Raw genomic sequence first — 71449 nt, 5'->3', positions numbered from 1 at the left:
TCACTGCCTGTCTGTACAGACCTCCAGGTCTTCTATGGTTGGTATTGAGATTAAAGGTGTGTGTCTCCATGCTGGCTGTATCCTTGAACACACAGAGATTTGCCTGGCTCTGCCTCCCAAGTGCTGGGATTAAAGGCATGTACCACCACCTCCCAGTTTCTGCTATAGCTTGCTATTAGCTCTGACCCCTAGGCAACTTTATTTATTAACATACAAATAAAATCACATTTCAGTACAAATAAAATATCACCATACACATCTGTGAAGAATTATCTAAAGTACTTGAGTATGTGTATGAGGGATTATTACACACTTGAGGAGGGTCAGAGATCTGTGCCATCTTTAAACACCTAAAGGATATGAGGCTGGTGAGCCCCACTATTTCTCACTGACTGCACCACTTTGGACTTGACAAAAGTCAGGCAGATATTAAAGGATGACACTGGACTATGTGAAACTCAGCCACATAGCAACTCTAGTCAAGGATGTTGTGCCAGGCAAGATACCTTTACCAGAGCATATCAGGAGTCAAAATGGGTCACATTTACATAGAACAAAAATGTTCCCTGCCTGTGAGGACCAGAGTTCACAATCCCATTGATCACAGTACAATAAAAATGGACAGCGCATCACATTGGTCCACCATATCAGTGATGCCATATTAGTCAAAGAGGAGCAAAAAAGGGGAAGGACACTAGAGGCCCCATGAAGTATGTGCACCTCTGAGCATTTGCAATACACAGTAAGACCCAGAGACAGGCCGTAGCAGAGAGGACTTTATGTGTGTGTTCTGTGGTATTTCTTTTTCAATCATATTAATTATACAAAATAAAGAATTTCACTGTAACGCTCCCCCATGTTCATATACCTGTGCATCATGCTCACACAAAAACTACCCAGAGGACTCTCACCTGCATCTTAGAAAACTAATCAAATTCTGCATCTTAGAAAATCCTTTTTCTAGTCTCATCTTTTCTTAGAAAGTGAAGAGTTTTGAGAATCAGTGACCCAGAGAAGATAGGTCATTCTTTTTCCAAAGTAAAGGGCAAATTATCATTTTCTATATCCCTACTGAGCAGAAAGAACAGGCTTGGGATATAGCTCAGCAGGGAAAGATCTCGCAGCAAATGTGAGGACTGAAATTCATAAGCCCAGCACCCGTGTAGATGTGGGTGGGTGCTGTGGCCCACAGTGACTCTATCACTAAAGGAACAGAAACTGGGGATTCCTGGATCAAGGTGGCTAGCTGAAATACCCTAAGCAAGCACTGGATCCAAGTAAGAGACCCTGCCTCAGAGTATAAGGTGGAGAGCCATCAAGGGAGATACCCAGTTTTGACCTCTGGCTCCCACATCACACATGCACACATGGGCACACACACTCAAATATACACGTGCCTACACACATGCATACCAACACATATACATGCCAAAAAAAAAAAAAAAAAAAACAAAGCCAATGACCCCCTCCTCAGATGCTGAAGACAGTATGTTCTACACTGGAGATATATGTGCTAACCCACTAAGTGTATGACACCAAGGGCTGTCAGCTTGAGTAGCAATTAGATGAGGAAATAACTGTGAACCAGGTCTAGGGTGTATAGTAGATTTTATGCTTCAGGCCATATGTCTTGCAGACTCTATGATGTCTGAAGTCTCTATTATGAGAAAGGATGCTTTGGGGAATTGGCAACAAGCCTCAGTATTTATTACTCACTATAAACCCCTAGAATTATAGAGGAAAAGAATGCTCACTTCCAGGAGAAATATGTTCTGTTTTGGAGAGCACCGCTTGGGGAGGTACTAATCTATGCAAGAGGTAGAGGGCTGGACTATGGTACCTCAACTATCATGTCTCCAGACCTGCCCATTGTCTCAACCAAAATCCAAAGGAAGATGGAAGTCGTTCGTTTCCAATCATGATTAAGAGACCTGAAAGTCACAGCAAGCAGCAAAGTCAAGTGGCCCAGACTGATATGTCATCCATCCTTGAACGAGGTTTTTTTTTTTTTTTAATTTAACTTTTATTTTATGTGCATTGGAGTGAAGGTGTCAGATCCCCCCTGGAACTGGGGTTACAGACAGTTGTGGGTGCTGGGAATTGAAGCCAGGTCCTTTGGAAGAGCAGCCAGTGCTCTTAACCACTGAGCTATCTCTCCAGCCTCATTTGAGCTGCTTTTATGGTTTCATGCATGGGGAGCCTTACAGCAATCTGACAGAAGAGAAAGAAGTGTTGCTCAGTGTGAGATAAAAGATAAAACTAACCACTATTGACTTCAGATCCACTAGGGTATGACCCTAAAAGAGCATTAAAGAAGAATTCTCTCAGTGGGCAGAGCTTAAATGGCTTACCTTTTTATCCATTTCAGCTCTTTGATGGGAAAGTGGAATACAGTAAGAAGGTGAATGGATTCATGGGCATTCATGAACAGGTCAGTGGATTGTCCAGGCATCTAGGAAGAGAAAGATTGAAAGATCACCTATGGATGTTTGGGGCAGGGGAGAAGTATGTGGATTGAATGTAGGCATGTGTACAAAGTGTCAAGATTCCATATTGCATGTAGATAACCATAGAAGACCATCACTATGGAAAGGAACTGGCTCAGCTAATCAACATCAGCTATTCCCTGTGGTAGGCTGCTCCACTTCGGGTGCAGGTGGGCATGACCAGAGTAGCTGTGGTAGCAGGGATGGAGACAAGACTACATGTGTCCAAAGCATGGGTTCCTGGTTTCTAATGTTGACACAACCTCTGCTGTGTGTGACCAGGATGTGAGCAGCAGAGACCAAGCCTGAGCCCTCAACACTGCCGTTCTCAAGGAGACCAGTTAGTCTGCTAGCGCCAAGATGACTGTGTATACCCCACCTATAACCATATCTTGTGAGACCGTGGCCATAATACACAGCTTCGTGTTTCTTTCAGGAGCTTTATCATTCTGAATACCCAAAGGCCAGCATAATAACTGGCCCATGGACATTGAATTCCCCCATCACAAAAAGTAGTGTACGTCTCCTAAAGTAAGTATGGCAATGAGCACAAGATTGTGGGACCCACCAGGTTTGTCATGTTTCCAGAAACTGACAGCCTGTTAGAAAGAACTTTGATGGGTAAAACTCACATTCTAGCAGGGAGGTAAATCCTATATCAGGCGGCATTTTTCAGGGCTGCAGTTTACACTCAAAATCAAGATCTCCTAGGGTACAGAAATATGCCAAAGGAGGTGCTCCGGTTATTAGTGTGCACTCAACTCTGAAATAACTTGAGATTCTCATTGTGATAACACTGGACCATATGGATTCAGATACCCTGATAAATGCAGGAATATTTTTAGGAAGGAGTCTCTGTAAGAGACAGAAAATTTCAAGCTGTGCCACCTGCATGGGCACTTTGATCTTCTCATGCTAGGTACCCACTGGGAAACAAAAGGAATTAGCATCCTGGTAGGGTTGTTGACTTTGAATGTTGAGAGAAGGTACATTTGCTTTTACATCTTGGGGCAAAGAAGAACATGTGTGGTACCCAGGTAATCCACTAGGATGACTGTTATTTACACTGCCAAAACGGAACCAGTATAGATGAGTGCAGCAGCCCCAGCATAAGAAGGGCAATGTGATCATGAGCTTATGCTTCTCAGAAACTGATGACCTCATCAGCTAAAGCCCTTGGGCCAGCAGAAGAGCCAGGTGACGGTGCAAGGGCTCTAGGACTGTCAACTGAAGTTTAAAATGACTTTACAGTTTGCGGGTCAACCCATCATGCTTCCTCTTACACTGGGAAAGAGATCAAACAAAGCCCTCTGGAAGCTGCACCCAAATTTTCATCTATAAAAACAATAGATAATAAAATCTTGCACGGTGGCACATTTCTATAGTCCTATCACTTAAGAGACACAGGCAAGAGGATCAGACACTACACAGAGAGTGTGAAGCCAGCTGGGAAATGTGAAACCCTGTCTGGGTTGGGGGGGGGGGGAATGGATGGACTACAGGGCATGCTGTGGTGAGCTACAGTTGAAGAGAGTTTGAGTTTATGGTCCAGTCCTGGAGAGAAGCCCTAACTGAACAACTAACCCATGGGATAAAGAGGTAATGCAGACCCATTCAAAGCAGTGATGCTAGTTTGTTTCCCATAACATCAGAAACTAAGGAGAAATAGCTAATAGAAGTGATCATGAAGACAGAAGTCATATCCTAGAAACTAGTGATGAGAGGTCTAGACAAGTCTCCTGGGCCCAGGCATGGTGGCACACGCAGTTAATCCCAGCACTTGGAAGCCAGCCTTGTCTAGATAGTGAGTTCCTGGACAGCCAGTGAGTTCCTGGATAGTCAGGACTACATAAAGGAAAAAAAAAGGAAGGAAGGAAGGGAGGGAGCGAGGGAGGGAGGAAGGAAGGAAGGGAAGAGAGAGACAGAGAAAAGAAAGAAAGATAAAGAGAAAGAAAGAAAGAAAGAAAGAAAGAAAGAAAGAAAGAAAGAAAGAAAAAGAGAGAGAGAGAGAGAGAGAGAAAGAAAGAAAGAAAGAAAGAAAGAAAGAAAGAAAGAAAGAAAGAAAGAAAGAAAGAAAGAAAGAAAAAGGAAGGAAGGAAGGAAGGTTGGTCTTCTGGGATTTACTTCAGTGTAATCTGATTAGAAGGAGAAAGAGGAGTGGATGTGACTACAAACAAAGCAGATTATTTTAATCGTTATAATTGTAAAGTTGGGTAATGGATACAAAGAAACTCATCCGTATTTTCTCTATTTTAGACATACTTGAAATTTAACAAAACAGAGAGTGGGTATCAGTAAGTCCTGCCTAAGAACCAAGTGGAAAACAGCGCTTCCCTTTTCTTCATCCCTGGGGTGCTGTCCGCGGCTCCCTCGGCAGCCCCGAACAGAACTGGAAGGCAGGCTTAGCCTTATGAAGATGTTCTCATGAGATGCAGAAATAAACAAGGTAATTAGCACGAGGACGGCATCTTTGTGCTATCTTCTTGTTGAATTTGCTTTTTATCCCTCCTCTGAGGATGCAGATGGAGCCTTTGGGAGGTACAGCTGATTGCGATCAAAGAAGTACAATGAAAACCTCACAGGACAGCAGAGAGGTTGTGTGCATAAGCTCTGCCTGCACATGCCAACCAACGAGGGAGCAGAAATGCATCTCCAGTCTCTTCATCTATCAGGACTCACGGTGTGAAAGACTCACCACTCTTTCGGGATTCTTTGTGAAATAAGTGCTCCTACACCACTGAGCATAGACGGGAGATGCCACCAGTGGACCAAAGCCAGGTTAGCTCTTGAAAGACTTCCGTCCTGCATTGCTCATGAGAAACAAAATGAGTTTGTATTCTTGTTTCATACTCTAAAATCACAAGGTGGGATGGACAAGCAAGAAAGACCTTACAGAAGTATATGAGACAGGCAGCAGGTTGCTAAGGGTAACAACCCATTGTTCAGCTCTTTCTCCAGCTCATTCTGTTCCAGGTAGCAAGTGAAGTTATGCTTGGCAAATAGGCAGTACAAGCAGTGCTCTAGGTAAATCATAAATCAATAAATAAGTATTTAATAACTGAACCTTTCTACATTACTTCACCACCTGTAAGGAATCTGAAGTCAATTATGTATTCACTGGGTTGGTTTTTGCTAGAGGACCCACAAGGTGCACATGATAATAGCTGATTCATGCAAGATGACTGGGAAGACCTTATGCAGAAGCTCCGTAGTGTGTGGCTGGTTCTGCTTAGGTCACATGTCACACTCTAAATCAACCATTTTCACCAGAAGAGACTCTCCTGATGGCTGGGACCTTGGCTCCTTCCTTAGGCTGAGGATCCAGTCACCCTCAAGTGTGGGAGCCCACAGAGGTTTCCTAGTGAGATCTGAGCTTGCTTTACCAGCAGAGCTGCATAAGAGGATGATTAGACCACGGGCCTGGGTACCAGGTGTTTGGAAGGGGCTACACTTGGTATCTAGCAAGGGGGAGGTCTTTTGCCTCGCCCCTTGGCTTTGTTATAAAAAGCCCTTTTGAATAAAGTTCTGGGCCAGAGAATGAGAATCTCCCGAGGCTATCCTATGTTTCTGTCTTTTTCTCCCCTCTATCCTTCTATCTAAATCTCTTATCCCTCACTCCTCAAGAGTACCTTGGGGAAAAAGGTGGGGGTGGGTCCCCTACACTCATGTACATGGACTAATCACACATCAGTGGCAAAATTTATTTTTATATTAGAATCAACAGTAGGTGAGAGCTTTAAGGAAACAAGAGGGGTTTCTAGTTTCCTTTCTGTTGCTGTGAAAAACACCAGGACCAAAAACCTCTTGGGGAGGAAAAGTTTCTTTCGCCCTATAAGCCACTGCCCATCATCCAGGAAAGCCAAGGAGAAAGCCAAGGTAGGAACTCAAGGCAGGAGCCTGAAGGGGAAACTGAAGCAGAAACCACGGAGGAGGGTTTCTCACTGGTCTCCTCTCTCCCTGGTGTGCTTGCCTGCCGGTCTTCTACAACCTGCTGGCTTGTCTTGGGATGGTACCGCCCACAGTGAGCTGGGCACTCCCAACAGCCATTAATTAAGAAAAGGCCTCATAGATGTGCCTGCAGTCCAATCCACAGAAGGCTATTCTTCGACTGAAGTCTCCTCTTCCCAAGTGTGTCGAGGTGACAACCAAGAGAGCCCAGGGGTGGTGGTGCAGGCCTTTAACCCCAGCACTCAGGAGGCAGAGGCAGAAAGAGCTCTGTGAGTTCAGGCTAGCCTGGTCTACGTATCTATCTCCAAGGACAGCCAGGACTACACAGAGAGACCCTGTGTCTTAGTCAGGGTGATTATTTCTATGATGATACACCATGACCAGAGCAACCTGGGGAGGAAAGGGTTTATTTGACTTACAAATCCACATCACTGTTCATCATCAAAGGAAGTCAGGACAGGAACTCAAGCAGGGCAGGTGGCTGATGGAGGCAGAAGTTGATGTAGAGGCCGGTACTGCTTACTGGCTTGCTCCTCATGGCTTGCTCAGACTGCTTTCTTCTTATAGAACCCAGGACCACCAGCCCAGGGATGGCTCCACCCACTATGGGCTGGGCCCTTCCCCATCAATCACTAATTAAGAAAATGCCCTACAGGCTTGTCTGCTGCCCAGTTTTCAAAATTGAGGTTCCCTGCTCTTGGATAACTTTAGCTTGTGTCAACTTGGCATAAAACTAGCCAGTACACACTGTCTCAAAAGTAAAAATAAAAAAATACAAACCTGAATCTGCTGCCATTAAACTCTGAACCCAGAAGGGTTTGGTTTCCTACAGCTGGAGACTCTGGATAGCTCTGTTCCCTGCCTCATCTCTCACCTTTCTCCTTTCAGTGCAAGCAGCAGCCACATGGGTCTCCAGCCTTCTCCTTTCTCAGGTAGCCATGCACCCACAACCTGAAGTACTCTTTCACCTTTTTATATGATCCATTAGTGCCTCTTCATACAGGGCTTCTTAGAGAATGTGGAAGACAAGTAAAGAGACATGAAAAATATGTTAACAAAATTCATGTCTGTTTAAATTACCTCTTTAAAACTAATGCATAAAGAATATAACGAGCAAGCAATATTGGTGTTAATAGCAAGAATTTTCCACAAAGATGTGAGTACATATATTAAGGTAAGCAATAAATACCAACCAGGATAAATAAGGAGAAATGCATGCCTGGGTACATCATAGCAACCTCAAGAACCCCAATAACAGAAAATAGATTTAACAAAAAGAACCAGATTAAAAAAAAAAAAAACACCTTAATTTCCAGCTTTTGAATTACAACTTATGAATAAAAATTATGTATATTTGCAGTGTATATATATTGTGTTGCTTTAATAGATGTATAGACTGTGGGATCATTACGGCAATAAGATGATTAAATACCCATTGGCTTACAATTATATGAGTATGTGTGGTTGGTAAGAACGTTCAACCTATTTTTTTTAAACTCGATTTGTAGACCAGGCTGGCCTCGAATTCACAGAGATCTGCCTGCCTTTGCCTCCCGAGTGCTGGCGCCACCACCGCCCGGCCAACCTAGGTTTTTTAAAAAACAATTTCATGTATAGAGTGCAGTGTCAGCTACAGTCTTCAGACATTAGATATTGAAATTTCAACTCATTTCCTCTGACATCCCAGCCTCGGAAACCACGGTCACACTCTGCCTCTCTCTATAAAATATCTTTTGTTGTTGGTTTTTTTTTTTTTTGTTTTTGTTTTTCAAATTCACAGACCCTGAAGTCACCTGGGAAGACTCACCTTGGTCAGAGCGGCCTGTGGACATGTCTGTGAGTGGTTGTCTGGATTGATGACTGGTGTGGACACGTCTGTGAGAGGTCGTCTGGATTGATGATTGGTGTGAACGCGTCTGTGAGAGGTCGTCTGGATTGACGACTGGTGTGAACACGTCTGTGAGAGGTCGTCTGGATTGATGATTGGTGTGAACACGTCTGTGAGAGGCCGTCTGGATTGACGACTGGTGTGAACACGTCTGTGAGAGGCCGTCTGGATTGACGACTGGTGTGAACACGTCTGTGAGAGGTCGTCTGGATTGACGACTGGTGTGAACACGTCTGTGAGAGGCCGTCTGGATTGACGACTGGTGTGAACACGTCTGTGAGAGGTCGTCTGGATTGATGATTGGTGTGAACACGTCTGTGAGAGGTCGTCTGGATTGATGATTGGTGTGGACACGTCTGTGAGAGGCCGTCTGGATTGATGACTGGTGTGGACACGTCTGTGAGAGGTCGTCTGGATTGATGACTGGTGTGAACACGTCTGTGAGAGGCCGTCTGGATTGACGACTGGTGTGAACACGTCTGTGAGAGGTCGTCTGGATTGATGATTGGTGTGAACACGTCTGTGAGAGGCCGTCTGGATTGATGACTGGTGTGGACACGTCTGTGAGAGGTCGTCTGGATTGATGATTGGTGTGAACACGTCTGTGAGAGGTCGTCTGGACTGACGACTGGTGTGAACACGTCTGTGAGAGGTCGTCTGGATTGACGACTGGTGTGGACACGTCTGTGAGAGGTCGTCTGGATTGACGACTGGTGTGAACACGTCTGTGAGAGGTCGTCTGGACTGACGACTGGTGTGAACATGTCTGTGAGAGGTCGTCTGGATTGACGACTGGTGTGAACACGTCTGTGAGAGGTCGTCTGGATTGACGACTGGTGTGAACACGTCTGTGAGAGGCCGTCTGGATTGATGATTGGTGTGAACACGTCTGTGAGAGGCCGTCTGGATTGACGACTGGTGTGAACACGTCTGTGAGAGGCCGTCTGGATTGATGACTGGTGTGAACACGTCTGTGAGAGGCCGTCTGGATTGATGACTGGATTGATGACTGGTGTGGACACGTCTGTGAGAGGCCGTCTGGATTGATGACTGGTGTGGACACGTCTGTGAGAGGTCGTCTGGATTGACGACTGGTGTGAACACGTCTGTGAGAGGCCGTCTGGATTGACGACTGGTGTGAACACGTCTGTGAGAGGTCGTCTGGATTGACGACTGGTGTGGACACGTCTGTGAGAGGTCGTCTGGACTGACGACTGGTGTGAATAGCCCAGTCCACTGTGGGTAGCACCATACCTGGGAAGGAGGGCTTGGGCTCTATCAGGAAGCTAGCTGGGCAGCAGCCAGAGAGCGGGCCAACAAACTGCATTCCTTCATGGTTTCTGCCTCAAGTTCCTGCCCTGCTTGAGTTCCTACCTTTATATCCCTCAGCAACAGACTGTGACCAGGAAGGCTAAGCTGGTAAAAACCCTTCCCTTCCTAAGGTGCATTCAGAGTATTAATCACAGCAACAGAATAAAATAGGCTAACGTGTATCATATCGTGCAGTGTTTGTCCTTCTGTGCCTTGATTACCTCACTTACAATTGTATCTTCCAATGTCGCCTATATTGTCATAGATGAGATTATTTTCCAAGGCTGAGTAACATTCTGCTGTGTATGAATTATACTGTATACATACACACATTTCCTTCGTCGTTAATCTGTGGGTGAACAAAGGTTGATTTCTATATCTTAGCTATTATCAGAGTACAGCTATCTCCTCAACACACAAACTTCATTTCTTTAGGGTCTATACCCAGGAGTGCTGTGGCTGGTTCACACAGCAGCTCCATTTTTAATGACTTGAAATACCTTACCATTCTCCATCACTGCTGTGCCAATTTGTATTCCCCTGATAACTGTACAGCAGTTCCCTTATTATTACATCCTCACCAACAGTTACCTTTAACATTTTTTTAATAACAGGTGTGAGGCAATATCTCATAGTGGCCTTCATTCTAATTTCCATAATGATTAAAGATGTTAAAAAATGTTTATATATGTGAGCCATTTATATTCTCCTCCTTCCTGTGTCTCCCCTTTCTCTTCCTCCTCTTGGCAGACTGGTCCAAGAGTGTACAGGTGCCCTCTGTACCCATCCAACAGTTCCCTACTGAAGACTGGAGTGCCCAGCCAGCCACTGAGGACTGGTCAGCAGCTCCCACAGTGCAGGCCACTGAGTGGGTTGGAACCACCACTGAGTAGTCCTGAGCTCCTCTGCAGACGCCTGAACAAAGGGGAAAAAGGTGACATGGCAGCAGCTGGCAGTGTCTCTCTGCCCAGGGACTCACAATTGCAAACCCTCTACCACTTAGTTACATCCCTGGACTTCTGTGTTATCTTTTGGAAAACATCTCGGTTTTTTAAATTGTATTATTTTCTCACTGCTGTAATATTTAAATTTTACCTATATTCTGAATATTAATCCCATATAGGCTTCCAGTTTGCCCATTCTTTCTTTTTCTGCATATTGTCTCCACTCTCTTTGTAGTGCAGAAGAATTTTAGTTTGATACAGTCTCATTTGTCTGTATGTTCTGAGTTTGTTTGTGGGTTCATATCCCTCCAAAAAAAGATTACCCAGGGGGCTAGAGAGATAGCTCAGCAGTTAAGAGGACTGGCTGTTCTTCCAGAAGACCTGAGTTCAATTCCCAGCGCCCACATGACAGCTTACAACTGTCTGTAGCTCCCATTCCAGGGGATCCGGCAAACTCACAGACATGCATGCACTAAAATAAAAATACATAAATCATTTTTTAAAAGATTGCCCAGACCAATGTCAAAAAGCATTTTTCATAAATTAGCTTTTAATATGATTTCAGCTCATACATTTTGACTTTATCCATTGTAATACTTGAAATTTTTACACAGTATAAGGAAAAACTCCAGTTTTGTTCTTCTACATGTGTATATAAATTTTTTTTCAGTAAAGTTAATTGAAGAGAATATTTCTCCACTGACTCTGCTCAGTTACTTATTTAAAATTAGTTGACTGCAGTCCAAGTATTTAATTCCAACACTTGGAAGACTGAGGCAGGCAGATCTCTATGAATTTGAGGCCATCCTGATCTACATAGTGAGTTCCAAGCCATCCAGGGTTACACAGTAATACTCTATTTCAAAAAAAAAGAAAGAAAAAAAATTTAATAATGACTGCTTTGGGGCCTGGAGAGTTGACACAGTGGTTAAGAGCACTTGTTCTTGCAAAGGACCCAAGTTCAAATCCCAGCAGACACGTGGAAACTCCCTGCCTCCTCAGGTACCAGGCATTCATATGTACACAGACATACATGCAGGCAAAACACTCATACACACAAAAAAATAAAATAAATTTAAAAAATTATTGCTTTGAATCTATGGATCCTTTTGGGTAGTGTAGACAATCCAATTTCAATCCAATTCATATGTCATTTGTTTGTGACTTACTCTCTGTCTTCAGGTTTTAGGTTTCCTATCAAGCCTTTATCTGGGCCAGGGATGTAGCTCACTTGTGTGATAGAGCCCTGGCCTCAAACACACAAGGCCTTAGACCAACCCCCAGCCCTGGGAAAGAAACTCTCTTGTCTTTTTGGCTAAATTTATTTCTACAATTATTTTAATGTATTATTGTGAATGGAATTTTTTTCTTGATTTCTCTTTCTGATAATTCGTCGTTGTTGTAGAGTTTACAATGATTTGAGTATGTTTGTTTACTACAACTTTAGAGAACTTAATCATTAGTTCTAACAGGTTTGGGAAAGACAGCCTGGATGTAAAGTCTTGTTGCAGGCAGTGGCTCTTAGAGTTTCAGGAGATTTCTCAGTAGCAACGATGGAGTCCAGGTGGCAGAATCAAATATTTCAATGATAACTGCAATAACTATCAACCTAAAAATACCTTTCAAGAACAAAATCAAAATAAGAATATTTCTAGGCAAAGCCTGACAGTTTATCACTGGCAGATCCTCTGTGGAGCCTAAAGACAGTAAAAGGTGACTCATAATGTGAAATTTGATTAAAGCTGTGGCGGCACACACCTTTTATCTCAGCACTCAGGAGGCTTTCTGTGAGACCAGCCTGGTCCATATAGTGAGTTCCAGAATAGTCAGGGCTATGTAGAACTCGACCCTCTCACAAAAAAAAAAAAAAAAAAAAAAAAGAGCTGAAAGCAGTTATCTTTCCGTGGCTAAGTCCTCCATTCCCTCCACTTTACTGCCAAACCAAGTCATAGATTGTCTTGGGACTTTGGTCATCTAAGAATATGCAACCAAACTTCTGAAATTAATCTTTATCACTTTAATTGGTTTATCTTTTCCTGTTCAAACTTACTTGCTAAATTAAAGCTTTAATGTGAAAGGCAAGATTTCAAAACATTAAATATGGAAGTTGTTCATGACCTTGAGGTTAGGAAATGTTCTTTAACATAAGACACAAAGACCGTGATGGACAAGTGTTGTCCACTGTCACTTGGGCATACCTGTGAGGGGTTGTCTAGACTAAGGTTAGCCTCTTAGACTGGGGACAATTCCCAGGGGAGGGGAGCTTGTGCTGTGTAGGTAGAGCAGCTGGGCTGAGAACTAGCATGCATGTGCTCATTGTTCTGTCTGAAGGCAGAAGTGTGACCAGCTCCCCAACCCTCTTACCAGCTAGCCCCTCTTCTATTATCATACCTCCCTTCTTTTCCCCTCCTTTCCCCTCTTCCTTCATTTATGGTCCAGTGAGTGTTGAGACTGTTTACATGAGCATAGATGGGGTTATTTCCAACAGCATAGGTAATTCACCAGTGGCTATACCAGTAAAGAATATTTCTCTCTTTCCGCCAATCAGTAGCTAGCCTAAAGATCCTCAGAGAGAAGTGAGGCCTTGTGAGCCCCTCCCCCAGCAACTGTTAACTGCCTCATCCTCAGGGAAGGGTAAGGCCTCATGAGTCCCTTCTTCCCTCCATGATGGAAGGTAATAGACCCGGATCTTGTGCAGGTCTAGTACAGATAATCAGCTACTGTGAGTTCATGTGGGCAATGGCCATGCCATACCAGGTAGAGAGCACTCCAGAAGTTGTTCTCTGACTTAGACACACACACACACACACACACACACGTATATGCACACACATAATTTTTACTAACAGAAAAAGCTTAAAAATCTAAAATTAATACAAATGTTCTTCAATGGTAAAATTATAAGTAATACAGATATATTCAAACAATGTTATCTTATACCCCAAACATAATACAGCTATATACATCAGAAAAAAAAAACTAGTCCTATAATACACACAATAATAGTATGTCTTGTTAAGCAAACTAAAAATGTGTAGTTTGTAGTATGACACACAAATGTGGGGAAACATCTATGAAAGCATGGAGACGGTTTTGTCACACTAAATTTAGAAACGTGTTTGTAACTGTAGACGCAGGCAAAGCGGCACATAAGGACTGCTAAGATGTTAACATTGTATTTTTGACATGACTTTGTTATGATTTAGACCTCGAAATGTTCATGTGTTGAAAGATTGGTACCCTGCTATTGGGAGATGGTGGAAACTTCAGGAAGACGGGTCAACTAGGAGGAGATACAGTTGGGGTGTGCATGTAAGGGGATATAGGAGCCCTGGCTCCCTCTTGTCTCTTAATCAATTTTTAATAAACTGTTACCTGTTCTTGTAGTTGCTTGGAAGGGCTCAAGAGCTGTAGTGGTAGAGGAGCCCAAGAGGCTTAGCAGGAGGGCTGCCAAGAAGACAGAGTCAAAGGTGAACAGCAGGAGCCAAGGATGGATTCCCTGGGAGGTTGCCTGAAGCTCTGAGTCAGACATCTCTAGGAGTCCTACTGAGAGCAGCCGCTGAGTAAACACACAAGAATGCACAGCAGCAGCAAGATAGGGACAGATCAGGAGACACAGAGCTCTGGGCAGGAAAGGGGCCAGATGCCTGCCTCTACAACATTGCCCTAGCTTTTCAGTGTAAGAGCAGATTCCCAGGAAGCCACAGAGTGCAACCTCAAGACCCCCACATGGAAGAGTCAGGTTCACCTAGAGCTTTGTGGTACCACTCCAACCTGTGCAAAAGAAAAGTATGAGTGAGTTGTTTTGTGAAAGGTCAGGACATATATAGCAAGAAAAGAAAGCAGTCAGTCTACAAAACCCCTGAAGCCTTCAGGAATAGGCAATTGTACCTGGTAAGTAAAAATCCCAGTGTTGAGGCTGTAGAGATAGCTCAGCAGTTAAAGAGAGCCGACTGGTCTTGCCAAGGACCTGGGATGAGTTCCCACATCCACATGATGGCTCCTAACCATCTGTAACTCCAGTTCCACACAATCCACTGCCTCTTCTGACCTCCAAGAGCTTCTGAACAAACGTGGTGCACGTACACACACTCGGGCACACATATATGCACATAAAATAAGTATTTTTTGGTGTGCAGCAGCTTTGGAGTGCAGCAACAGTCCAGCACTTACAAGGTCCTAGGTTCAATCTCCAGCACTACAGGAAAGAGCTCAGGACCCATAAGAACCCCAGTACCATGAATGAATGAATGAATGAATGAATGGAATGAATAAATAAATAAATAAAGCGTCTCCCTGTTAGGAATTCTTGTTGGGGAAAATAACGAGCAAATACAGAAGATGCACGAAAAGAATTTCCTCCATTTTCCAGCTGGTCTTGCATATTTATATCAAGTGTGTTCATCATCTATACAGTTTCACAACCTTTCTTTGCATGTAAAATACAAGTGGGGTTTACTGGAGCTGGTAAACACATACCTTGCATAACCATTTGGGGTGCCAAAACTTACAATTTTAACATAGTGCATTAAACAAATCCCTCACTTTAGGCTGTTTGGGATTGATATTTATGGTCTTTTAGTGCTTATGAAAACCTAGTAAACCAAAATGGAAACACTTGTATTTCTCAAGTTACTTTACTTGGGTAAATTTCTAAAAGATAGGTTACTTAGTTAAAAGAGATGCATTTTTAAGAATTGCTGGGGTCCTTTGCCAGTTGCCCAGCACAAGCTTTACTTTCCAGCCAACTGCCTACAAATGTGTTTACTTGCTCCGACTTTCATCCATGTCTTTGTCATGTTTCACACTGTTTTCTGTTGATTTACATGTCTTAGCACTAGGGAAACAAACTACATTTTTGAGTATTCTGAATTTTCAATATGAAAGAAGCAAAATGAATAAGCCTTGCTGAGTGGCAAGATGTGAGGTGGAAGAAAGCAGAGCATGGGATTCACGTACTGGGGTGAGTTGGTCTCTGGTAATTGGCATCTGAAAGAGACAATAATGGGCGGGATGTGGTGGTTTGTGCCTGTATTTCCAGCACGATGAGGTAATTGCAGACTGAAGTAGGATTACCCTCAGTTCCTGGTCAGCCTGGGCTACAGTTTAAGACCTTGTTTTAAAAATCAAAGAGCAGTGGAAAGAGAGAAAGGAAGGGAATAAACATCAGCAATGGGAAAATGTACAAGCAAGTTTAGGCAATAATACTCTGGGAAAGGGGGGCTTGAGGCATTAGAAGGAATATGGTGGGGATGTTCAGTGAACAATTTCATACCCAGGGGCTGGGAAGTCAGTCAGGCTCATGTGAACTCAGGGCTGGAGGCATGTCTGTGACTCAGCACACAATCTGTTAAAGAGTCTGGTGAGCTGCAGAGGGGCCATGAGGGGAGGAGCAGTGGGTCTCACAGACCAACCCACAGAGCTGAAAGACTAGGAGGGAATCAGCCTTCAAAGGCAAATGTCAGCCATTACAGTCAACAGGATCTTTTTATTTTTAATTTAGAAAATTTTTTTTCATTTTACATACCAACCACAGTGTCCTCTCGTTCAGCTCCTCCCCCATCTCACCCCCCATCCACTCCTCAGAGATGGTAAGGCTCCCATGGGAATCAACAACATCTGGCACATCAAACTGAGGCAGAACCAAGCCCCTCCCCGCTGCATCAAGGCTGAGCTAGGTGTCCCTCCATAGGGAATGGGCTCCAAAAAGCCAGATCATGCACTAGGGATAAATGATGGTTCAACTGCCAGAGGGACCCCACAAACTGCCCAAGCCACACAACTGTCACCCACATTCAGAGGGCCTAGTTCGGATCAATTCTCTACCCTGAAGTATAAATGGTAGTGAAAGTGGATTCTTTGACTTAATTATTTTTTACTATGGTAGATAAATTTAAGTATAAAAATAAGAGACTTTAATGCTTTAAATGTGACTCAATTTCCTAAATGTCATTTTCCTCATTTAACTGACCTCAGTGCTAAGGACCAGCAGTGGGGTTATGTGGGTGAAGAAATTCAGCATCCTTCAACAACCTGATCCAGCTTGTGAGTCCACTCAATCTTACTCAACAGCTTATTTTGGCACTGATCATGTAATACATCACCAAAGCAGCTAAGGAAAATGTACAAAGTACTATCAGGTAGGTAGCAATCTACCAGAGAAGGTAAAATAGATGCTATGCTACATTCCAAAGGAAGTACTAATAAACAAAACCTAATACATGAAGAACTAGGTAAACCCAGGAAATCACTCTCTCACTGCACCGAGCTATAAAACACAGGGTCCTGGAACTCATGTTTCCTTCTCCTCTGTGCCTCTGCCCCCTTAGGAAGTTTTCTTCCTTAAAAAAGAAAACAGAACACACACCTTTAATCCCCGTACTAGGAAGAGAAAGGCATAGGGATCTCTATGAGCTACAGAGCAAGCAGGTATGCACAGTGAGTTCCAGGCCAGCCAAGGCTACATAGTGAGACCCTGACTCAAAACAAACGAAACCAAACATGAAACAAAGACCGACACTGGTAGACTTCATAAGCTTGCTGGGCTGCCTTAGCAATTTACTGCTATAGCCCAGGATGCTTTAACTCAGACATGTACTTCTTCATAGTTCTGGGGACTAGAAACCTGACAACAAAATGCAGAGAAGCCTAGTCCCTGCCAAGGCCTCTGCCCTTGGCTTACAGGTGTTAGTCAGCCTCTGCCTTTCTTCCCTGGCCAAGCATCTGTGCAGATCTGTGTCCCAATCTCCTTCTCATAGGGATATCAGTCATATCAGATTAGAACTCATCCATGTGACCTCATCTGACCTGGGTCCTCTAAAGACTTTATGTCCAAATACAGCCATGTTCTTAAGATCAGGGAATTTCAACATAAGACTTTGAGACACCATTCAGTCCCATAACATGTGTTAAGAATTCAATGAAAAACTGTAAAGAAATCAGTAGCTATTAACTCTACAGTTCCCATTAGAGGGCTCCTTGGAAGCCCTGGAGACTAAGGAGCTTGAATGGGCCAGGCTCTGTCAGGTCGTAAAAGGGGCACAGATGTGGCCATTAAGCACTGAAGTCAGAGCTCACAGAAGCCCACCTGAGGTGGAAAAGTGGCCGGAAAGAAGCCATTCCTAGCCTTGCTCTGGGCAGTGAAGGGAATGGGGCAGCAGGCGCCTGCTGTGCTGTACCGGGAGTTGAGGGCTACCAATATAAATGTGGTCTGTGGAATACGAGGCAGCACTACCAGCTCATCTCTTCTGTGGGTACCTCCCTGGAATAAGCTCTGCTGCTGCTACAAGACAGGAGAACCTACCTGATGTCTCCACACTAGGTAGCCTCCTCCAGTCAGGGTGGGGCCTGCAATAGAGGAATGATTATCATGGATTCTATGGGCCCTCGGTGCCCAGGCAGTGTAACCCAGGGCTGGGGCTCATCCTGTGCCTTCAGTTTGTCAGCAGCATTCATAGAGGCCAAACGAGGAATACCCAGGAAGCGGGTCAGCTCAGCTTTAGTGTGCCTGCTTAGAAGAAGAGTCTCATTCTCAGTAAGAAACACAGAAAGTAGAAAATCAGATTTTCCCAGAAGCCTGCAGGAAGCTTTTGTGGCTGCTGTATCAAAGTTGCACAAACATGGCAGCAGTGATAACTTAATCTACACTGTCCCAAAGGCCTGAAGTTCATAGTTCAGGCACTGGTAAGGTCACTCACTGACTTGAAAGGACCTGGAGAATGGCTACAATTTAAAATGCATGAATTCCATTGTACCTCTTTTTTTGGTCATCAAAAAAATGGGAAACTACAGTTACCAATCTCAACAAACATCAGTCACGTCTCAATGGAGAATTTAACCAAGAAACTGAAATTGCACACACTGCACAAAAATAGTTACTTTTTCCTCTGGTTTTAAAAAATAAACTTGAAGCATAAGCAGCTCAATGGGTTATTAACGTATCTAAATTAGACAATGACTCCATAGGTATTTTAAAGTGAGAACAATTTAGGCTAAAGGAAACTTGGTCCTGTGTTTCATTTCTTTTCAGAACTCTCACCTATTTTTATAACTTAAAAAAAAATTCTTTAATATTCCCTATGCAGAAAAAAAAAGTTACTACACTGAGACAACCTTACTGTTTCCAGTTGAAAGGAAACTACTACTCCAATTTAAGTATAGGAACTAGTCAATACTTCAACTAATGGCAACTTCAAAGTTATTACCAGGATAGAAATAGGGTCCATCAGCTTTATAGAAGCAAAATTATTCTACTATTTTGAAATACGACAGAAATAATATCTAAGTGCAATGAATGTTAGAAATACTAAGAGTATGAACAATCTTTAAAGCCTAAATGGCCATAAATAGGGAAAAAGTTAACTAAACACCTGGTAAGATTATGATTGGACTTCAATTCTCACACGACTTGTTGAAAGAAAAGAGGTAAATATTCTGGTGTCTAAATAACCTTAATCAGATCAAATTTTATAAAAAAAAAAAAAGGGGGGGGGAGGGGACGGGGGAGAGAGGGTGAATGCAGGAGGGCAGCGGTTTCCACCATCAAATTTATATCTTACAATAAGCTTTAAATTAGAAAATGCCCTACCAGGAGTAACCAAAAGCAAACTATAATCACCCCCAAAGGCTAAACTGGGTGAAGATAAGGTTGGTTGTTCTCGGCTCTAGTTATGTTGGCCTCTTGCAAAATGACAGGCAAAATCGTACTTGTTTTTACAATTGTGTCCACATATGTTACACTGAAAAGGATTGTCATACCCATGGCATCCCATGTGAATAGTGTAAAGGACATTGTCTGCAAAGTACGTGTCACAGTGCTGGCAATGGTAAAGAAGCTGAGGGTCCTCCATCGGCAAGGTTAGGGCCGGAGTGCTTGGCTGGCTGTTTCCAAAGATGGAGGTACTAGTGCGGCCGCTCGGCTGGCTGCTGGACTCTGCAAATGGAGTGCAGTCCCTCTGACTAAATGGTGGGAGTCGAGGCTCTAGGACTATGGGGGAGCTCTGTGGGGTCCTCCCTTGGGCAGAGGGATGTTGAATCATGAAAAGATTTTCCTCCAGGCTGGAGTCTCCGTCAGGGGAGGCCATGTTTTGGTTTTCAGGTGGCAACCTAGACAAGCGTCCTGCGAGAGTAGACATCTGATTCAAAGGATTGTCCACAAGCAAGAGTTCTTCGGGGTCCCTCGGCAGCCCGCACACTGAGGCTTTACCCATACTGTCGTAGAAGTCGTTCCGGACACTCGGGACCCTGTGCATAAAATCACCGGGGTAGTCCGGTTTCTGAAGGACCACGGAAGGTGGACCTAAGGCGATGAGCAACCCTCGTTTGCCCTCCTCCACGTGGCTTTCACCCTGCGGGCCCCCCCACGTTTTCATGCCGGTGAAGGTGGCCCGGGGCGCGGTCAGCGGCAAGAGCTTGTGCCTGCGCCGTCGATGGTGGGACAGGTTGCTTCTGTAGTTGCAGCGATAGGCGCACAGCTCGCACTTGTACGGCTTCTCCCCCGTGTGCGAGCGCATGTGGGCCTCGAGGTAGCGCTCGTAGGCCGAGGCGAAGGGGCAGAGGCGGCAGCGGTGCGGCTTCTCGCCCGTGTGCATGCGGGTGTGCTCGACCAGCCGCTCCGTCCGCTCGCTGGCGTAGCTGCAGTACGGGCACTGCAGCTTCCCGTCCCAGGTCCTTTCCAGGTCGCCCAGCATCAGCACCGGGGGCCCGTCCAGGGCCTCCCCGGGGTCCCCGGGGTCTCCGGGGCCTCGGGCCGGCCCCGCCAGGTCCCAGGCCAGCGCGGTCACCCACCGGGCGGGCGGGTCGGCCCACTCAGGTGCTCCCTCCACCTGCTGCCCGCTGCTTCCGCTCGGGCCTACTTCCGTCCGGCTCCTCCCGGAGGCCGGCCTTCACGACGACGTCCCCGGGCTCTCTTCGGGCTGCCCACCCCGGGTCGCTTCACCCTTCTCCCGTCCCCACCCCAGGGACAGCGTCGGGAGCCCGGGGGAATCCTCCCGAGACACGCGGAGGAGCTCCAAAGGCCTGGCCCCGCTCAGCCGGCGCCCACCATATTGGCTTCTTCCCAGCTTGGGCAGACCCAAGTCTCGCGAGAGTCAGAGCGGAGGAGGGGGCGGGGCCGGATGATGATGACGACGATGCCAGGCCACACCTATTTATTGCAGGCCACGTGCAATGCAGTGCCTTGCACGTGTGCGGGCATGGTGGTGGCCGGCTCCACGGGGAAATGTGGCGGACGGACACACTGCGTTGGTCATCGCTGGGCTTTATCTGCCTTTCCAGCCCAGATCACTTAGTTCTCTCGCCTTTCATGGCTCCCAGCAGCATCCCAGGCTCTGGAGGCTTGGTGCAGAGCCCCGTCTTGCCCACGGTGGACCTGCGTGGGGCTTGGCAGCGGGGGTCACCGATGTAGAGAGAGGAAAGCAGGGATGGACCGTGCTGCGTACCAGCTTTGAAGCCCTCCTGTTCCTGACCTTGCCTGTCTGCTGCCTTCTCCCATTCCCCAGGTGTTCATCGCCTCGCTTCTTGATTCTCCATGGAGAAATGTTTATAGACTTCTGAGTCCTCTCTCCAACTCTCTAACTCAGCCAGCTCCCATTTTGCTTACAGCCTCTAAAAGTGCCGTGAATGTGTCCGGTGCCCCTCTGTTCTTTTTGTTTTGGTGTTCGTTGTTTACACCTTTTGTTAAAATTACTTTCCATCATTTCCTGGGGGTTTGGGGAGGGTATGGAAACTGTTAATTGTGTGTTTGTGCCTGTTTAAATGGAAGTCCCTGTAATAAGCTTTAGTTGTGGGGGGAAATGGGGAAGAGATCTGAAAAACAGTAATGATTAAATTTTATTCCCTCTCATTAGAAAAAAGCTTTGTTTTTAATCCAGTCATTAAGTTTTGTTGAATAAAAGAACTCAATCAAGAGCATTCATGACCACATTTAGATTTCATCCACCCACATACATGCAGGGACTCAGAAACTAACCAAAGGACCCCGGCATAAAGTAAAACGAGCTCTGATTCCTAGCATTTGAGTGCACACCATGATGTGTAGGTTGTTCAGGCACAAATGTTAACTTACATAGAGACATAAATTGACATGATGAATGCATGACTTTCTGTCTCCAGTCCATCACTGTGGAGAGGGACTGCTTCTCCTGAAGTAAACTTTAGCAATGGAGGCATCCCACACTTTTAAAATGCATCGAAGTCTCTATTCATCTAAACAAAGAAAATCGTAAGCTTGAACTTCGAGATCTCATCTTTTTTTTCCCAGGCATCAGAAACATGCATCATCCCCTAAAGTGGTGGTTCTCAACCTTCCTAATGCTGCCACACTTCAATACAGCCCCCCAACAGTGACCCCAACCATAACATTTAGTTGCTACCTCATAACTGTAATTTTGCTACTGTTATGAATTGTAATATAAATATCTGATAGGTGAGATATCTGACATGCAACCCCTATGAAAGGATCATTCAACCCCCAAAGGGGTCGTGACCCACAGGTTGAGGACCACTGTCTTAAAGGACTATTCCCTAGCTCAGATTAGACATTCAGGGAATGAGAGGACTATCAGTTCTCAAAGACTGGTACACCTGTGGCTGGTGGGATGATCTGGGCTTTGTTCCTTACCTCTGGTCCTCACCATCCCATCTCCTGAAGCAGAAGAGTGTGTGTGAGTCCCTGCCTGCTTCTGCTCAGAACTGGCTTTAGTGTTCGTGGTGTTTTTAATGAAAATGGCCCCCATAGGCCCATAGGGAGTGGCTCTATTAGGAGGCATCGCCTTGTTGGAGTAGGTGTGGCCTTGTTAGAGGAAGTGTGTCACTGGGGGTGGGCTTTGAGGTTTCAGATGCTCAAGCCAGGCCCAGTGTCACTCTCCTTGCCTCCTGCTGATCCAAATATAGAACTCTCAGCTCCCTCTCCAGCTCCATGTCTGCCAGCATGCCGCCATGCTTCCTGCCGTGATGATAACAGAATGTAACCTCTGAACTGTAAGCCAGCCCCAATTAAATATTTTCCTTTATAAGAGTTTCTATGGTCATGGTGTCTCTTCACAGCAACAGAAACCCTAATAAAGACAGTGTTTTAAAGAAACTTGCTGTGTGATAAGATGATGGAGCAGAAATCATGTCATATTTATGTATAAGTAATTAGAACTTAACGTATATTAATGTTTTTCCTTACTCTGATTTTCTTTAGTGTTTATTTGTTGGGGGGGGGCATGTATGTATTAGTTAAGGTTTCTATTGCTATGATGAAACATCATGACCAAAAAGCAAGTTGGGAAGGAAAGGGGTTATTTGGCTTATACTTCCACATTGCTGTTCACCACTGAAGGAAGTCAGGGCAGGAACTCAAGCAGGGCAGGATCCTGGAGGCAGGAGCTGATGCAGAGGCCATGAAGGGGAGCTGCTTATTGACTTGCTTCACATGGTTTGCTCAGCCTGCTTTCTTATAGAACCTAGGACCACCAGTCCAGAGATGGTACCACCCACCATGGAATGGGCCCTCCCCCATCAATCATTAATTGAGAAAATGCCTTAGATCTGGATCTCATGGAGGCATTTCCTCAATATAGGTTCCTTCCACCCTGATGACTCTACCTTATGTCAAATTGGCAAATAAAACCAGCCAGTACAGGAGGTCAGAGAGCAACTTGCAAGAGTTGGTTCTTGGGTCTGGAGAGATGGCTCAGTGGTTAAGAGCACTGACTGCTCTTCCAGAGGACCTGGGTTCAATTCCCAGCATTCACATGGCAATTCACAACTGTCTGTAACTCCAGAATCCAACACCCTCACACAGACATACATGCAGGTAAAACACCAATCACATTAAATAAAAATAAATAAAATTATTTTTTAAAAAAAGAGTTGGTTCTTTCCTTCTGCTATGTAAGTTCCAGGGACAGAACTCAGGATGTCAGTCTTGGTGACAAGTACCTTTACCTATTTAAGCCATCTTGCCAGACCTTTTCTTCTTATTGAAATATCTGCTCACATTTTTTGGCTACTGAGATATTCACACTTTTTTATTGATTTATAAGCTATCTTTATTTAAAATATGTAAGGTGTGATGGTGTGAATGAGAATGGCCCCTATATGTCATATATTTGAATACTTGGTCCCCAGGTGGTAGAACTGTTTGGGAAGGATTAGGAGGTGTGGCTTTCTTGGAGGAGGTGTCCAACACTGAGGGTTAGGTTTGAGGTTTCAAAAGACTCACACCATTCTCAGCTCTCTCTGCTTCATGCATGTGTCTCAGGATGTGAGCTGTCAGCCACTACTCCAGTGCCATGCCCCCCTCCCCCTGCCTGTGGCCATGTTCCACACCATGGTGGTCATGGACTCACCTCCTGGAACTGTAAGCTTCAAATAAACATTTTCTTCTGTAAGTTACCTTGGTCATGGTACCTCATCACATCAATAGGAAAGTTACTAAGACAAAAGGAAAAGGCCTCTATGAAGAAAAGGAAAAACAAGAGAAACACAGACCCTCAGGTCCAAAATGGCAAGACAAACCCAAACATAACAAAAAGGGGGAAAAATCATACAAAAATAAAGATAAATCAGAAGATTAAACAAGGAATAAGGGAATACAGAAAGAGCAACAAGAACAACAACAACAAAAATGTAAGTGAGGAAATCAGATCACTGAAATAGAAATTAAAACTTTTTAACAGTTGGCCATGGCGATGTACAACTTTAATTTCAGTACTTGAGAGGTAGAGACAGGTGGATTTCTATCATTTTTTTTAAGATTTATTTATTATGTATACAGTATTCTGCCTGCGTACCAGAAGAGGGCATCAGATCTCATTATAGATGGTTGTGAGCCACCATGTGGTTGCTGGGAATTGAACTCAGGACCCCTGGAAGAGCAACCAGTGCTCTTAACCTCTGAGCCATCTCTCCAGCCCGATTTCTATCATTTTTAAGCCAAACTGATCCATATAAATTTTCAGGGTAGAGACACATAGAGACACTCTGTGTCAAAATAAATATATAAAAATTTAAAAGATAAGGACAGAGGTGAAAGATATCCAAGAATTTGCAAGACCATGTCCGCATGGTTACATGTTCCTTTCTGTCACGTGCATAGTGACACTGACAGTGAAACAGAACACATATGCAAAGATATAATGAAAAGAAGTGTGTGTGCTGTTATTTTATAAGTGCCAATAAGACAAAAATACAGACCTTGACTATATCAAATGCATAGAAGGCAACAAAACCCAATTATATAATGAGAGAAAATACACCAAGAGTGGAAATCCACATAAAGTGGTATCACAGGGTGTGTTTGTTAATTGTTAAATGAAAATAGGGGCACGCTGTGGAAGAGGAGGTGGAAACAGTATAAAAGCCCATGAGGATGGAGGACACCAGGAAAAATTAGGCCCTCTGCATCAACTGAGCAGGGCCCATATGAGCTCACAGAGAATGAGGCAGCATGCACAGGGCCTGGAAGGTCCTGTGAGTATATATTATACTGCCAGGTCCTCTGAGTATATATTATAAATTTCAGCTTAGTATTTTTATAGGACTCTTTACTGAGTGTGTGAACAAGTGGGTCTCTGATTCTCATGCCTGTTGTTCAAATCTTAGATGATCTTTTAACAAAAAACCCAGGGCCAGATATCAGGGTGAAAGCTGAAAGATCAGAGAAGCAGAACAGCCAGCTACTAGATCTTACCTCTATGCAATCCTCAGCCTAAAGAGAATGAATTTCTGTTTCCTCACACCTTATACTCTTCTCTGCCCTGCCATATTACTTCTTGGGATTAAAGGCATGTGTGCTTCCCAAGCAAAAGCATGAGATCTTAAGTCCTGGGATTAAAGGTGTGTGTGCTTCCCAAGCAAAGGCATGAGATCACAAGTGCTGGGGTTAATGGTGTGTGCTACCACTGACTGACCTCTATGTCTAATCCAGTGGCTGGCTCTGTCCTCTGGTCCTCAGGCAAGTTTATTAGGGTACAAGATATATCACCACATGTGCCTTCTCTTGGGGCTCTTTTCCTTCTGTTGGGTTGCCTTGCCCAGCCTGGATGTGATGGGTTTTGTTTTATTATATTTATCATAAACATGACAAAGTGAACTATAATAAGATAAAGAAGCTGTGATAAAGTACCATGACCAAGGTAACTCACAGAAAGAAGGGTTTACTTGGGCCTATGGTTCCAGAGGTTAGAGTTCATGATGGTGGTTTTAGACGAGGCAATAGGAGCAGGAGGCTGAGGGCTTATGTCTTGAACTACAAACGCGAAGCAAAGAGAATGAACTGGAAATGGTGTGAGTCTTTTCCACCTCTAGTGACATACTTCCCCCAGCAAGGCCACACCTCCTTATCCTTCCTAAAATAGTTCCACCAACTGGGAACCTAGTGTTATAGTCTCAACTGCCTGAGACTATAAGGAACTTCTCACACCCAAACCACCGCATTCCACGCTCTGGCCCTCATAGGCCTGGTGACTATATCCCAGTGCAAAATACATAGTCCAATTTCAAAGTCATCATCAGCCTTTTACAGTCACAACACTGGTTTTAAATCCAAACTCCTTTCTGAGACTCAAAGCAATATCTTAATTATCACCCCCTGTGAAATCAAAAGGCAAATTACATACTTCCAACATGAAGTGGCACAGAATCTACATTATTGTTCCAAAAGGGAGGAATGGGGGCATAATGAAGAAATACTGGACCAAAGCAAGGCAGAAACCCAGCAGTCAAATACCAAATCCTGTAACTCCATGTCTGATGTCAAAAGGCTTAGATGGCTCTCCCTTAGGCTAGTTCCTTAACAGACATCCCACAGCTCTCCAGGGCATCACAGGTTTCACTTTCACAGCCTCATGCAATGGCCTCTCAGCACCTCTTGCTCTCAGGTTTTCACACAAGGACACCACTGCCATACACATCTTGTCATTGGCAGCCCTCTGAAGCCATGGGGAAAGATCTCATGATCCCTTCTCTTTTATGACTCTAAAAACTAGCACCATGTGGACAAAACTGCTGGATTCAGCTATCAACTTGGCATGGACCCAGGCTCCTTTGAATCACATTAGCATCAGCTTTGGATGGCGGCTGCTTTTCAGGAGCAGAAAATGCCTTCTGCTGTCTTTCAGGAGCTCAGCTAGGTGGGATCTTCCCCTGAGGGTGCCTTCCCTTCTATTCTTATGTAAATCAGTACTTTGTTTATTGGTGACAATATTCTCACAGTCGCAGTCTCTCCTCCAATGCAAGCTTCCCTGTAACACCAAGCTTGCCGGTGTTCTTTTCTTTCAAAACTGTCTGTGTGTTTTCACTTCTTTCTGACCTAATTGTTCTTTGTCATTGTAGACCTGCATAAGAGCGATCACTAATAAACACATGGCAGAGTCCCTATCACGGCACCCTAGGATCTCTTCTGCCAAAGATATTAGTCCATTACTTCTAATTTTTTAAGAAAGGGTCTATTTCATTCTAGGAGTATGGATGTTTTATATGTATGTGTGTATATGTGTGCGCCTGTTGCCAGCTGGAGGTCAGACGAAGGTGTTGAGTCCCCTAGGACTGGAATTACGGTTCCCATGTAGGTGCTGGGAACTGAATCCAGTTTTGAATCTCTGTAGAGACAAGTGCTTTTAAGTGCTGAGCCATCTCCCCAGCCCCTAGTTCAATATCATTACATTTAGCCTCAGGTAAGTTCTTAGGACATGAGTGGAAAGCAGCCACAATCTTTGTCAAAAATACCACAGAACAGGTCTCTAACCCAGTTGCTAGCTGATATTGCTTCTCTCTGAACCCTCTTGAGCGGAGTCTCCACAGTTGTCCTGGGCACTCACTCCCAGGCTTCCATTAGGATGTCCCATTAAGTCCTGCTTTCCGAGTCCAAAGACCCAAAGTCTTCCCCATTCCCAAGTCAAAAGCAGCACAGCCGGGTCCTGTCACCACAACAGTTCCACTCCTGCTACCAACTTCTGTCTTAGTCACTTTTTGTTGATCCACAGCCAAGGCGACTTAGAGAAGGAAAGGCTGATTTGGGATGCAGCTGCCGAGGATCAGAGTCTACAAATGGTGGAACAAGACACAGCAGCGGGAACAGGCTGAGGTGAGGGCTCACCCCTTGAACCACAGGCAGGAGAGTGAACTGGGAATGGTGCATGTCTCTAAACTCTCAAGGTCCAGTGACACACTTCCTTCAGCAAGGCCACACCTCTTAAGACTTCCCATGCAAGAGCACTAACTATTGACCAAATGTTTACATGCCTAAGACCATGGGCACGTAACTACCCACAAGCCGTCAAACAGATTTTGAAAATAATGCTCAAATTTACCCTCAGTGAGAAAATATACAACTAGGTTGAGCCATCCGATGTCTCACTCATCTACTCAGGGGAGAAAAAATCCAAGTTGGACAACCTGCTGCTCAGACCAGCTGTGGGAAGGGTGGTATGGTCTTGGGCTGGCTGGAGTGTCTAACCGTATTCCAAAGTGAAGTTGCCAGCTTGCACATCGACCAGATCTGCTACAGCTACATCGCCTGACTGTCAGTGAGTCCTAGCTGTTCACAAGCACAAGGACAGCTTTGACAGAAGCGCAGGAAAGATATGCAGTTAACGTTGGGAGATTTAGCAAACAAAGCTGCAGTTAGTTTGAATTTCAGATAAATAACACAATGTTTTGGTATAAATATGTCTCATATATTGTTTAGACTCAATACAGTATTTGCAACATGATTATGCTAGAAATAAATCATTGTTAATCTGGAGTCGAAACTGAGTGTTCTATAGTTTACCTGCGAAGTCTGCAAATGCCTAGAGCTGCCAAGAAGCATGGAGTCATGTAGCGGAGCATTATCATCCTGACAGCTTGATTTCAGGAACCCCATTACTTAGCAACTGCATGCTTTTTTTTTTTCTTTATGTGATTCTGTGCACACTACCTGGAAAGTCCAGCTATTCGCGAAGAATAAATGGAAGAATTAAATGTCAGATTTTCCTTCCTGGACTTTGTTTACACAAGTGGGTGTGTCTGCACTCACAGATTCTCACATGGCTTGTCACCTTCTGTGAATGCAGTGGTCTGGGTGACTTCCCTATAATCAAGCCCCAGGTCAGCAAAAGCCCAGAGGAATAATAACAGGCCTTGTTTGTTCTGGCTGGTGAGATCCTTGATCACAGTCACCAGAACATAGAAAGAGTGAGCTTTGGTGGGGTCAAGAGCCCCCAAGCTTCCTCCGAGCCCAACCAAGTAGGTTGCCTTACTTAGGTTTTAACTCCTATGTTGAAAAGTCTGCTTTGTGGTGAGCATGGTGGCTTGAAGCCAAAAGCAAGCTCTGTCTTTGTTGGTTTTGTGGTTTTCTTCTCCTTTATTTGTCTATTTGGGCACATGTGAGTCAGACTAGACTCAGCCCTGGTTCAAACGCTGGTGAACTGTGAGCAAAACCTGTCTGTTCTATGCTGAGTTTTAATACACTATGCACACTTCTATTGAATGGAAAAAATACCATTCACTTACCCAAGCAGAGTAAGGCAGGCGTGATGGCAGTATTGTGATGGGTGTAGTGACTCCAGGCAGTAGGGTCTGCACAGACAGAGAGGGAGGGCTTAACTTCAGAGGCAGCAAGGAAAAGTGGGGGGGACAGTGAGTCAAGAAGACAGGCGTAGGAAGAAAAGTAGAAACCGCTGTAGCAAAACCTCCTAAACGTGGAGGGCAATATGAGCAAGGTGCAAAATACGCACATGAAAATGTAACAGTAAAACCTCTCTTGTGTGTAATTTCTATAAAAACAAACAAACCTCAACGGAGCACAGGCTCTCCTTTGCCACATGAGGAGGACACAGCCTAAGTCACCATCTTTGATGCCTGTTCTCAACAGACACCACATCTGCCGGTCCCTTGATCCCGGACTCCCCAGCCCCCACAACAGTGAGCAAAACACTTTTAGTACTGATAATTCCTATTTGAGGCAGGGCGCACTGTGTAGCCCTGACTAGCCTGGAACTCAGTGTGGAGACCACACGTGCCTCAAACCCACAGAGATATCTGTCTGCCTCTACCTCCCAAGCATTGGAGTAAAGATGTGAACCACCACATTTGGCAGGTAAGTGTTTCAAAGGACAGAGATCTGTACCTAAGGAGCAGAGTGAAGGTTAATGGGGAGAAAATGACCAAGACAAGGCTTGAGAGGCAGGGGGATGCAGCTAGATCTTTGTGACAGGATTCATGCTAAAGGCAGGCTACCTGGGCTATCGTCCAAGGGGAGGACTATATCTCCTCAAATGCTCTTTTAGTTAGGGTTTCTGTTGCTGTGAAGAGACACCATGACCACAAAACTCTTACAAAGGAAAACATTTAACTGGAGCTGGCTTACAGTTCAGAGGTTTAGTCCATTATCATCATGGCAGGAAGCATGGAGGCATGAAGCATTTATCTAAATTTTTTATTATTAATAAAAACGTGGGAGCCAAATATCAGGGCAAAAGCCTGATTGACCAGAGAAGCGGCAAAGAAGTGACCAGTGACCTCTTCTCGCCTTCCTTGATCCAAAAGGGCCCAAAAATCTTTCTAAACTTCTCCCTACTACTTCCTGTGTCTCTCTACACATATCCTGGGTCCTCCAAAATCTCTATGGCTAATTCTGATCTACTAATTGCCAATGCTGCCCCCTGATTGCGGTGGTTTGAAAGAAAATGGCCTCCCAAGGGAGTGGCACTATTAGGAGATGTGGCCTTGTTGGAGGAAGTGTGTCACTGAAGGGGCCAGCTGTGAGGTTTCTTTTTCTCAGGCTTTCCTGAGTGTGATTGTCAGTCGACTTCCTAATGCCTCTGAGTCAAGATGAAGCACTCTCAGCTCCAGCACTACATCTGCTTGCATGCTGGCATGCTCTCCGCCATGATGATAATTGACTGAACCTCTGAAACTGTAAGCAAGCCACACAGATGAAATTCTAAACCGTTTTATTAAATAAGAAACACAGAGCCAAATGCAGAGTTAAAAGCCCAAGAGGTCAGGGCACTAGCGAATAGCCTTTAGCTTACCACTCGCTGCCGTCCTTCCCCTGAGAGAGAGACTTTCTCCTGTGTGTCCTGTCTTTTTATTGCCTTTCTGTTCTACATCCTCATTGGCTTTAAACCCAACCACATGATTTCCTCGTCACTGCCTGTCTATACAGACCTCCAGGTCTCTATGGTTCGTATTGAGATTAAAGGTTCAGGTCACCGCTTGGCTATGTCCTTGAACACACAGCCATTCTGCCTGCCATGTGATCAGATTAAAGGCATATGCCACCACCGATGCCAGACTTCTGCTAAATGGCTTGTTTTTAGCTCTGACTCCCAGGCAACTTTATTTATTAACATACAAATAATATCACATTTCAGCATAAATAAAATATCACCATATTTCCCCCTTCTATTCTAATAAAAAGAAAAAAGGAAAAAAGTTGTAACTAGTATAAGAAAAACTATATACAATAAGTATAATAACTATATACAATATATACAAGCAATAAATACTTAAACAATGTCTAGTCCATTTGCATTTGACAAACTCAGAGAAAATAATTCCATTATCTATCCTATTTTAGTAAGTCCAAAATGTACCTGATTCACTTTCTATCCTAACTTATATTACTAACAGAGAACTATCTTACAATGTCTTTCAAATTTATACACTTACACCTCTTTAGTGAGTTTCTTTTCTAAAATTCTTAACAAGGAAAACTATAACTATCTAATCTTCAACTATAACTGTAACTATAACTATCTAATCTTCAACTCCCTCAGAGACCCAAGAAGCAAATAATATTACCTAAAAAAAAAAAAAAAAAATTAGACGTCCACGCAAGTGGCTTCCAAAAAAACTGTGAGTTCACAGAAACAGCCAGCTGCCTGGACAGTCACCTGAGTTCCTCCTCAATGTTGGGGCATCATCTTCAGCCTATAGGTTTAGCGTATCCGACAGACTCATTTGTGAAGTAGGATGTACACAAGGCCTACAGTTTGACTTCACATTTGGTGAGAGCAGTCCAGAAACACCTGAATTCCACCAGTGTCCTGTCATGATTCAGGGTTTTCAATTCTGGAAATTGTTTTTTTAATTCAGCTGCCCTTTCTTCTCGGCTTGTAGGTGGCTTCATCTCTTTTATTAAATGCCAGTCTACCATTGACAGGTTAGACTCTGTCAGCTTAGTTACTCTTTCAAAAATAACTGTTTCAGCTGCTGTTCAGCTGAGATAACCCCAACTACAAAGCCACCTCAATTAAAAGTTTATAAGAGTTGCTGTGGTCATGGTGTCTCCTTACAGCAATAGTAAACCCTGACTATGACATTAATTCAAGGTTAAACTTTATTAACAGTCTCACAGTGTCACTGTTCAATCAAATTTCCTACAACTGTGGCATGCAGGCAGACATGGTGCTGGAGAGGAAGCTGAGAGTTCTACATCCAGATGGGCAGGCAGCAGGAAGAGAGTGAGACGCTGGGCCTGGCTTGAGCATCTGAAACTTCAAAGTCTACCCACAGAACACACTTCCTCCAACAAGGTCACACCTCCTAATAGAGCTACTCCCTGTTGGGGAATATTTTTTTTTTTTTTTTTTTTGAGACAAGGTTTCTCTGTGTGGTTTTGGTGCCTGTCCTGGATCTCATTCTGAAGACCAGGCTGGCCTCGAACTCACAGAGATCCGCCTGGCTCTGCCTCCCAAGTGCTGGAATTAAAGGCATGTGCCACCGCCACCTGGCTGTGGAATATTATTTTAAAGTGTGTTACTTTTGTTTATGTTGCATTTGTTTAACTCTGTGAAGCTGTGTTACTGTGCCTGTCTAGAACATCTGATGGTCTAATAAAGAGCTGAATAGTATCGAGGCAGGAGAAAGGATGGGCAGGGCTGCCTAGAAAGAATTAGTAGAAGGAAAAATCTGGGAAAAGAGAGATCTAGGAGCAAGAGGAGGAGGATATCAGGGGCCAGGCACTCAGCTACACAGCAAGCCATGGAGTAAGAAACAAAGAAAGATATACAGGAATAGAAAGAGATAAGAGCCCAGAGGCCAAAGACAAATGGGATAATTTAAGGAAAGCTGGCTAGAAATAAGCCAAGCTAAGGCTGGGCATTTATAATTAAGAATAAGCCTCTGTGTGTGATATATTTGGGAGCTGGGTGGACCCCACCCAAAAGAGTAATAAACAACAACAACAACAACAACAACTCCCTATGGGCCTGTGGGGGCCATTTTCATGCAAACCACCACAGATACCCAGGGTGATGGAATGATAAAGGGTGGGGCTACTAGGGCTAAGCTGACTTGTCAGCATTGGAAAATGCAGAAAATAACGCAAAGGCCCCAAAATCAAGTCCCCAGTATGAAAGAACAGTCCAGAAGAGCTTGTTGAAGTTGGCTTAGGCTAGGAAAGGATCTTTATCCACACACTCATCCCATTCGGAGGTCCTTACAAAGGCAGATCTTCCTTTAGTTTAGTGTTTGATTGATTAATTGGTTAAGACAACAGCTCCTTATATAGCCCAGACTGACTCCTAACTTGCCATTCTCCTGACTCACTATAAGGTATGTCTATGTTGAGACTGCCCTACCCACATCATCTTTGCTGTGTAGGAACATATCTGACCTCAGTCACAAAGCACATAAATACACAAAACAAGGCCCGAAGACTCAGATTCAATGACAAGCTGTTTAGAGTCTGGTAGGGAAATAGAAGATTATAATGAGAAGAGAGAGCAGGCAATAACCACAAATCACCAAGCCACTACCTTTGTGGGCAGCTGAGACCTCACATACTGCAAGAAGGACTAGGAAGTAACAAAACTTACCTGGGAGTCACCCACCCGAGGGAGGCAGGGAAGAGCAACAAGCTTGGAGCTTAGCATGCTTGTAGGACAGGGCTCTTCCCAAGCTGAGGATGTCATCCTGGCAGGATAGTAGAGTGTGGGCTGAGATACAGAGGCTGTATTTAGAGACCGCTGGGCCTCAGTGGAGAACCTTGGATTAAAGAGAGCTGTCTGCTAGGGAAGGCTTCATAAATAAGGAATAATGTCCCATTCTAGGATGGAAAGAAAGAGCATAGAGAGAAATCAAGGAGGAAAATCAGTTTAAAGAAAGAACAAATAGGCTCAGGGCCACTTATGAGTACAGATTTTTATTGGTGAAATTATTAAGGCCACTCCACGTAGTTAAAAGGAAGATTTATTTAGTGGCGCAACTTACAAATGAAGGGATAGGTCGGTCGTGGGGTCTGGGGAAGGTGTATCGCAGTCCAGCGGTGTTCTCTGGAGCTCTGCTCGGTCAACCTCCACCGTCCAGGGTCCCGGAACCGAGAGAGAGCTGGCCCATCCGGATCTCGGGTCTCCAGGGTCCTCCCTTGGCCCCGCCTTGTAGGTGTGACAGTTGCCAAGCCTCAGTGGGGGTTGGAACTTCCAGATCAAAGCTAGAATGGCTACCCACTACAGATTTTGGTTGAAAATAACCAAAGACATGACTCAAAATGCTTCATATGGCACACATATGCACAGACATTTGTCATAAGGTCTTAGGGTTATGGCAGCATTTATGTTCACACAGTGGCTGAGTCAGTGGTTCAGCAATGCCATCAGAGACAAAGGGGCAGGGGCAGGGGCAGGCCCATGGAACCTTGTGTTCAAAAGACCGGCACTTGTCTTAAAGCTCATGTGCTCATCCAAGCTTAGTGACACATTCCTTTAATTACAGCACTCAGGAGGCTGAGTCAGACAGATCCCTGTGAATTTAAGGGCAGCCTGGTCTACATAGTGAGTTCCAGGCTGGCCAAGGCTGCACAGTGAGACCCTGTCTCAAACACACTAACAAGCAAACACTGCATGTGCTTCCCTCCTGATATTGTTCTTTGGGGGGTGGGGCGGAGAGATGACAAAACAGCGTTTCTCTGTGTGGCCCTGGCTATCCTGGAATTACCTTTGTAGTCCACGTTGGCTTCGAACTCAGAGCACACCTCTGCTTCCTGGGATTAGAGGTCGGGCAGAGGCAGAAGGACCCATTGTTCATGACCAGCCAGATTCACAACAGCCAGATGCCAGAACACCATCACTGCTGTACAAGGTTAGCCCTGTGAGCACAGACAGCAGAGGAGACTAAGAAATAGTATCAGTGTTCTTAATGAATGACAGCTATGTAGTGTTTTAATGATAATGAGTCGGAAAAGAATCGAAGGATTGAACCTGCATGCGTTTTTACTTCACTCTGTCCTAGATGGCTGTGTGTGCCACAAAAACTTCCTCTCAGATACATGTTGGTTGTAAACCCAGTCTAGAATCCCTAAGGTTTTGATTGGCACATTTGCAGGAAGAAACAAAAAGCACAGTTCTGTAAAGGCCTTGGGGAGCCCACCGAGGACAACCTTCATCTTGTAGTTGAGGAAATTAAGGGCTCCAGAGGTGTGACACCTCAGTCAGAACCCCAGGCTGGGTGCTGCCAGGCCTGTCTGTCATCTCAGTGTTCAGGAGACACATGCAGGATGGTTCCGCTTTTGAGGCCAGCCTACATAGCAAGTTTGAGATCAGTCTAGGTGCCATCCAGGGCTCCATAGTGACACCCTGTCTCAAAAAAGAAAAAACAAAAACAAAAAGAATAAAGGGGCTGGCGAGGCAGCTTAGCAGTTAAGAGCACTGGCTACTTTCCAGAAGACCTGAGTTTGATTCCCAGAAACCACCCTCTCTAAGTCCTGGCCTCTCAGAGTATATGGGGCACAGACATACATGCAAGCAGACACTCTTACGAATAAAATAAGAATAAATAAATGCTTTAGTTAGGGTTTTATTTCTGTGAAGAGACACCATGACCACGGCAACTCTTAAAAAGGAAAACATTTCACTGGGTTCAGAGGGTTTTGTTGTTGTTTTTATTAACTAATTTTTTTCCCAGTCCAATCACAGTTTCTCCTTCCTCCCTCCTCTCCTCTCAGTACCTCTCCCTGGCAGTGCCCCTCCCACCCCACCCCATCCACTCCTTCTCCTTTCTCTTCAGAAAAAAAAAGCAGCCCTCCCATGTATATCAGCCAGCCATGGCATGTCAAGTTGCAGTAAGACCCGGCACCTCCTCTCCTATTAAGGCTGGATGAGGCAACCCAGCAGGAGAAAGGGTCCCCAAAGCAGGTAACAGAGTCTGAGACAGCCCCTGCTCCCTCTGTTAAGTCCCACAAGAGGACCGAGCCTCACAACTAGAACATACGTGCAGAGGGCCTACCTAGGTCAGTCCCATGCAAGTTCTCTGATAGGCAGAGTCTCTGTGAGCCCAGTTGGTTGATTCTGTGGATTTTCTTATGGTGTCCTTGGTCCCTCTGTCTCTACAATCCTTCCCCCCTGTCTTGGTTAGGGTTTCTAATGCTGTGAATGGACACCATGATCACGGCAATTCTTATAAAGGGAAAACATTTATTGAGGTGGTGGCTTACAGTTCAGAGGTTCAGTCCATTATCATCATGACAGGGAGCATGGCAGCATGCAGGCAGACATGGTGCTCACTACATCTTGATCAGAAGGCAACAGGAAGTAGACTGTCTCACTGGGAGTAGCTTCAGCATAGGAGACCTCAAAGTCCATACTCACAGTGACACACTTCCTCCAACAAAGCTACACCTCCTAATAGTGTCACTCCCCTTGGGGGCCATTTTCTTTCAAACTATCACTTTCAAACTCCCCCTGTTCCACAGGATTCCCTGAGGTCCACCTAATGTTTGGCTCTGGGTCTCTGCATCTGTTTCCATCAGTTGCTAGGTGAAGCCTCTCTGATGAGAATTGGGCTGGGCAACCATCTGTGAGTATAGCAGAATATCGTTACTAATCATTTAATTAACCTTTTTCTTTTTTAACCAGTCATGTTTGGTTCTATCTCAGGTCTCTGGGCTGTCCAGCCTCTGGGTCCTGGCCCTCTAGGCAGTGTCAGGAATGAGCTCTCTCTCATGGTCTGGGTCTCAAGCTGGACCAGTCATTGGTTAGCCACTCCCTAATTTCTCTGCCACCTTTGTTCAGCGTTTCTTGTAGGCAGGGCAAACTGCACGTCTGAAGTTCTATGGCTAGGTTGGAGTCCCAATCCCTCTTTTAGAAGTCTTGCCAAGTTACATGAGATGGCCGGTTCAGGCTCCATATCCCTCCTTGCTAGGAGTGTTACCTAAGGTCACCCTCATTGGTTCCTGGGAGTTTCCATTGCACTAGAGCTCACCCCAGAGATTCCCCCATTCCAGTTGTCTTTCCCAGGACTCTCCCTCCATCCTCCCGCTACCTGATCCCTCCTGTTCCCATGGCCACCCCTCGATCCAGACCTCTCCTCTCATCCACCTGTGATGTCCATTCTATTTTCCCTTCACGGTGAGATTCATGTGTTCCCCCCTTGAGCCCTCCTTGTTACTTAGCTTCTCTGGGTCTGTGGATTGTAGCCTGGTTATTCTTTACTATATGGCTAATATCCACCTGTAAGTGAGTACATACCATTTTATCTTTCTGGGTCTGGGTTACTTTGCTCTGGGTCTAGTTCCATCCATTTGCCAGCAAATTTCATGATGTCATTGTTTTTAGCAGATGAGTAATACTCCAGTGTGTATACAGTTCAGAGGTTTAGTCCATTATTGTCATGGAAGGAAGCATGCCGGCATGCAGGCAGACGTGGTGGTGGAGAGTTACTGAGAGTTCTACATCTTGATCCTCTGGCAGCAGGAAGTGAACTGTGAGCCACTAGGCATGGCTTGAGCATTTTAGACCTCAAAGCCTAGTGATACACTTCCTCCAACAAAACCACACCTACTTCAACAAGGCCACACCTCCTAATAAGTGTCACTCCCTACGGACCAAGTATTCAAACACATGAGTCTATGGGGGACATTGCTTTTCACACCACCACAATAAACAAAGTTAAAGGCCACCTGCAGGTACAGCTGATAAACACAGCTGGGATTTTAGACGGTGTAGACTGCCAGACATATGGCTGAAAACACCAGCAACTGGTCAAGGTACCCTGCCGCTTCTGCCTCCTGCCATCTGGTTTCCCCAGCTGAGCCCCAGACACTGTAGGGCAGAGGCCAGCCCCTCGAACTGTGATCTGCCCAAATACCTGCCCCACATCCTGCATAATGAAATGACTGTTCTCTGCCAATCAGTTTTGTGATGACTTTCAATCCCGAAGTAGGAACAGGAAGTGATTTGTATTTCTTCCTATTACAGACTTTTGGATGGTGAGCTAGTAAGAAAAAATCCATTCCCAGTCTTATTTTATCCTCACTCAAGGCCAAGGAGTGCCCAAATTCTGTGTTTGATTTGAAAAAAAAAAGAAACGAAATAAAACCCGGTTCTGAATTTTAAACGGCTGCAGCACAGACTCTTTGAGCAGAAATACTTGGCAATCTCGGGGGGATTTGTTAAATGTCATAAACTTTCAGAGGACGATAAACACTTGCTTAGTAATACAGTTCCTCAGTGAAAATCTTGGTAATTAATCACACTCATCTCTTCTTTCTGCCTCATATACAACATTTTCCCCCTTAGAGGACAATTTTTTTTGTTGTTGTTAAAATATCAAATATGACCAAAAAAGCGTTATGCATAAAAATGCTAATATTTTTAAGTTCTTTTAAAAATAAAAGTAAGTCATGTGTTTCTCTAAAGACCAACATGGTTAGTTCACTTTCAGGGTGTCTTAGCTCTGCACCTACACCCCCAGCCTTACAGTTTAGATGTAGAATGTCCCCCAAGGGCCATTGTGTTGAAGGCTGCCTCCCAAGATTGATGTACCTAAGAGATGGTGGAAACTTTAGAAGGTGGGGTCTAGCAGATCTAGGCATTTAGATCATTAGGGGGGGCACCCTCGGGGGGATTATGAGACCCCTGCACCTCCTCCTCCTCACTGTATGGTCCTAAGTTGAGCAGTTTCTCTGTTATGTACCCTGCACTGATGTTTGCGAGTCCCATCTTACCCAAGCAACAGGACTAACAACCATGGGCTACAACCTCTAACACACATTTTCTCTGTAAACTGATTCTCTCTCGGGTACTTGCTATCACCATGGGAAACTCGCTGTCATAGTTAGGGTGACTATTGCTGCGATGAAACATCATGACCAAAATCACAGTTGCATACAAGAGTTCATCATCAAAAAGCAGCAAGGTCATAAACTCACACAGGGCGGAACCTGGAGGCAGGAGCTGATGCACAGGCCATGGAGGGGTGCTGCTTACTGGCTTGCTCCTCATGGCTTGCTCACCCTGTTTTCTTAAGGAACCCAGGACCACCAACCCAGCGGAGGCACCACCCACATGGGCTGGGCCCTCCCCTGGCAATCACTAATTAAGAAAATGCCCTGCAGGCTTGCCTACAGCCCAGTTTTATGGAGGCCTTTTATTTTTTCTTTCTTTCTTTCTCTCTTTGTGGTGATATTGTGTTCCCCAAAATATTGTGCACCCTAATAAACTTATCTGGGGTCAGAGAACAGAACAGCCACTAGATACAGAGGCCAGAAAATGGTGGCACACACGCCTTTAATCCTAGCATTCCAAAGGCAGAGATTCATTTGGATCTCTGTGAGTTCAAGGCCATACTGGAAACAGCCGGGCGTGGTGACTCATGCCTTTAATCCCAAGAAGTGATGGCAGGAAGCAGAAAGGAATTTAAGGTGTGAGGCCCAGGAACTAGTGCTGGTTAAGTTTTTAGGCTTTTAGCAGCAGTTCAGCTGAGATTCAATCTCAGGCTTCCAGTCTGAGGAAACAGGACCAGCTGAGGAACTGGCAAGGTGAGGTGCCTGTGGCTTGTTCTGCTTCTCTGATCTTCCAGAGTTGACCCTAGTATCTGGCTCTGGTTTGTTTTTTATTAATAAGAACTTCTAAGATTCGTGCTACACAGGCTCGCCTTGAACTCACAGAGCTTTGCCTGCGTACTGGGATTACCAGTGTGAACCACAAGCGCCATGTTTGGAGACATTTTCTTAATTGAGGTTCCCTCTTCTCAGATGACTTTAGCTAGTGTTAAGTTGACATAAACTAACATAGTAAACATTATTGCTACTTTTAAAAACTTATTTTGTGTATGGGTGTTTTTCCTGCATGTATGTCTGTCTGTACAGCATATGCATGCTTGGTGCCCAAAGAAGCCAGAAGGAATTGGATCTCCTGGAACTGGAGTTAAAGACTGTTGTGAGCTGCCATGTCAGTGCTGGGAATTGAACTCGGGTCCTCTGGAAGAGCAGCTAGTGCTCTTATCCACTGAGCCATCTATCTGTCCAGGCCTGATGTTATTATTATCATCATCATTATTTTATCTAATGGCTCATAAGCCAAACAGCAAGGTGGGATGAAGGCTGGCTTTAACCTGAAGTGATCTGGTCTATTAATAAGTGGGCTGACCTCACAAACAGAAACAGACAAAACCTCTCCCCGGGGTTCCATGTTAAATGGCTTCATTCATTTTCTGGCGTTTCTATAACATGTTTCCTCAAATTCAAAACAAATGTAATTTATTATATGTATCATCTCAGCCATGGATGGTAGAAATCCTAACCCCAGGTGTCTGTAGAGTCAGGCTTTCTCCCGTGGTTCCTGGCTCCTTCATTGTCCTGGCCAGATTCTGGTGCTGGCCAGCAGTTTCTATGGGCTTTATCTGGCTTGTATCTGATTCACCCCAGTCCACCTCAGTCCCCACGTCGTACTCCCCTCCATATGTGTCCGTGTCTCTTTCCTATATGGATGCCTGCCATGTTGAAGAAGAATCTCTATTTAGTTATGACTCAACAGTTTAACTTGACAGGATCTCTATCTCAAAAGACTTTGTTTCCATATAAGAATACATTCATGAATACCAAAGGTTAGCACATCTTTCTGGGAGGCAAAAGTCACAAGATGATAAACAGAGGTCTAAATTAAAGTTTATGGTTTGGGAGAGGAGACAATAAGCATCCTCAGAGCATGCTCTCTGCTTCCTCCTGTGTAATCTCGAAAGTGCGGATTTCACTAGTGACTAATTGGGACTTGGGGTCAGCCTCTTCTGTAGATGAAATTCTAAACGGTCTTATTAAATAAGAAACACAGAGCCAAATACAGAGTTAAAAGCCCAAGAGATCAGAACACTAGCAAATAGCCTTTAGCTTACCACTCACTGCTGTCCTTCCCCTCAGAAAGAGACCTTCTCCTGTGTGACCTTTTTATTGCCTTTCTGTTCTACCTTCTCATTGGCTCTAAACCCAACCACACGATTTCCTCATCACTGCCTGTCTATACAGACCTCCAGGTCTCTCTGGTTCGTACTGGGATTAAAGGTTTGGGTCACCCTTGGCTGTGTCCTTGACCACACAGAGACTCTGCCTGCCATGTGATCAGATTAAGGGCGTGTGCCACCAATGATGCCAGACTTCTGCTAAATGGCTTGCTTTTAGCTCTGATCCCCAGGCAACTTTATTTATTAACATACAAATAAAATCACATTTCAGCACAAATAAATTATCACCATAGGACAAGGTCAATAGGACAAAAAGACAGCCTACAGAATGGGAAAAGACCTTCACCAACCCCACATCTGACAGAGGGCTGATCTCCAAAGTATATAAAGAACTCAAGAAACTGGACATCAAAATACTGAACAATCCAATTAAAAAATGGATTCTCAACAGAAGAATGTCAAATGGTTGAAAGACATTTAAAGAAATGCTCAACATCCTTAGTCATCAGAGAAATGCAAATCAAAACGACTCTGCGATACCACCTTACACCTGAAAATGCTCAACATCCTTAGTCATCAGAGAAATGCAAATCAAAACGACTCTGCGATACCACCTTACACCTGTCAGAATGGCTATGATCAAAAACACTAATGACAGTCAATGTTGGAAAGGATGCAGAGCAAGGGGAACACTCCTCCATTGTTGGTGGGAATGGAAACTTGTACAACCACTGTGGAAATCAGTGTGGCTGGTTCTCATAATATTGGGAATTGATCTACCTCAAGACCCAGCCATATCACTCTTGGGCATATACCCAAGGAATGCTCAATCATACCACAAAGATACATGCTCAACTATGTTCATTGCAGCAGTATTTGTAATAGCCAGAACCTGGAAACAACCTAGATGCCCATCAACTGAAGAATGGATTAAGAAAGACAATGTGGTACATATACACAATAGAGTACTACTCAGCAGAGAAAAACAATGACAGCATGAAATTTGCAGGCAAATGTGGAACTAGAAAAATATCACCCTGAGTGAGGTAATCCAGAAGCAGAAGGACAAACATGGAATGTACTCACTCATAAGTGGACACTAGGTATAAAGCAAAGGACAATCAGACTGCAACCCACAGATCCAGGGAGGCTACCTAGCAGGGGAGACCCTAGGATGACTGTGGCTTATAATAAGTTTTGGTTTTGCCCAATCACTGGGCAAACTTTAGTGAAACATTTCACTACTAGGATAAGAATTTGTACCAAGCTGATGAAAGAAAATGCTAGCTGTACTTTCAGGAGGGGAAGCTAAAATCTTTTTAGATTATGGATTAGCCTATAGAAGAATGTCTGCCGTAAATCAGTGAACGGGAAGATTGAATCTCACTTACACAACTTAAGTAAAACATAGTTCTCTGAACAGAGGAAGATAAGTTTCTTCTGTATCCCAGAATCTAATCAATATTTATATGTATAATTCAGCTATCACTTGGCTTAAAAGGGATTATTGGGAAATGTTATCATTTTTACTATTTTCTACAGAGAAAATATTTTCCAGTTTCAAATAACTCTGGACTTTGGAATTATAATCTGTTTTTCTGTTAAAAAAATTTAAGTGGAAAATGCTGAAGGACCACTTAACTCGATGTTGTATTTACATATCTTTATCTGTATAAAATAATCATTATAAATGTTTGTTTAAAAAGGTGAAGTGCAAATGTGAATTTAACAAGGAGTTGTAAATTTTCAACACTGTACACAAACTCCTTTGTTACAATATTTATGCTTCATAAAAAAAAAAAAAAGAGAGAAAGAAAAAGGTGGTCCTTTGGGGACAGCTCAGTGGGTTAAAAAAAAAAAGTGGGACCGTAGCCCACTTCAATCCCAGCACTCAGGAGGCAGGGGCAGGCAGAGCTCTGAGTTTGAGGTCAGCCTGGAGTTCAGGACAGCCAGGACTGTTTCGGAGAGAAACTGTGTCTCAAAAATCCAAAAGAAGGAGGGGGGCCAGGGTGGCTTTTCGGAAGAGATTAAGCCCCCCCGGGGTGGGGGGCTCTGGCTTCAAAAATGGGATTAGTTCTTAAGGTGTTGCTGGGGAATGCTTGTCTTTAAAGTCCTTTCACTCCTCCTAAGGCTACAGCACTATGGTCTCCTGTTGGAAGCCCAAGCAGACCCACCACTACTCAACAGAGTACTTCTCAGCCTCCAAAAGTGTGGGAAACAACTTTCTTCTGGGTATAAAATGACGAGTTATTGATATCTTGTCGAAGAGCTCAAAAGCTAAAACACCCTCAAGAGACAAGTCTTTACTTTCCCTAGCCCCCTGGGGCTAGGCCTGGAGCTCACTATGGCACCCTGGCTGGCCATGAAGTTTTTGAAAATCCACAGTGAGGTAACCTTTTAAATAAAACTTAAAAGTATTTAATTAGCTCTAACACATACATCCTGAGGATAATTTGGGGCCTCCTCCGGGAATTGCTCTAATTTTGTGGTTGGCATATATATGCTATGCATATATGCATAGTCTTTATGCGTGTGTATAAATACGTGTATTAAGTATGTATCCCCAGCTGGCCTCTAATTTACTACATAGACAAGGCTGACCTTGAACTGCTGATCCTCAGGCCTCCACCTTCCGAGGGGAACGATTATGTGCTTGTACCACACCACCCACCACATTGGGTAGCAATGGGTAAATTCTCAGTGTTGACTAAGGAAACAACACGTGTGTCCCACTTACACTGGCCTTATTCTGCCTTTCAGGCAAGGCTCATCGTAAGTATTTTCTTTCTTTTTTTCGAGACAGGGTTTCTCTGTGTAGTTTTGGTGCCTTTCCTGGAGCTCACTCTGTAAACCAGGCTGGCCTCGAACTCAGAGAGATCCGCCTGGCTCTGCCTCCTGAGTGCTGGGATTAAAGGCGTGCGCCACCACCGTCCGGGATAAAAGGCGTGCACCACCACCGTCCGGATAAAAGGCGTGCACCACCACCAGCCGGGATAAAAGGCGTGCACCACCACCGTCCGGGATAAAAGGCGTGCACCACCACCGTCCGGGATAAAAGGCGTGCACCACCACAGCCCGGGATAAAAGGCGTGCGCCGCCACCGCTAACTCTTCAGTTTCCTTGAGAATCTTGCTGAGGTGGTAGTCGAGGAAAAACCTGAGGGTGGCCCGGAACTCTCGGCTCTTGCTTACCGCGCAGTGGCGGAAGGAGCCGAGCGCGCTCGGCAGCACTCGCAGGCCCGCCTCGGCGACGTCGCCGGGGGGCGGGGCCCACGCAGGCACGCTCGGCGCAGGGCATTGTGGGCAAGGCGGCCGGTGCTTGCCGCAGCTGCCATCTTAGGGACTCCGGGCCGGGCCTGCTAGGCCTTTCCGGCGGCGGCGGCCGTGTGCGCGGCGGGTGCGCTCAGGGGCGAGGCGTAGGGTCCGTGGGCGGGGGGCCGAGCTTCCCGGCGGCGAAGGGCGGCCTGCGGCGGGCAGCGGGTGACAGGCGGCGGGCGCCGCGCGGCGCGAGGATGGGCCGGTCGCGGAGCCGGAGCTCGTCCCGCTCCAAGCACACCAAGAGCTCCAAGCACAACAAGAAGCGCAGCCGCTCGCGCTCGCGCTCGCGGGACAAGGAGCGGGTGCGGAAGCGCTCCAAGTCCCGGGAGAGCAAACGGAACCGGCGGCGGGAGTCGCGCTCGCGCTCGCGCTCCACCAACGCGGCGGCGTCCCGGCGCGAGCGGGAGCGCGCCTCGTCCCCGCCCGACCGCATCGACATCTTCGGGCGCACGGTGAGCAAGCGCAGCAGCCTGGACGAGAAGCAGAAGCGGGAGGAGGAGGAGAAGAAGGCGGAGTTCGAGCGGCAGCGAAAAATGTGAGCGGGCCCGCCGGCGCGCGGCCGGAGGCGCGGGGACGCGCGGGGGCGGCGGCGGCGGTGGGGGCGGCGGCGGGGCGGGGGGAGCGCGGAGGACCGGGGTGGGGGGAGGAGAAGCCCGCGGGGCGGGAGCGCCGGCCCGGAAGTCGGAGCGGAGGAGCGCGCGAGGCGGGAGGTTGGCGGGGCCGCGCATCGCCGGGCCCGAGGCGTTGGAGCGCAGGGCACCTGAGTGCGGGTCCTTCCGCCTCCGTGACCGAGACGTAGGCGGACAGACGGACGCACAGACCTTCCCGCCAACGCCCGGGTCGCCGCGGTCCCCTCTCCTCTTTTTTCTTTTTCTGTCCTGGCCTCAGCCCCTCTGAGTGAGCATGCTTGAGCCTGCTCTTCCCCGCCTAAATGTTGGGCTGTTGCAGTTCTCCGGACCGAATTTTCACGCAGAGTGAAGTCGGTTACCGTCAGGGGACTTAACTTGAAATTGGGCAGAGAACATGTGGTTTTGAGGCAGGCTCCTCTCGATGTAAAAAAAAAAAAAAAAAAAAAAAGTAGGTGAGGATCATCCAGCCAGGGTGAACTTTGTGTACGACGCGTCTACTTTTAAAAGGTGTGCTCACCCCCACCCTCCAACCACGTGGAACCATAGTGCTGAGCGTACGCGTGTGTCCTCCGAGTTTAGCCAGTCATCTTTTCAGAGTTCTTCGTGAAGACATGTGTTAGGAAGCAGGAACTTTGGGTAGATTTTGTATGCGGGCTTGTGTAGGGGTTTCTGTTTTCTGCGTGTGAGTTCGTGTTAGGCAGATTTTTCCAGAAGCAGTCCTTGGGAGGTAATGCTGTAGGTGGAACTGCCTTGGGCTGTCAGATTGTGTCTCAGTGCACCTTGGCCACGTGGAATCCTGTTAGGGTGTGGAACCAGCCGGGAGCCTTGAAGATGTAGTTCTGACAACTCCCAGTAGGACATAGGAAAGTTACCTGTGACAATTGAGGTAATTCTCCATGTGAAAGCAAAGGAAGCTTGATATGCTAGTTAAAATCATTAGTACTCTCCACATGGGCAACCCAGGGTGAAATGATGGGCATAGAGCTGTGCTATGGTTCTGGGTTGAGAGCACGCAAAGTGCCATTGGCATTTGAGAAGGGACAGGGCTGGCAGCCACCTTATATTAAATTCTGTGTATATTAGACAGTTCTCTAGTGTGTCCTAGTCTTGCAGAGAGTACACCAAACATAGGTGATGGAGCCTTGGGAGTGAGGGAAGTAGTTGATCTGTTTACAGATGCCTGTTAGCTTGTTTATTGAGCTAGCTGCTAGTATTTATTGAGCCTTTAATATGTGCCAGGAGCTGTGGTAGGTGCTGTTGATAGAAAGATGAATGATTGGCTCCTTCTGAGCTCTTGATCTAGCTCAGACAGAAGATAGGTAATAATACAGTAGTGTACCACCAGGAGTGGAGGGTAGGAGGCGGTAAGGCTGTCAGGCTACATATAGGGTGTATGTGGACCAAAGGAGTAAGCTGTCTTCCTGAATCCCCGAGAGAACAGAATGGAAAGGAGTCTTAAAGTAAATTCACGGTGGTGTTGGCTCTAGGAGTGACTAGAGAGGTGAATAGAGGCTGGGGATTATAGATGGGCTCTTGTATGCGTATGATTTAATTCATCTAGGATCAGGAAGTTCTGAGAAGGGAAATGCAATGGCACCCTTTAAAAGACCTCTTATTGTTGAAAAGGATGCTTTGTAGGATGGACACTAAGCAGTAGATAGGGTCAGGAGAGGGAGTGGGAGAGAGCAGTTAGAGTGGAAGAGGAACCGATAGCAGTGGTCGGTGTCTAGGGTGCGTGCAGCTGAGAGTAGGACATGGGAGGGCCGCACTGGCTGTTGTTTGGAGTGCCATCACTACAACTTGGCACTCCTAGGGTCTGGTTGTGTATAACTCAGCTGAGCTCACTAAGGTTGGTGATAGGGCTTTACTGTGTCTCTAAAACCTGGGGAATAGAAAGAATGCCCTGGGGACTGTGTAAAGAGAGATGAGCAGTTGGTTCCAAGGATTGAAAACCCCCAGGAATGTGTATTTGCAGTAAAAAGCCTAGGGTGGAACAAGATGCTGCTAAAAGTACATGGGTGTGCAGTGTGTTTTCATGGGGTCTGGGGTTAGCCGCGTGGAGACCAGTTAAGTCTCTGATAATTGAGACCGATTGCTTTCCTCTTTAAAATCTGAGGCCTTAAATCATCTGTGTATGTGAAATGGAGGTCCATTTTATTGTGAAGATTGGAGATGCTATCAAGTACTTAGTGTTTGGCCGTAGAGTGTGTCAGTAAATGTTACTGAGTATAACTTAACATGCTTCCAGGCACAGCCTGCTGAATAACTTAGAAAGGAATCTGGTAATTATTTTAATTCATTACAATAATTCAAAAAATGATGAAAAGGTAGGCCTTTACATTTATTCACATTTTAAAAGAGCTAATTTACGTGGCTCCAAATTGAATCAGATCTCCTTGTGCTTGGGTCCCAGCCATGTCATGTGATTCCTCATCCCTGAATTGTACCAATATTAACATTCCTTAGGTATTCTTTTAAGTTGTATTAACTGCTGAAAAAAAAATAGGTAGCTGTAACAACCTGTAGCAAGTCATATCATTGGCCTAGTAACTTCCTCCAGGCAGTGACATCTGAGATTTTATATCTTAGTGTTACCTGCATTACAAATCAGGAGCCTAAGAGTATCCAATATGAATTGGAATTCTGTGATTCTTAGAAAAATAAATAGAGCTCATAGTGAGGGTAAAGAGCTTCATGACTGAATTTGCTCTGCAGAGCTGTGTATTTCTGGAGCTTTAAGACAGTGGTGGAGCGAGCACAAAGACCTGCAGTTGCTGAGAGTGTACTTTTTCAGTCACTTTGGTACTGGTTCTGTCCCCATCCTAGCTCACCTTTGTCCTGGAGAAACTGCAGAGTAGCAGGAGATTTAAGGCCATTACCTTCAGGGTCTGTCAAAGGGTCATTCCTTCACTGCAGCATTCACTGTGGCCCTGTGTTTAGCACTTTATTAGGTATAAAGTAATTAGTGTTTACTAGTAATTACTAAGCAATTCCTAGAAGTTCCAAGAAGCGCGTTCCCTTGTTTTAAGGATGGATGTTTTAAAATATGGCATCAGCTTTGTATAGCAAGCCGTGTCCTCACCGCGTCCTCCCTGGTTTGTGTAACCAGTTATGGTGGGCTCAGCAGAGAAAGTGAGACAAACGAGATAGAGCCATGTCCCGTGTCCCTTGCCCCCCCCCCCCCCCCCATGTATTTAGGCTCCGATTTAAGAAGCTAGAGCCTTTTATCCCAGGACGGCTCAGGAACCTGTAAGCAGGACATCCTGGCACTCACCCGAGAGAGAGTTCTGTGTGATTCTTAAGATGATGACCAGAAGTGATTTGGTTCCCTCTTGAAGAAAGTTCATTGTTTTTAATGGAAGGGTTGGCCATGGTGTTATTATTGGTTTCCTGTTAACTTTGGCCATCAGGGAAGATGTACTGGTGCTTAAATCAGTAGTTGTCTATGTGTCTGTTGGTTTTCTGAATTGTATGTGGAAAGGGGACAAGATGATATGGTTGGGCCTTAAGGTTTTTGCCACAGATTGTAGAAACAGATTAAAAAATTGTCCTTGGATCCTGAAGATAACCTTTTTAATAGTATTGAGAGTAACAACCAAAATGATGTTCCTGTAAGGCTTGTAATAGTACAGCCGTGTGCCCAGATCTTGCCTGCCCCTCACTTAGGATGCATAAATAAGGCTATTGGAGGCATCCTGGGCTGCCCTGCTGTTCCTCCAGGAGCAGAGGGAGATGATACGGGCAGGCTGGGTCTCGTCCTGGAGTCCCTGCCTCAGCTGTGCTGGGACTTTGCAGTGCTCTTCTCCCTCTTAGGCTGTAAACCCTGAGCTGCAGTTAGACACTTGTACTCCTGTCATCTTCCCTTGGGCTGGTGTCACCACTGGGGTGAAGACTGCCAGAGCGGACAGTTAAGGCTGGTTTCTCTGGCTGTAGTAAGTAGAAAGATGGATTGGTTTGGCTCATTTCCCCTTACCGTCTGAGTCTGTGGGTGACACTGCTGGCTAGCTGTTGCTATATCGATGGCTGGACTGCCTGACCCAAATCTGAGTACTATGAGTCTCTTTCACTTTACCAGGTACCTCACGTGAGAGCTTTGCTGCTGACTGATGAGCTTTCCTGGGGTCTTTTCTTATTTCCCTCCCTTTCTACTCACTCACAGGAAGTCTCATTATCTCTTTTGTGCTTAATACTCTGTTCTGTCTGACACTGATAATTAAGAGTTAAGTTTTTGAAGATGTAAATGCTGAGTTTCTTGGGTGTTGCTGTATCTAACTGATTCTTCTAAAAAAAATAGCTGGAAATTTCCCTTTGGGTGGGTAGAAAACCATTCTGTATATAATTGCCATTGAATGGAGCTATCTGTTCAGTGTTGCCATGTTCATGGTAGGAAGTTCATCACTTTGGAGTTATCTGCTGTGTCTTACTAAGTGGCTGTTGACAAAGGCCTACTCTTTATTTGATGGGAATTTGGAAAGAAAGGGATGTGTTGAGTCTTAAGCTCTCTATACTGTTGGAACATTGTAGTTGGGAAGGAAGTATTAAAGATGCGGACAAGTCCTCACAGCATTGGAAATAGCTAGAACCTTGAGAAAAACCAAATTACTGTCCTGTCTTTTGCCGTTTTGGTAGAAAGAAGTCAAGGATAAGTGTAGAAATGGAAACACAGATTGAGCTGGAAGTGAAAGCCCTTGGGTGGGAATTGAGTTGAAATGTCTTAGAGTGCTTAAAGGTCACACCAAACTATAAGGTCTTTACTAAGCAAATCAGTTGATTGACCATCTCATACATGTGCATGTCAAATAGATTCTAAAGATAAAAGTTACAGGTTTTGTTAATTTGATAGTTTGGGAGGAAGTATTAATAAATTGGCCTCTTTGGATTTAAATACATCATTAAGAACCTTTGAATTCATTCATTCTGCAGAAAATAATGCTTGGTCTGCTGCTAGGTAGAAACGTATTATGAGTGAAATGTACATCAATACTTTCTAGTACCAATATTTAAAAACCAGTGTAGTCTATCCAGAATACTGTCATTTAACATTTAACCAAATAAAATGGAAGAACATTTTAGATTTTCCCTCCTGCCAACTTGAAAATAGATGTATGAGACCAGTGACTGTCATTGCTGTAAAACGTGCAAGGTTTTTGTGGTAGCACTTTTTTTAAAGATTTATTTATTTATATATAATATTATGTATACAGAAGAGGGTGCCAGATCTCATTACAGATGGTTGTGAGCCACCATGTGGGTGCTGGGAATTGAACTCAGGACCTCTGGAAGAGCAGTCAGTGCTCTTAACCTCTGAGCCATCTCTCCAGCCCTCTGTGGTAGCACTTTGATAAATGTTCTTAGACAAAATTTTGTTTCCAGTCAATAAGCTAATTGTGTCAATGAGATTAAAATGAGAACAGTAATATGCTTCGTTCAGCCTTGATAATACAATATAGTTTTAACTTTCTATCCTGTCAAATCTAGAACAGCTTTTAAATAAAATCAAATATTAAATGGAGGGAAAGGGGGAGCTGGAGAGATGGCTCAGCAGTTAAGAGCACTGGCTGTCTTCCAGTGGACCCAGGTTCAATTCCCAGCACCCACATGACTGCTCACAACTGTCTGTAACTCCAAGATCTGACACACTTTTGCACAGACATACATGCAGACAAAACACCAATGCACATAAAATAGAAATAAATTATTAAAAAATAAAAGGAGGAAAAGGCACAACAGGATAAGTTCAGAACCCAGAGTAAAGCCAACAGCGCCGTTGTCTGTTCTTTACTTGAGGAGGGAGGGGGTGAATGCACTTGTGCACCTCAGCCTTGGACAGCGTGACTAAGTGCCTCACCAACTGGGCAACAGAAGTAGATTCCTGTTCATATTGACAGTTCCTAAATAAACCTAATGAATTAGGTTCTTGTTACACACCGGCTTGGTGTATTGAGAGTGCATGTGCCCCCCTTAAAGATTTCATATTCATTTGTATTTCTGTATTATTATCCTGACTGCTGTTTTTGCTGAATGTGATGTGAGAGTCCGCTATAAAATTATTAATGGATATAAGGAATCATACTCACTAAGTAGGCTTAAAATTAATTTTAATTCTTAGGTTAAAATGTTGTCTTTTCTACTTTTATTTGCTAGTCGGCAGCAGGAAATAGAAGAAAAACTCATTGAGGAAGAAACAGCACGAAGAGTGGAAGAATTGGTAGCAAAGAGGGTAGAAGAAGAATTGGAGAAAAGGAAGGATGAAATTGAGCGAGAAGTCCTCCGAAGGGTGGAAGAGGCCAAACGCATCATGGAAAAGCAGTTGCTCGAAGAACTCGAGCGACAGAGACAAGCTGAGCTTGCAGCACAAAAAGCCAGAGAGGTAACGCTCGGTCGTTTGGAAAGTAGAGACAGTCCATGGCAAAACTTTCAGTGTCGGGTGTGCCTCCTGCTCAGTCCAGAACGAGATGGAATGCGACTACCTAGTCCTTTCTCATCTAAACATACGTGGCTGCGAAAGATAATTTTTTAGCCAGAAGTGCTGACTGGTACTTAAAAGTTACTTTCTTAAAACTTATTCAAGGATATTTTTTTTTTTACCTAACGGAACTGGCTTATGTATTTGAGAAGTGTTTGAAACTTTTGCCATGGCTGCAGGACTACATTCTTTTTTGGGAGGGTAGGGGGAAGCCAGGGAGTGGAAGAGGGAAAAGGCTAAAAATCCACCCGCGGTTGCATCTTCTCGCCTGTTACCTCTCTGTTACCTAGACTGTGAGAGGCTTTTGCCTTCGGTCAGATAAAGAGCAGGGCCTGACTTGAGTGACAGCACCTGCTTTTGATACATAGGTTTCTCGCTCTTCTTTTTTTCCTTCTGTTCTCCCTCATCCCCTCCCTAAATCCTTTCAACACAGTGGACTAATTCTAGCATTTTGATTATAAGGCCCTCCATTTTCGTAATGTGTTTCAAGGAATCTTTTAAGGAAAAAATGTCCAGATTGTTCATCCTTTTTTTTTTCTTTCTTTTTTTTTTTTAAAGTACCTACTAACAACTCCTTTTTTTCTCTAGAGAGTTATGAAGGAACAGGTTGTCCTTGTCTGGAGTCAAGCTAAACACATGATTTGTTTTATCAGCAGCTGGAGCAGAAGTTGAAAATGTCTTTCTGTGAGACAGTAATTTGCTACTGAAGCTTTATGGCTTGTTTGCACTGATTACTCCAGGATCGTAAAGTGTGGCCAAAGTCACAGAAACACTCAAGGCAAACTGCTGCACAGCACTGAGTGTCCATCCACAGTTTGATAATGAACAAATGAATCCCATTGTGTGACACAGGAAATCTGTAGTTACATTTTCTTGAACATAAATTTATAACTATTCGGCTTCAATCATGACTTGCTGTCATTTCTCATCCTGGCGTTACTGTGGACAAGTTGACGTTGTGTTAAGTCTGCTTTCTAGTGAGCTTTGCTTGTACGGTGCACTCCCCTTGTCCTGTCCTAACGACATAGACCATCTGTTGGTAGTTGGTTCACAGACTAAAATTCAGTGTATGGTATTTTTATTTATATCAGTGCCTTTAATAATGGAGATATTTTTGGAGTAATTGTGCTATCTTGTAGCGAGTTATTAATCATAGCAAGATTTTTTTCTCTTCATTTGCTTTTTGTTTCATATTAACATTTTTTTAACACGGACACAATCCTCTGACAGTCTTTCCAAATACTAAAATCATTTGAGTATGTGTGCTGTGATCTGAACACTGCCCAAACCCATCAAGCAATCTTCATATAGTTTGCATTATAAAACTTCATTAAATTCTCCAAGAAAAAAATGACAGAACTTTATTTCCTGACTGTGCATCCCCCGGATTCCTGAATTTCAGTGCAGATTGTAGATGACAATATAAGCTGCCTTTAGTGATTGTCAACATCTGATGTTAAGTCCATGCCCCATGGAAGCAGTCCTTAGTATGGATTACAATTTGTATTTTTCACTAACAGTAAATGTATTTTTCTTATTAATTGTTTGCCTTAGGAATGATGAATTACATTTTTTGTTCCTTCTTACCATAAACATCTGCATTCCTCAGCTCAGCCTTCCTTGTATGTTGTTTCTTTATAAATGGTTGAGCTGCTGATGCAGGTATTGCCAAGCTAACAGTACAAATCATTTTAAAGAGGAAGCTGGCGCGTATGGCAGCCGAGGAGCACACTCTGCAGGACACTGGACAAGACAGTAAATACTCAACTTTTAATGCTGATTAAAGGAGTATAGGTAAAGAATACGTAGGTATCCATAATTGGTGAGACAAATATTCACTTTATTTATATTTTATATATATTTTTAATTTGGTAAATACTATCCAGTTTTGTAGTTGTCCTTGTTGATTTGTGTGATATTAAAGTATTAGTAATAATTGCCAGGAGACTATTAGGGAGGGTTTAGTCGGTTGCTGTTTTGGACTGGGAGGGATGATTTAAATCTAGTGTTAGAAACCAATTTTTTAGTGGCTGCACAGTTTATCATTTGTCAGACAGAAAGGTAGCTGTACAGCTGCCCTGTAAGTCAGATCCAACAGAGTTGAGAGGAAGATTAGTAAATATTTGCTGGTAGAGCTAAACACTTTATTTTTCTAACGTCGTAACATGTCCTCCCCTTTAGGAGGAAGAGCGAGCAAAGCGTGAGGAGCTGGAGCGGATATTAGAAGAAAATAACCGGAAAATCGCAGAAGCACAGGCCAAACTGGTGAGTGCTGTGTATTTGGGAGGCATCATGCAGGGTCTTCCAGATTGTGTGGATTTGTGCTGAGTAATTGGACTTCGAGGAGATTCTCAAGGCTACTTTAAGGATCTTGAGGTTGAGGTAAAAGTGGTAGAATTATAAAATTTTCAGTGGTTTAAAACATTTCCTAGGGGAGATATACTTTCTCTTGTGTGCAGTGTCTTTAGTCTTGACCGTACTCACATTTCTTAGGCCTGGAAATAACACCAGGGAAAAGGCAGAACACCCAACTTCTTCAGATAGCTGACACAGCAGCACCCTGTTCCTAGACAGAAGGAAGACTCTACATTTGAGCAGTCTCCCGGATCCCCTCCCTCACTACCACCATAGGTCTCGTATAACCTAGGCTGGCCTTGAATTCCTGATCCTCCTGCCTCTACTTTCTCTATGCTGGAATTGCAGGTGTACTCCATGGCAGCTCACACATTTATCTCTTATTTCTAACTTACAATCTAAACAGAAGTACAGAGACTAAACTAACTGTATCATAGAGCTGTAAAAGGTATAGGTCAATTAAAAATATAGTCAGCCAACATAAGGAGAGACTATGACTATTAGTAGTTCAAGACCCCAGACAGTAACCCGTGCGCGTAGACAGCCGGGAGAGAGTCTAAGAGAGTCTGATTTGATTGCAGTAGCAGTATCAAGACCAAGAAAAGTATTTGCTGCTAAGACTTGCTGTTTAGGAGGAAGAGCAAGTTGTGTCAATTTCTCCGTAAAAACTGACTACTCAGAGGAACACAAAGGGTAGTTGGTCTTAGAGCATGGGTGGGTTAAGTGTATGTCCCACTGCAGGTAGAAGAAAGACAATCTAATTCAGGTTCAGAAGATTGAACTTTGAAAGGTAAATACAGTTTGTGATAGACAAACCTTTCAGAAGAGAATATGATTGTGAACTAGGTCTGTGAGGACACACACAGTAAAAGGATCAGATGGTTGGCTGCGTTAGGTTTGACTTGTGGGTGCCTCGATACTCCTCACGTTGGTGTGGCTCTACCCATATCAGTTACTAGTTTACCCGTATGAAGAATACAGTTTTTTCTTTTTTGTGGGGGTGGAGGCGGAAAGATGGTGATCACAATATAGAGGAACATTTCTCAAGCAGTGGTTAATGGCCAGCTTTTGTTTTTTATCCTGTTTCCTCACACCTCTACTTTGTAAAATGCTATTACATGAATTATAAAAAAATGAGGTCAGTTTTATGTAAGCCCTCTAGTGCTTTGTTTTTTTAAAAAAAAGCCTGGATATATGTATCCCATTTGTGATCATTGCAGTAAAGTTGGGATCTTAAGACATGGCTGGTGTTGAAGAAAATGTTGTTTGTGGAAAGTGGAATGTCCTTTATGAGGGAGTCAGAAGATTAATTGTATATGCAGACGATGGCTCTTCTGATGATGTTGTTCCTCTCCCTTGCTCTTTGGTTTGAGTGCTGCTCTTCGTTTACTGAGAAATCTGATATAAAACATTGGAATTCAGTCAAATTAAGGACTAGTACGAGGGAAAGAGAAGCGATAGTATGTTGTAGACACCACAATTTGCCCAGGTGCTGTGGTGCTTGCTTGGCTGAACCAGCAGTTGTATGTGCTGGATATTGTAATGAATATGTTTGTTCATAAGCTGTAGAAAACAAGAAATAGGAGACATTTTACCTGAGGAGTGTCCAAAGGTAACCATGCACCAAAATCTGTGTTGACAAAAGTCATTTAGAAAGTAGATAAAGAATTATATTCTTGTAAATAATTTAACGTATTTATTGTAGAGACTTGGATGATTCCAAGAAAAGTTAATAATACAGGAATGTTGAAGTGGTATGGATGTTAGGGTATAATTGACCTAATTGTGATTGAGTGGGTACAAAGGCCTTCCAAGAGATGGCTCTTTGAATTAGGCCTCAGATAGAAGGCACATGAGAGTATGAAGAAATGAAATGGCCAAGGCCTTGAGGTGAGTTAGGGAACGGCGTGTGTGTGGAATGGAGCCTCTGGGGCACTGGGGAAATACTAGTGGTGAGCGAACTTGGTGCATGGCAAGAAGGATGTGTTGGAGAACAGAGACAGGCCAGGAGAGGAGATGCCCTGAGGACATGGTGCGCCTGCTCCTTACAGTTCGCGAAGAATAGCAACAGAGAGTTGATAAATACCAACTTCCAGATAAGAGCCCCGAAACATACGGAATTCTTGACATATGGCATGATAAATAGCTACTGTAATATAATGGAAAATAGGTCCTAACATCTGTAGAAGTCCTTTTTTCCCTCCCATTGAGGTCCAGTTCAAGTTAGTTTTCCATTCTTCAGGAAGTACCTTTGTTGAGAAAGACACAGTGTGATGAAAGCACTCCCGTGTGGTCCTGAGGAGTCCACACGGGACTGGAAGTAGCAAGTTTCAGAAACTGCTTAACTATCTGTGTAGACCTTGTACCTTATACTCTGCTTCTGCAAATGTATTTTATACAATCTACTCATGTGAAACTCCATTTGCACAGCATACTTTCTCTTACAGTCACTTAAGAGTGACAGCTGTCCAGCCAGGGGAGTTTTTTTACAGACCAAGAACTTCTGAACAGGAGACATGATGAACAAAATAGCCAGATAAAAACTGTTGTCCATTAGAGGTGGACATTTACTCACCTTATAAGTCAGTGTGTTAAAAATAGTTATCTTTAGTTAGTATTTCCAAGTATAACTTTATACCTTTCTTCAGTGTATACGTGGTTTAGAAGGGTGAATGCTACATTCCGTTTTTATGGCCATGTAAAGAAAGCCAGCTCACTCACTACAGTGGCCCTGTTAGGATAACAGCTAAACACGGAGCTGAGTGCGGACTGACAAGGAAGATCGGGTCAGCGAGAGTGTGTGAAGGTCCTTGTTAACTCTGTGCATAGCTCTTGCTCATATCTGTTCCAAATGATGTGTCAAGATATGTTTCTCTATAAGATGACCGAACAGTTAACACATACATATTTGATTGTAAAATCACATAAGCCACATGTGGCCTGGCTTCATTGAGAAGATACACTCCTAGTTTTTAAACTTGAATTGACAACCAAGTGCCTTAAAATAGTTGAAGAATTACTAGTGCAGAATTTTAGTTTCCTCTTTGTTGTGTTTGTGATGTGTATGCACATGTGCTGGCCTGTGTGTGCACACACATGGGGGAGCCCCAAGTATGTGTCCAGTGTTTCCCTCAGTCACTTTCACTCTTTTTTTTTTTTTTTTTGAGATGTAGTTTCACTGAACCTAGAGCTTAGCATTTCAGCAGACTGACTGGCCAAAACTCTTGGGATCCACCTGTCTCCACTCTTACTGTTTGAGTTCACAAGTTGCAGGTGCATGCATCCCAACAGGACCCACTTTTACATGGATGCTAGAGATCTGGACTCCAGTCCTAATGCTGCCAGCCAGTACCTTACCACACTGAGCCCAGCCCATTTACTTTTTTTAAAGAAGCACTTAATTTTTGAGGGTGTTTTCTCCAGGTTTTGTATGCTGTGCCTTTGAAAATGTCAAGTATTGTGCAGAAGTATATGAATCATGAAAAGGAAGCAGAGTCTTGTGTTTCGGTTTTGGTCATTTTGAGTTGGGTCTGGGCTTTGTAGTCCAGGCTTCCTTAGTACTCCTGGTAACCCTTCTACTCTACCTCCCATATGCAGTGTTACAGGCATGTTCCCACCAGTAGAATTTAGATACTGCTGCGGAGGGATGTGTTCTGACTAGTTAGCAGTAAAAAGCACATCCTCCACCTATGGCCTGCCTAGTGTCCATGCAGTGTAGAGATTCACCTGAGCCATCTCCAGATCACTGGAACTAGGAGTCATTATTAGGAGGAGGATGGATTTTGAGTAGGTGGGTGTTCAAGGTGTGAAGGCAGTGCAAAGTGCAAGTTGACATATTGAAATAATAATATTGAAATAGGTCACCACTTACATGTGAGTTTTATCACTAAGAGATTAAAAATGCCCTGTGTGACAGTTAAAAGGTGTATAGTTAAGTACAAATTAGTGGACAGTTTGCAGTGAAGAGACAGTTCTGAAAAGAGTTCTAAGGAAATTGTAGGGGGGTTGTTGTAGGGGGTTTTGTTGTTTTTAAGTACACTTGGTGTAGTAGACTGAGCACTTTACTCCCCCTGCCCCCAGTTCCTAGAATTTTCAGATGTTGCTTTATATGGTCAAAAAAATGAGGAGTGCTCTTTCGCAGGTATGATTGAGTTGTCTTGAGAAGGAGACTTTAATCTCATTTATCTCTTGTGTATCATCACATGTGTCCTTTTAAGAGTAAGATAGAGGGAGATTTTTCTTAACTTCATAACATAAATCAGAGAAGCTCAAGTAAGAACAGAGCAGAATGAGATTTCAAAATGTTTGTTTCCCCAGGCATGGGGGTGTACATCTTTAATCCCAGCACCGGTGGAGGTTAGCCTGGTGTACATAGCACATTCCAGGACATCCAGAACTGTGTATGAGAGAGACCTTGTCTCAAAGGGAAGATTGATATGGTCAGAAGACGCATTCCGTGGAGGCACCTGAAGCCAGCGGTATTCAAGGGAGCTGAGCCCTGCTACTGCTTCAGACTTTTAGGCTCCAGAATAAAGTTTTGCTTTGAGCTTCCTTTGTGATCATGGGTTTGGAATTGGGCAGAAACTGGAAGGTGTTGAGGCACGTGACAGAAAATACATCGTTAAATACATAATTAAAACTGCAGGAATGTGGATTATTTTCAGGTGCTTCTTTAGCATCCAGAAGCACAAAACATGTTATTTGAATGTGGAGGGAATATGATCCATAGCCAGCCAAGTTCTGCCCTGCAGCTGTGTGAAAGGTAGGACTCAGGGATTCTAATCAAGTGTAGGACTTCTCAGTCTCTATAATGAAACAGCAAAGAGGCTGAAGAATAAAATCAATTTAAAAGGAGCTAGCACACTTGGTTATTAAGATTGCAGGAGATAATCACAGAAGGGCCTGGAAGAGTTGGCTTGGTGGTTAAGAGCACTTGCATTTGCAGAGATCTAGGTTCGGTTCCTGGCAGCTTCCAGTTCTCTGTCACTACAATCCTAGGAGAGCCCTCTTCGAGCTCTGGGTACCAAATACTTACGGCGCACATACATTTGTGCTAACCAAACATTCATAGACATAAAACTATTGCGTCTTGCAAAGACACAGAAGAACTTGATCTAAAATGGAGGTGTGGCATCTAGACAGTTTTTCGCATGTAACACACAGGTTCCTAGCTGTCTCAGCCTTGCTCAGGAATGAAGATTGTCTAGAAAAGGTGATGGGGAGGGTCCCAGTATGGTGATTTACATTGGAGACTATTGTTTGAATGCTTCTTTTCAGTGAAGCACTTCACAGATTGGCTCTGGTCTTGGCAGGTAGAAACTCTTAAGAAGTACTTAGGCCTTGAGGGCTCCCGCTTTGTACCACTTGTGAAAGGCTTGAGGTTGAGTCCATCTTATTCTCTCATAGTAAATGCTGCCATGCTGTGCAGTGTGTCCTTTGCTATTATGTAGTTGGGGCCACTCACTAGATGGCCAGCATCTTGAATTAAGAAGTAAAATCCTTCTCTACGTGTACCCAGTCTTCATTGTCCTGCAGGAAGGGACTAAGACATTCATAGTCTGAGGGAGGGCTGGACTGAAAAGGAAGATGAACAGATTTGATGATACTGGCCTTAAAGTCAGTGTTGTGTCCACAAGCCAGCCCTGGAGTGGAACAGTCTCATTCTTGCCAGAGGCTCAAGACTTTCCAGCAGTCTTGATTTTGCCCAGGTGGTGCTGACTGAAGACCTGCCTTCACAGTATACTTCTTTAAACATGCAGTCTGCAGTGGTTTTTTTTTTTTTCTTTCAAAAATTTTCTTTATAGTAGGCACATGAAATTACAGTTGGAAAGAACACAGGGCACCCTTTAAGGAGTGAGTATATATAGGTTAAAATGTTCCAGTACTTAGAATAGGTAATAGTGCTATAATACACATCTCAGGAGGTGACACCCAATGTGTAAGTAATTTAATGTGAAGTGACTAGGAAATCAGCATGAGGGATGGGTTTCCTGTGAGGGGTTGTTCCTTGTATGTTAGGGAAGATTTTTGACCTTATATTACTGTATTTGGGAAAACAGTATAAAAAGCAGATGTTTGGCTACTGCTCTCTGTGTTGACATTGCAGAGAGTGGCTTGAACAGAAACAAAACGTGAGAAGATGGGCTTATATCCACAAAGTAGCAGTTAGATGCTTTAGAGAGGGTTGATAAACTTGCTGAGTGGGGCATAGAGGGAGCAAGAAGGGGAAGACCTTCTCAGTATGATTGTGCCAGGGAACCAGTGCCTGGGAGCTCTAGGCATTGAAGGAAACTGCAGCCATTCAAAGGGAAATGAATGAACAATACATGCAAAAATGTCCCCCCAAGAGAAAGAATTTGGGGCATAGAAGATCAAAAGCCTCATTCATGTGTGTGTGTAGTATAGTTTTTTTCTTTTTAAATGTGAAATTGTATCTTTTAATCTTTAGATTTGTTCATCTTTTGTATGCATGTGTCTGTGTGTGCATGTGTGCTTGGTGTCTGGAGTCAAAAGAGGGATTTAGATTCCCTCCCCAGAACTGACTTATGTTTATAAAGGGTTGAGAACCATCATGTGGGTGCTGGGAATCAAACCTGGTCCTCTACAAGAGTAACAAGCAAGTGCTCTTAACTGCTGAGCCATTTCTCCAGTCCTTAATTTGAAATTTTAGAACATAAAATCAAAAGGAAACCCTGAAGCTGTGAGACAGTGTTTCTTAAATCCAACACCTAACCCTCATTTTAGGCAGTACAAAATATCCTCAAGTATCTAAAATTGAAGTTTGAAAATGATTTAGGAGTTTATAAATAATTAAAATTGAGAAGAAAAGGTAGTAAAAGCAATGGACATAAAATTTTCTTTAGATGATAATAAGTGATACTCTGTAGAGTAGATAGATTTGGTACATGTTTTCCTCAGGAAGATAAAGTTAGCATAACTTGGATGCTTGTGTCTTCTTACCTTGTATGCAGGCTGGCTTTGAGTTTGCAATTCTGCAGTTTTACCTCAGCTTCCTAAATACTGGGATTATAAGTATGTGTCACCCAATACCCACTTGTGTTTTTTGTTTTGTCTTTTTTTTTTCCTTTAAATTTTGTACATGAAAACAAGAGAAAAGTATAATAAAGTTTGACCAACACATTGAATTTTAAAACATCTTTAGTTTGTATGTTTTTGAGGCAGGATCTAGTAGCTGAGAATGACCTTGCATTCATGATTCTCTTGTCTCTACCTTGTAAGTGCTAGGTGTGCCCTACTGTGCATGGCACTAATTACTTTTAAAACATTTCCTCCTTGTCAAAAATAAGGTCTGCATTAGTATATATGTTCCAGGAAGGAAAATAAATTAAGTCATTAGAATTACAGGTGGTGGCAGAGCCAGTCAAAGCTTTGTGCCTTAGAGGGCTTAAAGTGGAGTCCACATCTGAGCAGTGGCATGGCGTCTGTTGGTGCAGTTCTCCATTTTCCCCTTGTCCTTTCAGTCGCTGCCATAAAGTGTTTTCTTCCTCTGATTGTTAGAGCGTTCAGACAGTCCAAGGAGGAGAATGCTAATTATGTTGCAGTGGGCTCTGGTAAACTAGATGGAGCAGCCAGGCCCTACACTGAGAAAGACCTTGTAGTTTTCTGATTCCTTTTCACCAGCCACTCTAGGCATGAGATGCTGAGTTCTAGACATAATGGCCAGAAGCAGTGGTCTTACTGACCTCACTGTAGTAGGCACTAATCTTGTTGGCCTCTCAGGTGTCCACAGAATAACCCTATGGATAAGGTGACTGTGGTGCTCTTCTCTTCCCCATGCAGATACTCCAGTTCTCATTACACAGGGCACAAGAAAAGGAGGGGACAAGTGGCCTCAACTGGGGAGGGAAGTCAAGGCTTAGGAAAGTACCTAGTAAGTGAGGGATTGACATGGCACCAGGTTCAGATACACTAGATGACAAACTGATTTCATCACTGGGGAGCATGGGTGTTAAAAGTGAGAGGTCACTGAAGTTTGTGTTTGAGGATTCCACTTGTGAAGAAGTGTGAAGCTAGCTGCACTGGCATAAAGAACAAATATGGATGCATGGGTAGGGCCTTCGCCTGTTTGGCTTATGTGCTAATTCACTGAAAAGTCAGGGCTTGTCACTGTCTGCTTCTAGCGCTAGAGGTTATATATAACCATTACTAGGTTATAGCAGAGACAGGGCAGCCCTTGTAGTGCAGCAGTTCCTGAGTGCAGCTTATGTATACTGTGGGTGAACTGCAGCTGAGACTTGAGCTTGGTGCAGCATTTGAAGCAGACTTTTGCTCCTGGATTTAAAGTCTTGTTTTGTTTGGTTATTAAGCAGAGCTAATTTCCTGTCTTACCTCATTTGTCTGCTTCCCATCCTCCACCTTCAAAGGAGACATTCGGTTATGGTTTTGTTTTTCCAGAGTTCTTGAGCTGCATGTTCAAGCATATATAAATATGTTGTGTTTTTGTTCTCCCCTGATCACACAGAAGTAAGACCCTCTGCTTACTATTTGCTAGTTTGCCTTTCCACCTAATATATATTGAAGAGTCCTGCTTCAGAGTGTACTGGCCCTTTTTTTTCTTTCTCTGGATATTGTTTTTTTGGGGGGGTGGGGAGCATGCTCGGAGCACACATGAAAGCCAGAGGTAGACACAGGGTGTAGGTAAGTCTTTCCTATCATTTTGAGACAAGGTCACTTGGTAAACCTGGTGCTAACTATTTCAGATAGTCTGTGACTGCCCAGTGAGCTTCAGAGATCTTTTAGCTCCTCTTCACGGCGCCCGCCGGATGTGGGCCAGTCACTGAAGCTAGCTTTTGAGAGGCTCGGGCCCGTGTGTTTGCACAGCAAGCACATGGCCCCAGAACCTCCTCCCCAGCTGTTTGTTGTTGCTTTTGAAAATAGTCTGTTTGTTTGTGTGAGTATTTAGTGCATGTCTGTGCACCACATGGGTTGAGTGCTCAAGGAGAACAGAAGACTTATAGGTTGTGAGTCACCGTGTAGGTGCTGGGAATTGAACCTGGGTCCTCTGAAAAGTAGCCACTGCTCTAAACTAAGCCACCTCTCCAGCCACCTGTTTTGTTTTTTCATAAGTATGCAGTATTGTTTTACAGATCTTTATAGACTCTTTAGCCTTCATCACTTCCTTTTCCAAACTGTTACAGTAAATAGCCCCGTAGAACTATGAATCTGGGAGTCCAGGAAGATGGCTTAGTCAAACAAGAGCTTGCTGTGTAAGTTTGGCATAAAGTTTTTTGTCTGTTTTTTTTTTTTTTTTTTTTTTTTTGTGTGTGTGTGTGTGTGTGTGTGTGTGTGTGTGTGTGCGCGTGTGCGTGTGCGTGTGCGTGTGCGTGTGCGTGTGCGTGTGTGTGTGTGTGTGTGTGTGTGTGTGTGTGTGTGTGTGTTCGAGATAGGGTTTCTCTGTGTAGCCCTGGTTGCCCTGAGAGACTCATTTTGGTAGACCAGGCTGGCCTCAAACTTAAGATCCACCTGCCTCCGCCTCACAAATGCTGGGATTAAAGGCGTGTACTACTGCCACACGGCTGGCTTATGGTTTTAAGGGTGATAAGTGTGTGTGCGCGCGTGCAGGCTTGTACACATGTAAAGGTCAAGTTAACATGGAATGTCCTCTCAATCTCTTGACTTCACTCAGTGAACCAGGAGCTCACCGATTTTCACCTATTCAAGCTAGGCAGCTTGCAGCAGCGATTGCCTCCACACCTGCTTGGCATTTATGTGTGGGTTCAGATGATCTGAATTGCAGTCCTTATCAAGGGTTTTTAATCCGTGGAGCCTCTCGCCAGCCCCAGGCCCATCATTCTTTCTGTGTTGTGATCATTAGTAAGGCTAGAGAAGATGGCAGTTTGAATGATTTCTTGTGTGGGCAGGATTTTCGTGGTAGTCTCACCGCTTGCAGGGCACAGTCATTTTGGAAGTTCAGCTGGAATTTTCTTTTTCCGTAGAAATACTGGAAATTTGAAGGCAAGGGAGAGGTGTCTTAGTACAGTGCACAGTGGGAACAGTCTACCAGTTTAGGTGTACATGGAGTGTGTAACCTTTACCAGGTGTGGTGACAGCAGACTTGAAAATATTCTAAAAGCTGAAGAGAGAGTAAAAGACCAGACAGCGTGGTCGTGAGCAGCTGATGGACTGTTTCAGGGGGAGAACAGGGCGGCACAGAGCTTAGGAGTACTCCCAGCAGACTACCTGAGTTTGAGGTCAGGCTCTGCTATGGTGTGAGACTCTCAAGTAAATAGAAAAAAAAAAAAAAAAAAAAGTGGCCAGAAGTTGGCTCAGTGGGTAAAGGTGCTTGCCTCAAGACTGATGGCCTGAGTTTGTCCATCTCCAGAACCGACATGATGGAAAGAAAAACCTGACTCCTTTAAGTTGTCTTCTGGCTTCTACAATCATGCTGGTGTGTTCCTCCATCCACTAAATAAATAAATACATGATTTTTAAGATTAGAAAAGGGAACAAAAGAACTTGGCCCTTAGAAATGATGTACTTATTTTCAGAAAGGGGAGAATAATTTAAATCTAAAACCTGTAGAGTTTGGAGTGCTGTTGGATCTCGTTAGTACATTTTTACCAGGCTGCTGCAAAGGTTGCTTAGAAAGAAGACAGAATGGGGTGGCCTCAGTGCTCTGGAGTTTTTACCTGGCCCACTGCCAGGGTGCTACTCAGTCCCTCCCACTTCCCTCTTGGAGCCGAGCTTGCAGGGCTCTGGGCTGTACCACCACCTGTCTGCCTTTCTGTCCCAAGAGTTGTCCATTTTGATAACCCATATGATATAATTTCACATTTTGTGTCCTATAACATTAATAATAGTCCATTACCTTTCTCATCTTTGCCAAAGGCCTCCAGCCTAGCCACATTGCATTTTACTTTAAAAAACAATGAAAGGAGACCAGAGACGGGGTGATGGGTAGAGTGTTAACTGTTTGTGTGAATATGTGGAAGAGGACGTTAGAGACAGGAGGAAACAAAGTTGTATTCAAAAAATGGGATATCACTGGATTTATTGTTGATTACCGTCTTAAGTTTTAAGTAAAATAAGGCAGAAGCAGTGACTTCAAATGTAGCTTTGAATGGGAAGGCAGCTCTTAGGACAAAGTGCATGTTTAGGTCAAAGTCGGAGCAAATGTGGGAGACTGTGGTGACGGATGGAGACATGGAAGGGTTAAAGCGGCCTCTCTTACTCCTGACACGGAGGAGGTTGAGGGTGGATGGTTCTCTGCTGTCATGCATTGTCCTGTCTACCCTCTGGGTGCTATTCCCATTCTCATGTCCAGAGTCATCAGCTAATTGATGACTAATGTCCTTTAGGAGAAGGGCAAAGATGACCCGTGAGAATTGAGGCGGTGAAAGTGGCCTTTGGAAAGTTAGGAGGAAAGTCCTGATGAAGGAGTTGTGAGAATAGCTTTACTTTTCATGGTACCAAGGGCTGTCTCCTCTGGAGAGGAAGTTAGTCAGCTGCCTAAGATTGAAGGTGTTAAAGGGGCCTCAGGCCTTGACACTGTAGCTGATGTGAAATTAGATAGCATTTTATAATCAGTTAGGTCTAAACGTTTGCTACTTTTTTTCTCTCCAAGAAATTGGGTCTTAGAAAAATTCATTTTTAATTTTCTGAGACAGGGTTTCTATGTGTAGCCCTGGCTATCCTGGTACTCACTCTGTAAACCAGGCTCACCTTGAATTCAGAGGTCCACCTGCCTTTGCCTCCTGAGTACTGGGATCACAGACATGCGCCACTACACCCGGGTAAATTCTTGGTTACTTATTGAGTATACAGTATAGAGGCACAGTGGGAATGTTTAACTACAAGGCTTATGTATGTCTAATTATATTATAAATATAGTAATTGGGTAGATAAAATACTCTGGGATTAAGTCTGTGTCTTTGCTTTAGATAACTGTTAATCTTGATAATATAAAGATAGAATCAAGTCTATGCTCAACACGTGAAGTCCATAAAATTCATTATTCATAAACTTGAAATAGAGAAAATATGTAGGGGTAATTATAAGTAAAGAATTCTTTTCTCAATTATTTTTTCCTCTACTGATCTCTTTATGTTTTTGTAGGTTATCACTTGGTAGCCAAAAGATCCTGAGAGAAGGGAATAATGACAGATCTCATTCTTTTAACTTTCAGGCTGAAGAACAGTTGAGAATTGTTGAAGAACAAAGAAAGATTCATGAGGAAAGGATGAAACTAGAACAAGAGCGACAGCGTCAACAAAAAGAAGAACAAAAAATTATCCTGGGCAAGGGGAAGTCCAGGCCAAAGCTGTCCTTCTCATTAAAGACCCAGGATTGAATGGCAAACTGAACTTTTTACAAAGAAAAATGAAAAACTTTGTATTGTAGCTTCATGTTGAAGTGGTTTTTTGTTTTTGTTTGTTTTTTTCTTTTTTTTTTTTTAATTTGGAAAATCTGGAAAGTTAGCTTGTTCTAATAGGGGCTATGCTCTGCAATCCCTTTATTTTCCCCCTTTTCCTCCATGACATCGAATCCTTATCAGATCATTGCTGTCTTCTAGAAGTGGTGTATTTTTCACCTTTGGGATTCTGTACTGTTTGGTGGTCTGCTAAGAGCAGGTCACTTGGTGACTAGCTGGTCTGGTAAGGTGTTCACTGACCACTGTTTACTACGTCATAATGCTGGTTTTGCTGACTTTTTGTTTTTTTATACATTTATAAAAAAAGAAAAAGTTGGTAATTGCATTACAAAATTCCCAGGGTTTTGCTGGCCTGTGTGTGGTGTGTTGTTACAGCAGTGTCCTTGTGGCACTGTGGCCCTTGGTGTTCCTGAGAACAGGTAAGGATAACAGGTGGTCGCCTGCTACAGAAGCACCTGCAGTGCAGTACTGTCTCTGTTGGACTTTTGTTTCTTTATTGACGAAATCAAACCAGCATTCCCCACTGTAAATAAATGATTTTGCTGAATAAAGTAAAGTCTTAAATTCATATGTTTAAGCAATTTTTTTTTAAGTTCTGTTAAATCTGAAGTGTGTTTTACTTTTAGAAGCCTTAGAACTGTACTAGATTTCCTCCGGTTTATATTTTCATAGGGTTTCTATGTACATTAACTCTACTTGTGAATTAGTACTACTAGCTATTTTTACAGACACTAATTTATGCTGATAAGAGTTAAAACATCAAGTATTATCTTTCAAAAAATTCTAAACCTGTGCCTCTGTTATAGAAAATAAGAATTATTGCCACAAATTATACTTACTAAACACTAGAAAGTATGTTTTTAAAATTTATGGACTATTAAGTCACTTTCAGAGAAGGTGGACCATCAGATAGAACTTGGCTTTGTTCAAAATGGCTAAAATAATCTTCATCCTTGCATGTTTATTTTTGGGATAAACATTTAAATTCAGTCAGTCTTTGGTTTGGGGGTTTTGTTTGGGTATTTTTGCATGTGGAAACTTAAAGATAACCCTGGATTTTATACAGTAGAATCTGCCTCATTTAATCTTTTTATTTGTTGAAGTTTACTAATGTTAAAACACTCAAGGAAAGGCTATAAAATGGTATGAAAAGCGCATAGGCATGGCGTAGTGGAGAACCCGGTCCCTGGCGACAGAACAGTCATATCATTGTTTAACATTGAAAATGTTACTTGAGAAGATTAAATGATAGATTATTTTGTGTTTGCATGCTATGGAAAATGCTGCTGCTTTAGTTTCAACTCTTCGATATGATAAAGAAGAATGATAGAATTTTAAGTAGGCATGAGGTCTATATAGTGAGGTTTTAGTAAACAGGATAACCTAACACTCTGAATACACATTCACTTCTACCTGAATAGATATAATACTTAATCTCATAAGTTAGCTCAAATTATTTCCTGATTCCTATACTTTATTCCTTTGATGTAATTTTTCCATTCAGATTCATTGTCCTCGGTTGTATATAAAGGTTTTGGAAGTGTTCATTAAAAGTTGCTTTTGCTCTGCTGGTGTTCTAAGCACTGTATCTGAAGAGTAACCTGGGCTTCTAATACTTGAGATCAGCCTTTTCGTGCCTTTTATTCCGTCATTGAGTTTCTTCTGCTACATGTGAAAAGAAATCAATTGCTAAATGACACATCTCGGTGTCTGCTGTTGGAGACTCGTAGATACTAAATTGTTCCTGTGCTTAGTGTAACTCATTACTGTTGTCCACTAGGCCACAGGAAAGAGGATGTCATTGTTAGTAATATGCACCCACCTTTTACTGTGCCACAACAATGCAGTAACTTTTTTTCCTCAGTTGTTCCACTGCTTTTGTGTACGTGCTGTAAGAGCTAAGAATCTTTTTCACAATCTATTAGCAGTTCAGATGTTCCCCTAATTTACTAAGTATGCCTTTAATTCCCAGTTTTGTTTTCTTGAGTTATTTGAAATTTTTGATGCATTATAGAATTAATTATTGACTGTTTATTTTTATTATAGTATTTAAAGTTTGTAGTTATTGCCGTTAATATTGTAGAGTTTGCAGAATTCTCGACTGTATAAACTAAACCTTTGAATTAGCTTGGTGTGAGGACTCTTTAATGCTTCAAGTAGGGGAAGGGAACCCTAGGCAAGGACTGTAGTTTCCCTTAGGATGTAGCAAATGAGCCTGTTGCTGTGCCGAGTAATGACTCAATCACTTAATTGTACTAGTGTACGTCCCCAGCATGCCTGTGTGTGTGTCTGTCTGTCTGTCTGTCTGTGTGCCTGCATGCACACATGGGCTGTCCTGCCTGTGTCTGTGTGGTCACCTTTCCTAGATAAAGTAGGATCCTCAGTTTGTCACTTAATGAACATTTTCCATGCTGCAATTAGTTTGAGCTTCTGGTGTTCAGGTGTGTCAAATTCTGTTGCTTCTACCCAGAGCATCTGTGCACTTTGCATTACTGGACATGAGACTGCTGAAGATGGGAGTTAGCACCTGCTGCAGGAGTCACGTGAATACTTGATATTAGGTTTACTAACTGGAAAGGACCTGAAGCTATTGCTGAAGGCCAAAGACGAGATATGGATAACGGTGTTCACCAGTGGTAGACAGCTTAGCTTTGTTGGACTTCCATATAACTGGTCTTGATTCCTTTGCCACCTGTGACATGTGTTGATGGTTTTAGAAGTGAGCTGTCCTGGGGAGGGGCACCAGCACCCTAATAATGTCCATTGCGTTGGCTGATGCACAGCACCATACTTTGTGTAGCTAGTTGCCATTTGCTTGGCATGGTTGGGATGCTTTTCCTTCTGGAAACCAGTGAGGTTACGGTGACTAGAGTAAGTGGTTTGTGGAACAGCAGCAGAGCTGGCTAGAGTCCAGAGGATTCAAGGTGTGGTGAGAGCCCCTCCCTCCATTCTTTTTGACGCAAATCCCAGTGCCTGTTTTCTATGTGTTAGAGTGCTCTGCAAATTAGAGGTACATCTATGCTCCAGTCCTTGTTTAATTGACAGACGCTTTGAGAAGAGCATTGCTCTTTCCCCAATCCTCAGATCAAAAAACTCTTGTGGTTGAAACCAGTGAATTGAAGAGCGATGCATGTTGATGATCCAGCAGTTTCACACAGCCAGATTGTTTACTTAAAAAAGTCAGTTTAGTACCTGCCAGATTAGAATGAAAGATGTTCTCTCATACATGTGACTGGTTATGGTTTTCATTTAGCAAATGGCCCTTCACTTTGGTTAGTTGACAGATAAGGAATTACGAACTATGGGACTGGTTTGTTGTAGGTCTCGAGCTTTTTTTAACATGTAAGAGGGCAAAAGGATTTGTGAGCTAAAAGTAGAAGCTCCTTTTATTACCTTGTCTCAGTGATTCCTCTTGTCCATTTGACTGTTGATGTTGTTTAACCAAATATCAGTTCATAAAGCAGAGACCTTGTCTAGAGTAAGGCCAGCTGTGTATTTCCTTGTCTGTCATATTACCTAGCCAGTCGGATGGATGGACCTCCACAGGTCCGTCAGGAAACAGGGTTCATTTCCTCGTATCTGCTGCTTACTGTCACCGCTGTTTCCCTCCATACCGACCCTTCGGTCAAGGATCAAGTTACAGAAGAGTCTGAAGACCAAACTGCTCAGCATTGGGTATAAGGCTTGGTGTGAGGTGCATTTTTGCTGGCAAATGGATTTTGTCACTGAAACTCAGCTTTGCTGCCTCCCTCTAAGGAATCATTTATATTCACTTTTATAATGGATTGCACTTTTAAAATCCCCAGGTCTTTATTGACTTTGAGAAACTTCCTTAGCTATGGAAATCAGTAACTTCCTCTGCTGAAGTACCTGTCCTTTGGCATAGATTTGTATCATATTTTCAAAACAAACCAAGAATTTATTTGTAAAATGAGGTCCCAGGGCAGAGGCATTACACTGATTGGTGTGGCCATGCTTTAGAATTTCTTTTGTATACAGTCCTATGGCAATTTTTGCCTGGGATTATGATAGATGTACCTACCATTAGATACAAATGGCTTAAGGTTATGTTTTAATTTCCAAAATGACTAGATAAGCAGTTGAGGACCAGAATGTTAAGTTTGCAATGACTGGGTCTTTGTGACCAAAGTTAAGTCCAAACCCTTGGAAAGTCACACAGTAGGACTATTTCATGTGTGACTTTTTAAAAAAGTGTATTTACATTGTTCTCAAGGTGAAATGCTTTGGGTGTCAGAATACGTGGTTTACTGAAAATGGTATTTTTGGAAACTGGGTTATTTTCAGACATTACAAATTTCCTCTCTTTAGTTTACCCGAGAGAGGATGTAAGGGGAGCTAAGAGGTCACAACTTAAATTTCATAACACATACTGAACATCCGTTCAGACCATGACTTACAGCGTTAACTTCACACTAATTTCTATGAATTCTTTAAGTAAAATCTTGAAAACAAGTGCTTTTTATCTCAAAGTTCAAATAGCAGCGCCTGCCAGTTTCTCAGTCTTGGGAATCATCAGGAAGTTAAACAATGACTCCCAGGGCGCTGAGTGGGTGAGTCCCTTGCCCAGCGTGCGTCTCTGGTTTCAGACCTCAGTACCCCACCCCCAATCATTTTGCAGGCTTGCTTAAAAATAGTAATTACAAAAAAGGCTTTCTTAAAGCTGTATTTGGGAGAGTGAGCCTATTCCATACTTTGGGTGCTTTAGTGTTAGACCAGTCTTTCCAAACCAACTCCAGTTGCGGTACAAGTCTGTTCAGATTTTTGAAAGCACTTTTTAAAAAGTTCCGAATTTGTAATGAAGTGTTTGTGTGTGTGTGTGGGGGGGGGGGGCTAGACGGTAACAAAACCAGGTATATGTAACTGAGTGGGAATTGTGTTAAATAGGTGTGAAAACTGGTTCCGTTTGCAGGGATTCAGGTATTGACAGCATTTAAAAACACGTGGGACTGTGCCTTCTGCCTACCCTGCGGAGGGGCACCTTAAGCAAGTGTTTTTGAGGTGGGAAGTATCTCAATCCATTCCCTAGATACTGATCGGTAGCTGGTAGGCTTGTTCTTAAATACAGAGAGGCAAAAGTGGGCGCTAGTGGGCGCTGTGGCTCCGTGCAAGTCACCGACGTGCAGGTTCTCAAACCGGTCTTGGGCAAGCATCAGAGGCTCAAAGAACTGCTGCCACTTGTGCTCTGACTGATAGTCGTCTGGGTCACCCCTAACTTCCCGGCCACTGTGGGGTCGCTGGGTCTCCCGGGAGTTAGTGAAGGGAAATGCACTCAGACATCAGCAGCGGAGCTTTGGAGGCGCTGTTCTTGTGGGTGGTGAGCGGGGAGCGGGAAAGGGGAGCTGCAGGGAGAGAGGACCCGAAATGGGGAGCAGGCAAAGGAAGATAGGCGCGGGACGCACACAGTAGGGCGCGGGGTCGGGATGGGCGGCAGACGGGCTCGCACTGCCGGTGGACTGCGAAGGTTCTCGCTGCCTTGGGAGAGAGATCTGACTTGTGTCGGGCTGGGCCCGATCACTTGGTGCCAGAATCAAGCGAGGAGGCGT

At 44.0% G+C, this 71449-nt stretch overlaps 2 protein-coding genes across 4 annotated transcripts; one reads left to right on the top strand and one right to left on the bottom strand.

Moving 5' to 3' along the window:
* Positions 1-19109: 19109 nt before the first annotated feature.
* On the bottom strand, positions 19110-20448 carry LOC131894401 (zinc finger protein Pegasus-like). Its single transcript, XM_059244651.1, has one exon. The coding sequence runs from the start codon at positions 20264-20266 to the stop codon at positions 19241-19243; it is 1026 nt and encodes a 341-aa protein (XP_059100634.1). The 5' UTR covers positions 20267-20448; the 3' UTR covers positions 19110-19240.
* A 23582-nt stretch (positions 20449-44030) lies between these two features.
* On the top strand, positions 44031-66453 carry Arglu1 (arginine and glutamate rich 1). Of its 3 annotated transcripts, none has more exons than XM_059244327.1 (4): positions 44031-44579; positions 50818-51043; positions 52837-52944; positions 53321-53404. In XM_059244327.1, the coding sequence occupies exons 1-3, from the start codon at positions 44239-44241 to the stop codon at positions 52921-52923; spliced, it is 654 nt and encodes a 217-aa protein (XP_059100310.1). In that variant the 5' UTR covers positions 44031-44238; the 3' UTR covers positions 52924-52944; positions 53321-53404. The 3 variants fall into 3 exon arrangements, 2 of the variants coding, with proteins under 2 accessions (XP_059100310.1, XP_059100308.1); XR_009374850.1 differs by adding an exon at positions 65640-65679 and having other exon boundaries at positions 44032-44579; positions 52837-53404; XM_059244325.1 differs by lacking the exon at positions 52837-52944 and adding an exon at positions 65640-66453 and having other exon boundaries at positions 44043-44579.
* The last annotated feature ends 4996 nt before the right edge of the window (positions 66454-71449 follow it).

Source organism: Peromyscus eremicus, chromosome 17 (assembly GCF_949786415.1).
Source record: "Peromyscus eremicus chromosome 17, PerEre_H2_v1, whole genome shotgun sequence".
Taxonomy (NCBI): Eukaryota; Metazoa; Chordata; class Mammalia; order Rodentia; family Cricetidae; genus Peromyscus; species Peromyscus eremicus.
Note: the sequence above shows the minus strand (reverse complement) of the source record. Positions and strands in the feature narration are given on the sequence as shown.

Bases quoted from the DNA above. Each gene is read 5' to 3' on its own strand.
- LOC131894401 (XM_059244651.1), bottom strand. From the start codon at position 20,266: ATGCTGGGCGACCTGGAAAGGACCTGGGACGGGAAGCTGCAGTGCCCG.
- Arglu1 (XM_059244325.1), top strand. From the start codon at position 44,239: ATGGGCCGGTCGCGGAGCCGGAGCTCGTCCCGCTCCAAGCACACCAAG. The intron at 51,044-53,320 runs GTAACGCTCGGT...CCTCCCCTTTAG, and splicing joins CAGCACAAAAAGCCAGAGAG to GAGGAAGAGCGAGCAAAGCG. The intron at 53,405-65,639 runs GTGAGTGCTGTG...TTTAACTTTCAG, and splicing joins CAGAAGCACAGGCCAAACTG to GCTGAAGAACAGTTGAGAAT.